At 47.3% G+C, this 69,386-nt stretch overlaps 5 protein-coding genes and 1 long non-coding RNA gene across 7 annotated transcripts; 2 read left to right on the top strand and 4 right to left on the bottom strand.

Moving 5' to 3' along the window:
• Window positions 1-1,238: 1,238 nt before the first annotated feature.
• On the bottom strand, window positions 1,239-4,113 carry cav2 (caveolin 2). Its single transcript, XM_057052168.1, has 3 exons — window positions 3,556-4,113; window positions 3,139-3,326; window positions 1,239-2,128 (listed from the first exon to the last, which is right to left on the bottom strand). The coding sequence occupies exons 1-3, from the start codon at window positions 3,703-3,705 to the stop codon at window positions 1,978-1,980; spliced, it is 489 nt and encodes a 162-aa protein (XP_056908148.1). The 5' UTR covers window positions 3,706-4,113; the 3' UTR covers window positions 1,239-1,977.
• A 9,096-nt stretch (window positions 4,114-13,209) lies between these two features.
• On the bottom strand, window positions 13,210-16,797 carry LOC130536312 (uncharacterized). Its single transcript, XR_008953326.1, has 3 exons — window positions 15,461-16,797; window positions 15,124-15,328; window positions 13,210-14,972 (listed from the first exon to the last, which is right to left on the bottom strand). It is a non-coding gene; the product is annotated as an uncharacterized LOC130536312 (long non-coding RNA).
• Window positions 16,798-25,254: 8,457 nt separating this feature from the next.
• tes (testis derived transcript (3 LIM domains)) lies at window positions 25,255-32,678 on the bottom strand. Its single transcript, XM_057051356.1, has 7 exons — window positions 32,483-32,678; window positions 30,126-30,211; window positions 28,898-29,369; window positions 27,544-28,086; window positions 26,644-26,859; window positions 26,406-26,564; window positions 25,255-26,314 (listed from the first exon to the last, which is right to left on the bottom strand). Exons 1-7 carry the CDS (start codon window positions 32,507-32,509, stop codon window positions 26,123-26,125), a joined length of 1,695 nt encoding a protein of 564 aa, XP_056907336.1. The 5' UTR covers window positions 32,510-32,678; the 3' UTR covers window positions 25,255-26,122.
• A 2,477-nt stretch (window positions 32,679-35,155) lies between these two features.
• On the top strand, window positions 35,156-37,850 carry cpa5 (carboxypeptidase A5). The gene is made up of 11 exons (XM_057051359.1): window positions 35,156-35,283; window positions 35,607-35,682; window positions 35,763-35,897; window positions 36,031-36,135; window positions 36,384-36,485; window positions 36,564-36,665; window positions 36,749-36,859; window positions 36,938-37,028; window positions 37,113-37,312; window positions 37,424-37,508; window positions 37,594-37,850. Exons 1-11 carry the CDS (start codon window positions 35,216-35,218, stop codon window positions 37,779-37,781), a joined length of 1,263 nt encoding a protein of 420 aa, XP_056907339.1. The 5' UTR covers window positions 35,156-35,215; the 3' UTR covers window positions 37,782-37,850.
• Window positions 37,851-39,171: 1,321 nt separating this feature from the next.
• Window positions 39,172-41,829, bottom strand: cep41 (centrosomal protein 41). The gene is given in 12 exon segments (XM_057051360.1): window positions 39,172-39,289; window positions 39,354-39,394; window positions 39,397-39,665; window positions 39,758-39,872; window positions 39,958-40,025; window positions 40,116-40,282; window positions 40,354-40,486; window positions 40,654-40,720; window positions 40,937-40,998; window positions 41,290-41,337; window positions 41,421-41,484; window positions 41,762-41,829. Coding segments are annotated over 12 exon segments (1,185 nt in total). The 5' UTR covers window positions 41,795-41,829.
• A 173-nt stretch (window positions 41,830-42,002) lies between these two features.
• Window positions 42,003-64,052, top strand: poc1b (POC1 centriolar protein B). 2 transcript variants are annotated; one of them, XM_057051357.1, is made up of 13 exons: window positions 42,003-42,460; window positions 43,727-43,857; window positions 44,197-44,281; window positions 44,430-44,601; window positions 44,743-44,922; window positions 45,009-45,116; window positions 45,330-45,445; window positions 45,548-45,681; window positions 45,778-45,846; window positions 46,002-46,154; window positions 46,235-46,312; window positions 63,127-63,378; window positions 63,709-64,052. In XM_057051357.1, exons 2-13 carry the CDS (start codon window positions 43,843-43,845, stop codon window positions 63,850-63,852), a joined length of 1,506 nt encoding a protein of 501 aa, XP_056907337.1. In that variant the 5' UTR covers window positions 42,003-42,460; window positions 43,727-43,842; the 3' UTR covers window positions 63,853-64,052. The 2 variants fall into 2 exon arrangements, with proteins under 2 accessions (XP_056907337.1, XP_056907338.1); XM_057051358.1 differs by having other exon boundaries at window positions 42,004-42,177.
• Window positions 64,053-69,386: the final 5,334 nt, after the last annotated feature.

The following is a 69,386-nucleotide window of genomic DNA, read 5'->3' as shown; positions in this document are numbered from 1 at the left end:
CGCTGAAAAGGGAGCGTTAATTGGGTATGGCAAGGTGTGGATATTTGTCATTCCTTAGCCGTATCCAGTGGTTACTGGGTAAGCAAAGGGAGGGAGGGAAATATACACCTTCTCTGACAGAAATATAGGAGTCTGGAGAAAGAATTCGGATATTTCAACAAGCACAGAACCCCGTCTGTCAGCACCGACTCCGTCGACGGAAAATATTCACAATAAACTGCACTGTTGTTCTCGGTGGGAAACCTTACTGGCCACTCTGGTTTGTTTGCATACTTCCTGCTCACCCTGTCATGAGCTGGCACATCGAGCTGCAGCCAGTAGAGGTGATAGGAGCAATCGTGGGGCGTGTCCGGGTGGGCATTTGAAATGAGACCTTACACAGCTGGAACACATCAAACACTGATCTATTGAGGACCCTCGAATCATAGATACGTCTAGAGGCCATGAAATAACTTCAGAGGAATTAGAAATAAAGCTGCTGATTTTGTCCTGGGGTCAGTTTCTCTGTTTAACATCATCACGGCCATTAAATATTGATCCGTTCACACAAAATATGACCCGAAGTCACATCGATGTCCATGAGACTGGGCCTCAGCGGCTCTATTTCTAACAGTAACCAGTTGAATTGCTCTCATGTCAGAGACCTGAGAAACACAACTGTAACACAATACAATAAATAAAATCACAACGCTGCACCGATGTCAAATCCTGCATTGACGGTGAAATTCACTGAAGTCCTGCCATTTATTAAAACAATAGCTGGGTCTCTTCATGTCAGAATGTGCTCTTGATGATGCTTTTGGCAGAGACATGGGTGTGTATGACGCACGCGTATGTGCGGTGTGTGAGGCTCCTGCACGCGCCGCCACAAACATACACCCCTGATGAACCACAGGTGCAGGAGTGCTGCACAGGCCTGCAGGTCCAACAGCAAAGCCTGGGGGGATGTTCCATCATCCCAGAGCTCATATCTGAGGGCAAAGTGTAATGAAGCTCGTAGCAAAGTGATTTATGGGACCTTTCCATTTCCAATCGCACTGATCTCCAGTCAGGGAGACACCAAGGTAGAAGAATTAGCTGGAGGAAAAACACAAGGTCTTTATTTCAGCCACAGGAACGTGTTTTACTTTGGGAAGCAGAAAGTTCAGGGTGCATTTAGCAGTGTTCCTCAACACGAGCTGAAATGAGGCTGAGCAGCACCGTTGTGAAGCTGAAATGAGCAAATAAAGAAGCCGCACTTCTCTGGAGTTCTTATTATTATTGGCCTTCTGGTGTCAGCAGTCAGTAGATCAAATAAATACACACGAGTACATTAACATCACGCATACACGACAGTTTAGCTTTTATAAATTAACAATACTCCACATCGGGAGTCAAAACGGCCCCAAAAAAAGCTGCAGCGAAGAAAAGCAGAGGTGATCCTGCAGGTACCAGCGACTTACACGCTGTTCCTGTCAATAATTGTCCGTCATTGTGTCGATAACAAAGACATTTGTGAGACTTTATAGAAATCAGATGTCCACTGTGAAATCAACACAGCAGCATCGTATCATTTACTTTAATTTAACTACGGCCGGGGGTCTCTGCTGTCCTCTGGTTCAGGTCATATATGCTTAAAAATGATTTCTTTGGAATATATACACAAGCAGAAATCTTACATCTTAGCAAATCAGCAGTGAAAATTAATGACAAACATATAGAATCATATTAGAAATATTATGGGGCGGTGCACAAGCGCTTCTCAATAAATATAAACACCTCGTAGAAAAACCAAATTGCCATTGTTTGATCAATGTTTTAAAGAAATTTAGGCTTCAAATGGATTCCCTTTGGTTTCAATATTTCAACAAAAAACATACGTTTGAAGCAGATCGTGTTCAATTTTCAGCTATTTTACATCTGGGCTTGTGCTTTCTGGGGGAGACGCGCTTCACTTTTGTCCTGAAATCTGTCTGCTTCCCCGCTGGAACGTCCCTCTCAGGTGTCCGAGGTCCTCACTTGAATGGAGGACAGGCTCCTTCCCATGCTGAGGAAGAGCGGAGTGATGAACATGTCCGTCACACTCTTCCACACCACCTGGATGGATGGGAGAAGCATCAGGAAGCTCCTGGTCACCGGCATCACCAGCCTGGAAGAACAAAGGTCAAAGGTCACGTCAAGGGCTTTCCTTACTGTGAGCTCAGGACATTGTCCATCTTTATAAAGCCTCAATGTTCCTGTAATCTCAAATCAACTAAAGCTTAGCAGCTGCTCATCGCTCACGTCTCGTTTGCATCTGATATTTGCAACTCTATCATCTACTGACAACGGGAATTTTATTGCGGGAAGGGTAAACATCCAACAGACGAGGCTATTGTTGACTTTTCAGCTTCAGAAGCAGCTACGGGGCCTGAAAACTCAACCACAAAGGGGCAAAAACGATGAGTGAACCAATCCAGAGAAGACCTTTGATTGCTTAGACAGGTGTGCAGCTGCTGACCTCTCCTCTCAGGTGCCGCCTGAGCTGTTTGGAGGACTGTGTTCTCCTTTGAAGCAGCACCATTCTGGGTTTGCTGGCTTCCCAGCATTCCTGGCTCAGTCACAGGGTCGTCCTCGTGAAGCCGAAACGCTGCGCACAAGCTTTTGAGCCGCGGTTGCAGAATGTCTCACACTGGTCTGCAAACGGGCGAGAACCACTGCTGGATCACCAGCTATGTGAATACGGGCCAGAAGGTGTGTTTTTTCCACTAGCAGTGGAACCAAACGTGCCTCTAAACTTTCCATAAAGCACTTACTTCATGGCATAAGCTGTTATTTCATCAAGTGTCAATAAAGGGACCCTTTGGGTCGGCGAACCTGGAAACACCTGGTTGGGCTTGGTGGCCGATCGTGTCGCTGACACAAGCGTGACATAATCACCCCAATAAAGAGCGTAAAAACAAGCCTCTGACTGTTATGGTGCATGTGATGCTAACTAAACATAACTGGTCCTAGAGCAGCAGAACAAGCAGAAAAGCCTTTGACTGTTCTCTCATTGTTTTCTCTGCTTTTGCTGCAAAAAAGGGACCATGAGAACAATTTCTCACTTCAAAAGTTCCCTAAAACATGATTCTGTCTCTGTCTGTTCGAGCTGTCGACCGGACACCATCCTCTCCTTACCAGATGTGGATGCAGCTCAGCACTCCGAACACCACGCCGAGGATGAAAGCCGCGGGCACGGCCAGCAGCGTGGTCAGCAGGCGGTAAAAGATGAACTTGACCAGCTCAAATGTGGCGCTGCTTCCGATCCACACTCTGTCGAAGCTGTGCGCGGACGCGGGCTCCGCGATCACGTCTTCAAAACCAACCTGTCAGGTCAAACCGAGCCAAGCAAAAACAAAGGAAGACACAATTAGCGCTGACACGCACGATGGGGGGAATGTGGGCGCGCACGGAGGCTGCGACTTCCAGGTATTCAGGCTCAAAGTGTTACACGGGAACAAAAAGAGGTCACGTTAAGTGGTGCACGTAAATGGTTCGTGTAGCCAGTCGACATCGCGTTGTTTTCACTTTTGAAGAGCAGTTCCGCGAAGTTACCTTCAACTGCGCGTTGATGTCATGCGGATCTCGGTCCGGCGCGGATGAATACAGCCTGGCTTTCTTCGACAGGATGGGCTCTATCGACCTGTTGAACTCGTCTTCGTCCATAATTATGCTGCACTCCAGTTTCTCCTTTTCCAGACCCATGTTGTTCAGTCAGACGGAGCCGGCGGAGAGCTGGTGACGCTGCGCTCTGCGCTCTGCGCCGCTCTGAGCGCCACCCCTCCCCGTATGGAAAGCAGCGCAGCGTGGGACCGAGGAGACACAACAGGCTCAGAGCCACTTCCCCGGACCATTTCCCTGATGACTGACGCCACTGTGCAGCAAATTAGCCCCCAGCAACGAGCCGGGCACACCCAGGAGGCCTCGGGGGCTGATGTCACCTCAATCTGCGTTAATCTTCCACTTAATCCAGATGTTCACGCGTTTAAATGAAAACACGCTTCCGCATTTTTAAACATAAACAACAATTCCAAAATCAAATCAAATCGTCCAAAATCTTTCTTTTAAACTTCACAAACAAGTAAAACTTCCTCTCTGTTGTGCACTTTGCATCTCATTTGTTGATGCCAGATCCTGCCTATTCATATTCAAGCCATAAACAACCACCCTCTTTTGTTGGAGCACGCACGTGCACACGCACACACGCACACACAGAAAGACTGACAGCAAAGCAGAACGAAGAGAGTGCTGCTGGGTATTCAGAGAGGTCGAATCGTGACAGAACAACATGGATTAACAGAGATGTTGTGCCAAAGAGGCGTTCGGCGACGGGAGCGCTGACTGGTCGGCCTGAGGGTGAGGTGGGGAGAGAGGACAGACACAGGGAGCGCACGGAAGCGCGAGCTGGAGAGGAAGTTATGGGTTTGTTACACTTTGAATGCCAATGGCGCAATGAAACTGTAATCACAACTCAGTGTAGCCGGCGGCAAAGCCAAATAAGGAGGATTCCAGTCGGCCAGACTGATCCAGAACTCTGAGCCAGGACGGTGGAGTTTAGACAAGGAAGTCATGACAGGGGAGAACTCTGGATTCTGGTGTTCCAAGCCACAACATCACATGTGGTGCACCAAACATGGAGAAAGTCTCCAAGCTTTGTGGCCGAGATGTCCAGAAATGCTAATTGGTCACTGATCAGACAGGATGAAGACATCAACGCGGACAGCGACGGTGCCGTATCGTTGGCCTGAACACTCCCGTCAGCGTGTGTCGTCGCCCCCGCTCATCCTGGGCTTAATATTTAATGTATTCACCATACAGACACATTCCAGGATTTCCTATTAAGGCTTCCCCTGAGGGTCCTCGTCCTAATGTGGAACGGCGTGGAACGCTTCCTCTGATTTAACGGGGAACAAATGCATATTTGTCCTGGAGTTTCCATGAGGAACAATGATATCAGCCCACCTGCAGCAGCGCACCAGGACTTCCTGCCACGCCCAGAGGACGCGCGTCTTCGGTGTGGGACCCGTGTCACCTTCAGGACGTCGTTGGGAGCCTCGCGGGGGTGTTTCTTGTTTCGTTCCTTGGGATGCAACGCGTTCTGACCGAGGCATCGTTGCAAAAACGAAATAAAACGCAGAAACATGATTCATTTCGCTGATTCATTTCAGCCTGATTTCAGTTCCTCTCCAACCGAGGAAGGCAGAGCGTTTGCTTTATTTTTAAACCTTGATTTGCTGCGATCCTTTGGTTTCCACTTGATTGGAAGCAGAACTCTCGCACCCACGTGGACGGAGCAGCTGGAGCAGAGCAGCAGAGGCTGCAGATGCAGAGCGGCGAGCGTAAACGTGTCTGCGTCTCTTTGACGTGACGACATTCACCCGCGCAGCAGCCATCTGCAGCTCCGAGGATCCGGCTTCATCCACGTGTTGTCTGTCGAATGTCGCGTCTGTCCCGAGTGCGCCTGAGGGCAGAAGGATCCCTGGATCTGTCCTGGCATTCTGCAGCTTTCTGGCTGCCCTTATTGGCCGATCCCTGTGCCGTGATCCAGCCTGGCAGCTGCCATATCCCATGTCCTCACTCAGCATTCCTGCCTCAGTAATGGTGGATGTTGCCTTTTGGACACAGCAGCTGGGGAAGACATGACAGAAGAGGAATGGATGTGAATGATTTGGATTTAAGGCCCACAAAAACAGACTTTTCCAGACACGATCTGATGCTTGGTGCTTGTGAGCATTCAGTTCACTCTTCTTTCCTCTGCAGCAGTTTTTTTCCTGGCAAGTTACCAACGACTTACAGTAAATGTTGGAGCTCTCAAGACCCAAGAATGGTCCACCAGAACCGTATTTCTCTCTGCTCATGGAGAGATGCTACGACTCGGGCGACCAGACAGGTTATTAATCCATCTTAAATAGATGCTCGTTGAGTTAGCGTGTCAACTTGCCGGTGACCAGGTTATGTAATTCAGAGAGGGAGAAGGTTCAGTGAGGCATTTAAACCATTCTGGAGGACGGATGGATAAATGGATGGATGGAGAGATGAGTGAGAGAGAAGAGACGGGTGCCGGTGGTGGAGGGAGGAATGTCCTGACAGGCCCCGGCATACTGAGCCTCTGACTGTCACATTTGTTCTGGCAGTGGAAACATTTCACAACAAGTTTGAAAAGCCCTCAAACCATTTTCCAAAATAGCCCAGATCGCTCTCTTCCAAACTTTAGACACCACGGGGGAAAGTTTATCTCCAATGCAGTTCCTGTATAATTGATCGGAGCGTAATCAAACCACACACCGGCGTTCCGTGTAGCTGCCCGACAGACTTATCGCCCATTGTGAGCATTGTGTGGAGCTTTGAATGAAACCACGCACCATAAAAAGTCAGCTGTCGCTTTCATCACATGGAAACTATTGTTGCCAGGAGGGGGGAAAACATGGTTAAATAGCTTTTTGATCACCTTTCCCTGCCTGCCATTTTGCTGGGAGCAGCAACCATAGCTTGGCTTTGTGTTCATATCATTAAAAAGGGGAAAATATTTCCTCATCCTGCAGCTTTCTTCTTCACAGAGAGAAGGATCGGTGATTTTACGGTGATTACGCTCGTGTTTAGTAAAAGTTCAAAGGCTCCGAGCGCTTCATAACTGGAGCTCCTTTCGTCCCACATCCTCTACTATTACAGCGACACCCTGTAATCTCAGGAGCGGTGGAGATTTCGCGCCTCGTGTCAAAGTGATGTCATGTCTTAAAAGCCGGAGAATGACCCTCTTAAAAGCTTCGGCGTCGGCTCCAGACAGGTGGAAGGCGCTGAAGTTTCCCCCGATTCTGTGGCTGTAGATAATGTGGAGGATGACGGCAGTGGAAGGTATGCAGAGCAGCTGTTGGGTCATGCCGGGCCCTGCGGAGGACGCTGCTCATGTCAGGGCTCACACGCGCTTTCTTTCTGTCTTCCTGGACATTTTCATTGGACGGGAGGATGTGTGGTAGCCATGGCGACCGCTGCGGACTCTCCTCGACCACCTGAACACGGATGGAGGCGGAACAGTCAGAGCAGAGGATGATGCACGTTTGGGTGTGGCCGATCGTCCTGGTCATCATTTGTGAGCCTGCATTCAGTATTAAAAACCTCTTTTTTGGAGGAAACAGGCAAAACTAAAAGAGTGATTTCATGTGCTGGTTCACACACACACACACACACACACACACACACACACACACCACACACACACACACACACACACACACACACATCGGTGGATATTTAACTACTTCAGCATCATCTTAGTACCAAGTAAATCTGCCAGCATGGACCAGTTTTTTAAATGTCCTCCAGTTTCAAGTTGCAACCATAAAAATGGACTCGCGCTTATCTTTGATACAAATACAGGCTGTCCGACACACCCAGCACCTCCACAAGGATCAGCCCATCACACACCCACCCACACACACACACACACACACACACACACACACACACAGAGTGAGCCACAGCAACCCGGAGTGGAAGATCTGAACAACTGCTTAAAAATGTCTCCTTCGGCCTCGCGTGCTTCGTCACCCTCCATCACCATGGCCACAAGAATGCAACAGCTCGGCTTTGACTTCACTAGCAAAAGAGACACCGTGTCACAAATACCGTAGGCGTGTGTGTGTGTGTGTGTGTGTGTGTGTGAGCGTGAGCATGCAGGCACCAAGGAAAAGAAACTCCGAGGCTTCTTGGACTCAACAACTTGGACGTAAACACGATGTTTTCCTGCTCTCAGCAGGGTGAACTATTCTCATTCCTGAGGTGCCTCCACACCTGACGCGCACATGGAGGGTGCGGCGAACAGAGGAACCACGAGATGCAGGCGCCCGCACGTGCACACGCAGTAGTTTTCCACAGAACTTTAAGGCCGGGACGTGAATGATGCTTTCACACCAAACAGCCACCTCTGGACAGAGTTCAAAAAGGCACAAAGATTGCTTTTGACGCATTAATGACGCTACTTTATGTCCCCCCCCCCACCACCTTCATGCAGGGAGTTCCTGAACCCCTAATACACATACAACTGCATTGTTGTTCAACAGTTTGGGGACTTTTGCCCACTTTGTAACCGTCCTTGGGATAACAAGCGACTTAAACAGGGGCCACTTGTCCTGTTCCTGTCCTCCAGAACCCCAGCTGACCTTCAGGGCCTTCAGCCCGTTATCAGGGCTCAGTCCGCTGCTGAGATACAGCAACTTGCACAACTCTTTCTCTTGTTCTTAAGAATTTGAGTCCGGTTTAAACACGTCTGCATCTCGGTTAGAACTTGCCATTGCAAGAATCGTTGCACCCTGACAAAGAAGCGAATGCTCCTCATGTAGACGCTAGACAAATCAGTCATTTAAGGCTTTTTAGTGCGTCTAATGGATGTTGGAGACGGGTGCCAGTCCGCTGTACTATCATTGTTTCCGGGGAGGTCCAGACTGTTAGCTCACTAACTGTAGGGATGAAGGCACTTATCTGGTTCCCATTTAACCAAACAGTGCTGTAGTGGAAGGAGTGGAAATGCTTTGAGCATGTGGTTGCCATGTTGGGAAGCAACCACAGGCAGAGTCAAACAAACAGGGTTTCTCTGAGTCACGGCCTGCCCCCCCCATCCCCCCCTTCCTCCCCCCTCTGACCAGCCTACGGAATTCCCTCTTTTAAGCTTTAATTATTCCTGGATTTTTTTTAACACTCTTTCTTCTTTGCTGTTATTTCTCGCATGCTGACCACACAGTTTTGCTCGCTCTCCCAATTCCTGAAACGTTCGCGGCGGTCGAACAAAACAGTGGGTGACATTTATAGACCCCCCCCCCCCCCCCCCCTCTCTGGTGTCCACAACACTCCTGCTGCTGAAGGCCAGGAATGTTCAGGAGATCAATGCTTTCCAACACCTCCTGCTGCATTGTCTGATGCTTCCAGGGCTCCACTCGACCAGTGGAGCCATCGAACTGATCGGGGGTGGAGAAATGACGGGACGGAGCTGTGTGTGGCGCGCCGAGTCGGCGCTTTTCGCAGGTTTAAGACATCTTGAGGGGAGGACTGAATGTGGGGGGGGTTGCAGACAAGCTGGGAGTCGTAAAAAGCTTCTCTTTCTGATGGGAAACGACTCATCCGAAGAGCCGTGTTGTCATCAGAAGTGAAAAAATGCTGGAAACTCTCGGAGGAAAGAACCCGCTGGCCTCTGCTCAGCTTAGCCACAGGCCCCCGTTAGCTTGGGTGCAGGTTGTCCGTGTTTATCTCCAGAGTGAGTTCCAGTCTTTCCTGGAGCTGCGAACCGTCGCTGACGCCTGGAATCTGTCACGCCGCTCCGACGGCGCCGCTCACACTTCCGCGCAAGTGTGTTTGCGCGTCAACATTTTATGGGCTTGTTTAACGCATCCAAGCTAACGCTAAACTGTCAGCTTCACCTGAAACGCTAGGTCTTTACAGTTCTGCGTCCTTTGTGTTTGTTTTAATAGTCGCGAGTCTTTAATCAATGAAATTACTGCAAAGTGCAGCAGCGAGTTCCTTTTATAGAGACATTCTTTATGCCTTTGTCATCCTGATAAACAATGCCAGCAGACACGAAACACATGGTCCCCGATGCTCCAGCTGATGTTTGTGGGAGAGAATTTCTTCTGAGGAGGAGTTATTTTTAGACGTCTGTCCACAGTTTGAGTTTAATATTCAACCCAAAAGGTCGAAAAACGGCGCAGGGAGAAACATTTCTGCTCCTCAAGGGATCCGGGAGAAGCAAAATATGACATTTTCTGGGCAGACGAGATGCTTCGGTTCACTTCCAACAGCATTTAGAAGCTTTTTTGAAAATATTTTTTTCATGAAATCTTTTGTTTTATATTAGTGGCTATAAATAGGCACAACTTGGGCTTCACACACCGGAGCTGCTGCGGTTCATCGGCTACCAAACCTGTTTAAGGATTTCGCCCTCTAACAGTCATGTGATCACAGAATTCATTGTATTGTCTGGAGTCTTTATGACTTACGTTTCGGTTTACTTGAAGGTAAAAGTCAAACCAGAAGAAACACCATATATAAATTTGGACATTTTGCAGGCTGGTGGGGGCGTAGATGTAGTTTTCCCTGTAGTAACCTACAAGAAGTCTTCTCTGAGGTGAGAGACTGGTTGTTTAACTGCTCCACTCTCTGATGAGCAGCCTATAATATGCAACTTCACTTCCCACTCTTACAAAGATTCCAGTTTCTGGATCAGCAGCGCAGCCGCTGCAGGAATTAGCACAATGTTCCCTCAATTCAGCTCAGTTTGATAATTAAATCGCTCCGATGCTCGGTGAGCTCACTCTTTAGGAATCTCACCTCTTCTGAATCTCCTTCAGTCTGCCTGGCACGAGAGCTCGCGCGCACACGCGTGCGTGCGCGGGGTTGTGCCAGGGACGTCAACACGGTGCCAGAGCGAGACAAGCCTTCCTCAACGTTCCACTCAGGAAGCGGTGTGAGCAAGATAAGGATAGAATGGGAAGGGAGAGCAGCGGGTACTTCAAGCACATCGGCAGTAAAATCTTGGATAAGCAACACAACTGGCTGCGACAGCTAATTAGCGTAACAGCTAGCAGGAAGAGCGAGATTACGTTTCTTTGTACATCCAAACATGAAAATAACAGCGTTATCTGGGCATGACATGTCTCCGGTGTCCAATTTTCCCAAATTTATCCTTGTAGAAACACTTGAGAGGTCAGAGGTGAAGGTGTGAAAGAGCAGCTGTGGAGCCGGTCAACATCTGCACGACGAGAGTTCCAATACAAAAACCCACAAATCAGTTGAAGCCTGTGTTTCTCACTTGTTTAACAGTTTTAGGAGGTTCTTGTCTTTAAGAGCCCACGAATTTATAGATCTAAGGAGAAGGAGAGCAGAGCAGCTGGAAAGGGATTCACGAAACGGCAAATTTCCACAGCTTCTCACATGCTGCCGGTTCAGCCAACAGAACTTGGATCCTTGAGTTTTGATCTCATATATTATACAGTAGATGTGAGAATAATATTTATTCAAGATGGCAACATTTTAGGGGGAAAAATGAGTGTCCAAACTGACAGTGGAAGAGATAACTGCACTGTAGCTCATCAAGTGATTAAGATGCATTCTGAAGATTTAAGGAGATTTTAGAGGCCGTCTTAAGGATCAAAGATCAAACAGCCTCTAAACAAACCACGGAAGCTTCAAACATGCCGATCAATCATTTGGATGCAACGAGCAGGCTGAACACACACAGGAATGAGGTGGTGGGTGGTGCCACCCGGGTGCTCTCATCACCCCCTGGGTGGCACTGACATGATAAAGACCGTCCCTGCCCCCCCCCCCGTGTATCGTTCAAGTGCATCCTTAATGTCTGTTGATGTTCTGTCATTTTAAGGCCTCGTCGCTCTGCTATCATGCTCTCTCCTCGCCCTCGTTAGCGCTAGCGTTGGTGGACCGAGGCTTCAGAATGCCTGCGTAAAAACCGCCATCCACCAGCCCTCCTCCACCCTCCTTCCCACAATCCTCTCTGCCTCTCAGCAGAACTGACCGACGCAGAGTTTCCTGGCCTGGATTCAGGAAATTGCTGCTCCAAAGAAGGAGGATGGAAACTTAGAGGGAGCTGCTTTGCCTTGGATACAATAAAACACACTAGCCCGTTCACACACACGCACACACACACACACGCAAAGGCTGGATTGCTAATTAGGATAGACAAACTGTCTGGATGTCTCCGAGGGGGGAAATCACAATAAAATGTAAAAGGGACAAAGAGTCAATGTTTCACTGCTGGGAGAATGTTGCTGTTTTCCAGATTGTGTCCCGTTATTTTGTCTGCTGTTTCTTCGCCGTTCAGGGTCGGTGAGGTTTCCTCTCGTGACTTCCTGTTTTGCTTTGAAAAGCTACCCTCCCCTTCTTTCATGTGTCACCTGCCTGATTGTCCTGATTGCTCTCACGTCCCCCATATTTCGTCTGCGTCTGTCCTTGTCCCTTGCCAGGGTCCTTCCTCCTGCGTGGACTTCAGCCTTTCCTCCTGGTCCTGGTTTCATGCCGCAGCTATGAATCATAGCTATCCTCAACTACCCTTCAAAGCCCTTTTTGCTGCCTCCTTTGGGAGTGATTATTATTTTGAGTTGGAGCTCCAGAGAGTTCCGTGGAGCCTCCCCTTACCTCACCTGACCCAATGACCTTCATGTCCACCTGTCTCCGCCGCTTCCCTCACATACACACCTCCCTTCTCTTCCAGGTTGTCTTCTTGTGCGATGACTTTAAACCTCTTGTGATGCGAGCCGATGTGGATTCAGAGTGAGATTCTGCGTGACCTCTGACCTTTAGAACTCCCGAAACCTTTCGTAGTTGACTGAGCGTTGGGTCGACTGGGTTCTGTTCTCAGGAGCGCACATTTTTTCCACGCCCTTGTTATCACCACTTGTAATCTTTTTTATTACCCCTCCATCTGCGTCTCCTTCCCCTCTCGTGATCCTGTGGTCCCCGGCAGGGAACAGACGCGGGCCTTTTTCCTGCTGTGTGGTGTTCCTCTGCACCAGTGACTCAGTCTTGCCATTGAATAACAGAGTTCCCTTCTTCCTCTCTACGGAACCAGCCACTACAGTACATCGTGTTTTCTCAGTAACAAACTCCAGATCCCGACACAGATTTCATCAAGGTTTCATCAATATCGGTGAGAAGATTCTGCTGATCACACATGTTCTCCTGGATCAGGTCCATCAAGCTGGTGTCTACGTAGCTGTAGCTTGTTGGGGGCAGGTTACTATGCCAACAGCAGGTTGCCAAGGGGATAGCGGTGAGAGGATTACATAATGTAAACTGTGGGTTTGGAGCAGGATGGGTTTGGTCACTGTACTGGCTGTGGGACAATGTGGCCAATTCACACTGGGATCCAAAATAAGACATCACTGGAAAACTTTCCACACTGAAAAAAAGCAGGCTATAGTTAGCACGGTTTATTAAAGATGGCTTTTTTCAGTACAATACCAACAGATGGCTGCATTTTATGCACAAAAAGCCAGTGTGAGTCCGCAGAGGACACTCGAGGAAGGTATTTAGGATGTTTGCATATCAAGAGCTGGGCAGGAAAATGGCCCAGAGCGACCTGCCCCGTGTCAGGGAATTCCGTAGGATGTTGAGTTTGTCAAGACCCTGACAGGGAAACCCTATCATCCCGTGAAATTCCTTCCAAAGCCGCTCGCCACACACATGCGGCATTCTGGAGAGCTCAGCCTCGCTGACACGTACGCGCAAATGAACCCGAGTGAACCACATGACAGCAGATAAATGGAGGGAAAACCTATGGGGAGGGGAGGGGGGGGGGGGTGTCAGCTGATTAGCGAATGGGAACGTCAACCCCCCTCCCAGCCTGTCTGAGGACATCCCCGTGGCCACGTGGGTGGGCGAGCTGAGCGCGTACTGGTCGGGAGCGAGGATTTCCTCAGCCTGTCAGTGGAATACGGCTCTGCTAATGGGACTTGGGTCGGTGTGTGTAGATCTCCCACAGGCACACACCCTCATCCTCTGGCTCCCGCCGTCCCATGTCAGAGTATTGTATGACGCCCGGGAACGGTGAGGATATGACGGCATGTTTTGGAGCATGGAATGTGAAAACGACACCCAAGAGGGCTTTTTCTTCTCGTCCAAATAGGCCTCGTCGTGTTGCTTCCGTGTATTGTCAGCGGAGGGTTGACGGGAGGGGGTGGGGGGTCCAGCAGAGCCGCTTGGCAAGTGCTCCTTCAATGGTTTCTATCCAGAGGGAAAAAATATCTAATTGTGGTGGAGAGAATGATCCCAGAGGGCATGAACTTCAGTGTGCGCGTTATCCTTTGAGCCGACGGGGGAAGTGTTTCATGTGCTGCTCAGAAAGGTTTTCCTCGTCCTTAAAACTGCAATCGCAGAACAACTCGTGTTCCCACGAAGGCTGAAGTCCGGTAGGGTGTTTGGGCCGGGTGCTGTTGATCCCCCTCACCCCCATCCCTCAAACCGTTCAGGTTTGTTTTAAACAATAGCGGTGTTGAAGGTCAGAACTGCCGCTGTTGCTCAGTGCACGTGACTGTTGCACCTTTCAACATAACTCTGCCTGTTTGTCTCAGTGGCAACACTGCGGTTAACTTCTCAGTAGGCTGGGAAAACGCCGGTTTTGTCAGTTTGAGTGTGCCGTAACTCTCTCCAGACAACATTTAAAACCATTTCAGCCACCACCAACATTGTTTAAACGACCAGCCTGTCATGCAAAGACGACACAACCATCCTGTCTTCTGCGTTAGTCCAGTTTGGCAGCCGTTCACTGTTCACCTCCACCTCTGACCTGCTGAGAAAAACCCTCGTCTATTTTGGTAAAAGGCTCCACAAACAGACTGGATATCTGCCAGCATCTATCCTGGAAGCTGTGTTTCTCCCAGTTTAGTCATTTTACAGAACATTCTGCCAAAAACTGATAATTGAAGGCATAAAAGTGAATGAGGAAACGTTGGATGGATCTGAAAGCGAGCCGGAGCTGGCCTCGGGGGGATTCGGATAATCCGATCTTTCTGATCAAAGTGTGGTCGTCTGTCCCCAGTCGACCCGCTCATTCACCAAACGGGTAACAGGACGACTTCTGTAGCTAATTCGGGGGTTTCCATTACTGAGTGCTGCCTCGTTTTCTGAGCTAAACTACAGAGGATGGAAAGAAGAGCGATGAATGCAAGCTGTCATAAAATATACAGAAACGGGAGGATTTAGTAAACTAGTTTTTATTACCGTACTTCTGTCAGCGCTCCAGTGGGGCGTTCATTATTTTAATGACATAAATTCACAGTTATTAGCATTCCCTCTTTAGCACTGACGGCCTGCAGAGTGTCCAACTTTTGAGCGAACACCCGCTGATGCTGCACTCCAACCCGGCAGTGTTTCCATGTCCTCCAGTATTATGGGTAATCTAAATGATGTCAGTGATCTCTGTCGTGCATGTTTGACCTGCTGACATCATCGCGCGCGTCTGCAGGACCGTCCTGCAGGTGAAGAGGGGCAGCAGTGTAAACTTTGCACGCTGGGCGAGCAAGTGTATGTGCTATGATGGAATGCAGAGAATGTTGGTGGAGACATAAACAGCTGAATCAACAGAGACGCGATAACATAGCGGACGACTGCGTGGTGTTTCACCTCACGTGAACCCAAAAAGGGTGCGCGGACTGTCCCTGATTGCAGTCTTTCCACCCAGAAAAGCCCAGTCGCCAGCCCGCACGGCCTACTGCGGCTCTATGGTGCTGCCCATTGTGAGCAGGTCCAATTTATTGCAGTAGGGGTGGGGGGGAATGTTCTCTCAACAACCGCACAGAAACACCCAGGCTTGTGTTCAGGTGTCCAGCTGGAAGAGGAATGGAGGGGCTTTGCACATCTCCCACAGGCAGCACAATGGGAAAACAGATTTATAGCAACAGCAACAGGGGCAAAGAAAGATGGAAAGAAACATGGAAAGATTTAAAAACATGTCACGTACCCCTAAGTCCAGATTTAATCAGGTCCAAACCTGGTGGGGGTGGGTTCCAGCTTCAGGGCAAATTTCAAACTGAAAATATCCTCAACTCCATTTCTGGCGACCCTAGCCGTCACTGTTAATGTCACAGGCTAAAACCGCTATTTTATGCTATTTCTATAAATGAATGCGACAGGAACCAGACTACCAACAAAAACACTTGCATGCTTTCAAACTTGTTTCGCAGGAACATCCCTGGCGTAGGTAGAATACCAGAGCAGTGCTTCTATTAACAACAGCTGCGCCTCATTATCACCAAAGCTGTCCACCTACTGATACGTTCACATTCCTCATCCTGCAACCAGGATGTGGAACAGTACCAACTGGAGACAGACGAGGAAGGGAGGGACATGATGGGAACGAGTGTGTACCACCGATGCTCTGCTGGATCTGGATTCAGCAAAATATTTCAGATCGCTTTTAGTGTAGGACGGATAAACATGCATCAAAAAAGCTAGTGAGTGGTGAATTCCGTGTCTCCGGAGCCATACCTTCACGCCCGAGCGGGCTTAACTGGGTCCAATCACAGAGACAGAATCAGGCTTTGACACCAATTAGTCTGGTATATTGTGGAAAGAGTGTTGTAGCTTCAATAGGCGTCTGTTTTCAGCGGAGCTGGAGGGTCTGCATGAGGGATCGGAGCGCTGTTTGTCTGTCTGGAGGGGGAACACAGGGCCCAGTCAGCGCAGGGGTCTGTCACGCTCCCTGAGCACGGATCTGAAGCAGCTTGTCAACCTGAGTGAAGTCTATATGCAGCAAAAGTTTTCTTTGCTGAGTGCTTTTCCCTTCAGGAAAAACACGCAAAAACTCCCCCAAAAAACTGATTTTTCTGATTCTGATTTTTCCCTGATCAGCTTATTTCTCCGAGTCTGTCACAGGACGTCTCTTTTGATGCCTTGAGGAAGTTATGCAGGCAAAAACTGAAATGCAGAGACAAGCTCAGTTCTGCCCGTGAAGAAAGAACATGTTATCTAAGTCCCGAAGAATGAGAGTGGAGTAAAGAATTCCTGCCCAGCAAAGTGTTTTCTTATGTCCCCCTTTTATCAGAACAATAACGCTCACGCGGTCCTGTTACCGGACGAAGGCCTCAGCAGAACCTCGCGGATCAAGTCTCTGTTTTCTCACTGGCTTCGGTTAATTCAGCTAACCTGGAGGTTGGCGTTTTATTTTGGAAGGGCTGTTAATCAAATATACTTCCCTGACGTGCTTCGGCTCTTCAGCAGAAGGTCATGGGTTCGCTCCAGCCCGACCGGGCGCTGCCGTGCACCGAGCTCTTTCACCTCCGGAGTATGAGAGCTATGCGAGCGCACCTACGGGTGACGCAGAGCAGGTCGGTCCAGATATGCAGACGAGCAGCGCTCCTCGCGTGGAAAAGGCGTGAACGTCAGCGGCGCGGACAGAATCGCAGGCAGGAATAACAGCCGTGCACGTTGAGTTATGTGTGCACGACCGGGGTTGTGTATCACAGAGGTTAACCAGCACAACCGAGAGTCAGCTAAGTCTCTTTCTTAGGGGGGGGGGGGGTGTTTAGGCAGCATCTGGGTTGTCTTCTTCATCCTCACCATCACCTTCATCATCCTAATTATCATCATCATCATCATCATATATTAAGCTTATTCGGGTGGGTGACATAAAGGTAAACATCCCAGCGTGGCGTAGCGCCAGTGACGGGATGTCAGCTCTTAAACTGATCGTTTCCTCGCCTCGGCTTTAAAGGCATCGTTTATTTTAAGCATTTGCTACATTCCATGCAACGTTACGCTGTTAGTTAGAGTTTTCCTGCTTTGATAACAGAAAACAGTGACATTTGAAGACAAAAACTTAGTCGTTAGAGCCTGTTTACGTGCCTTTTTTTGTCAGGTATTTCTGAGAAAGTCTTTGATGTGGGTATATTTTCCAGGAATAGAAAAGCCAACAGGAGAAAGAGCAAAATGCTCGTGGGCACATTCTTTCAAAAAGCCACACCAAACACACGGAGCACGTCAGGTTTTCCTCCCAGTGGCTGCAGTCATGGATGAGGACATATTTAAGGTTAGGTATGCAGGATGTTTGGACTTTTTACACGTTGCTTTAAATAACTAATTGAACAGGTTAAAATGAACCTTTATTCTCCTGCCAGGGAGGTTAGCTGAGCCAGAGGGGATAAATGAAGTCATTAAAGTTTCCTTCAAGGCTTGAGTAAGATAAGAACTGGATCTTTCTTCTTTATTGTTCCTCAGTTTCCTGCAGCTATCCATCAAATGCTGAATGGAAAGGTTCCTGCGCTCAAACAAGTGTGGATTTTGGCACTGTCCAGCAGCCAGCCAGGTGGGTGTGGCCAAAGGTCAGAGGTCACCAGGTGAGTAGCGGGTCGGTGCTGACACCAGAACCTGCCGGTTGCTCACGGAATTTGTGAGAAGGTGAGGAAAGATAAAAGGCAGCTTTTGTCCTCCCTGTTCCTTTTTTTTCTGTCTGTACGCCCACTTCTGTTGGAAAATGAAGCGCCTGTTCGCAACATTCCCTGCTGTTATTGGAGCTTCTGTGATTGTCACAGTGGATGATGCTTCCCAGATGTTAGCAGCTGGCCCCCTGGTGTAGCCAAGGGTTCAAATCCAGGCACCCTTTTTTGTCTTCTGTGCATTTGCCAACAATAGCAACGATTAGCAGCTAAAATGTACCTGGGATGATCCAAAATTGAAGCCACTATTTTATAAAAGGGATAACCGGAAGGTTACGTGGAAGGTGATGGACTGCATTCTCAAAAGGGAGAGTAAGAGAATGCGTGCATGTGTGGGGTTGGGTGGAGAGAAGAGGAGGCAGGAGAGAGGAGAGGAGAGGTGGCTACGGAGCAGATCTGTAAACATCACACCCTTCTTACCACCTACACACACATTCTACCCATAACCTGGGTGGAGCCTGGCCTCCGACCAGAAGCAGCTCCTCGGTGATCTGTGGAAGCATTGATGAGGCATGTGAGGATGTTTATTCACATAACGGGAGGGGGTGGGGGGGTGAAAGGGAGGGAGAGAGAGTGAGAGAGAGAGGACGTGACCGTCACCCATCTGTGTTGACTACAGTGTTTACACTGTGTGTTTTCACTCTAACAGCATTAGTGCAGGTAACCAGGAAACAAACGTGATCAACATCTGAGAAGCCTTTCGTGTTTCATCTGGAGCTCCTGAAGCACCTGTGAGGTACTTGTGGAGCCCCAGATGATGTCGTCATGGCACGGGCAACATGATCTCCGTTCCTGTGGGAGTCTGGAGGGCATTCTGGCTGCAGCTCCACGCCTCGCTGCCACTTTAGGTCCTGCTGGTGCAGCCCACCACTGAACATCATGAGAGAGGCTTCAAGTCTTCTCACCGCGTCCACGGTAAAACGTGCACGAGAGCTGCTTTGATGATGCTGTTTCTGAGCAGGTACCCCAAACCGTAGTGGACAAGCCCCTGTATCACAAGCCGGACGTCCCATCGACACACCCTCACTCCGCTTGTGTCTTCCTCTGTGAAAGTGTATCAGGATTAGAGCCGTGGGGAAAACATGGACCGGAATAAAAAAAGAAGTAGCATTCGATTCGTATGACCATACAAGGCCGCCTCACATTCCTGCCACAGATATTTACAGGCTCTTAAACTTTGTTCTTGCTGCTTGCCAAAACTTTGGGGGAGGGATCTTATCTTGCTGGAGTCCAAGAGCCTTTTTTTTTTTAACATCATCATCGGAAGGGGAGGGATGCTTGAATGTAAAAGGTTAATGTGGAGAAAATGAGGTCTGCTGGGTGTTTGGGAGTGTAAATCTGGAAGGAGAAGCCCCCTCTTTTAGGGTTTCTGTGTGCCGGTGGTGACAGGCAGCTATGGAAACAGTTCAATTATTGCAGGAATTTGAGTTCATGGTGTCACTGTGGGTTTACACAAAGGTCTGAGGAAGCAACACGATCATGTTTTATCTCCTTCAGGGAGACGACCAGGGGTGACGGAAAGATGCAAAACAATTTAAAGACTGGACTGACTTTCCCCGGGCTTGTGTTTAATACGCTCATGACACTGCTCAATGGGGCCAGAACATGTTAGTGTAAAGAGAGAGAGAGAGACACACACACACACACACACACACACACACACACACACACACACACACACACACAGGTCTTCAGTATCACAGGGCTGTTCCATGTCATGAGTTAAGAGCGTCTTCTGTGTGTGAATGATTTTCCACTGCCCTGTTCTGCTCTGCCTGGCACAGCGGAGGAATCCCCTCATTAAAACCAGATGTAAAAAGACAAATCAAAGAAAATCTGGCTCTGGCACACACACACACACACACACACACACACACACACACACACACACACACACACACACACACACACACACACACACACACACACACACACACACACACAGAAACATGCAAAGAGAGAGAGAGAGAGCATTTCTGCATATAGGCAAGAACCTACAGTGTAATATTTGCAAAAACATAGATTATTATGTTGGTGTTTATTGACTTTGGAGAGAGTATTTGGGATGAATCTTTTCTGTTTGCCAAGGTTACTGAAATTGGGTTTAGTAGACAACGATGCCAGTGCTGAACTGCATCATCACAGGTCACCAACCATCACCCTTGGGCTGTAACCCTTTACCCGCTGTGTTTGTCCAAATATCCCGAAAAATCCCCCGAACCACAAAACATTGAAACCACCGTGGTTCCCTGAGGGGCCTTTCTTGTGTGAAAGTATCAACATGTGTTTTAGAACATTCTGAAGTGTTCTAGTCAGGCCTTCAGGCAATTCAAAGGATCAGACGGACACTTGTTTAGGAACCATAACGTTCTCTAACAAGTCACATGACTGAACCATTTTATTCTGCCCCCAAAATCTTTTTTTTCTCTGGAAGAATCATATGAGCAATCAGCACATGCTGCATTATTCTCACTAATCAAAAGAAATTTGGTTCGACAGGCTTGATAAAAACAGGAGCTGAAATAAGGACAGAAGCTGATGACCGCATCATGCTCTGCCACGCCCAAATTTTCTCAACCCGGATGCCTGATGATGAAGAAGAAGAAGAAGAAGATGATGATGATGATGATAATGATGATGATAATCATCTCCATGGAAAATGAAGTTCAGATGACTGATCCCATGCTCTTTCACAGGGGCCGAGATAGACGCACTGAGGCTTCCAAGCAGTATCTGTTAATGGAGGAAGGACCCTGTTCTGGTCCGTAAATGGTTCCAGTCAGTCATGCACAGGTTGCTGTTATTATGCTGCCATTAGTGGAGGCTTCTGTCTCCTCAAGCTGCTGCTTCTGTGTTGTTGCAGCCAATCACAGGCTGTGGCGTTCCTCCACTGTTTACTCTGACCAACCCAACCCCAGATGCACGCCTCACTGTCACGGCACAAGCAAACATACGTCCAGCTTGATGATGATTTTACGATCCTGTCGTATCCTGTTGTTATTTAAACAATTAGCTACTTTAACCTGGAATGAGGCCCCCAACTGCAGCTTTTTACAGTCTGTGAGGCTGAAAAGGCAGCGAGGAGCGCGAGGAACAGTGGCAGGAAAGGGGAACGTTCAGTGAAAAGCTCTGGCTGTTGGTTTACTCAGAGCAATGAGAGTCGAGAGAAGAGCAACATTAATATATATTCAAGAGCTTCTGAGGCCATTTATGGAGAGTATTTGTGGGGCTAAATGCTGCCACCTTTGGACCAACGGAATCAAGAATAGTCCACCTCCGATCAAATTCAACCACAGAAAAACACATTTAAATTGACCAAATCTATGGGATTTATTAAAATACACAGCCATGACATTAAATAAAGACCGTCCGGAGGGCTCTAAGCTAAAGTAAAGCAATGTAAAATCCCCGGCTAAGAGGATGAAATCACGGAAAGCTGGCTGTCCCGATGCCGATTCGGGAGCTTCTAAAGTGAAGCCAGGTGCAGCTTATTGAGGAGACAAGATGCAGCTGGGGAGACCTGGCAGAGGCAGCGGCGGTAAACACCACGGTCATGGATGGCAGAGGGGGGTGGAAAGAGTGCGGGAGCCACACGCTCGCTGGAAACTGCCGACCGTGTCCCAAAGTGGATCCCACACCAGTGGCCAGTCCAACCTCCCGAGGTCCCACAAACGCTCCGCAGTTACCGGGATCTTTGGCAGAACTTTGTGGCAGAACACAGTCATGAAACCACCCCAGCCAGCGCAGTTTATGACCTCTATCAATACCATCAACCTGTGTCCACATCGTTACCATAGCAACCTGTTGAACTTGCCTTACAACGTAAGAATACATCTTTATGCGTTTGCCTTTTCTTTAGCGTTAAATGAGCCCGATTCGTGTCCTCAATCAAACCCCAGATGCAGAGATGAGAGAGGTCAGAATCCATCTTTTGAACAAGTCAAAAATAAAAGAATCTGTGTTTGTTTTTCAGGCGAGCACCTGATATCATATTTAACTGAAACAAACATCGCCATCTGCAAGGATGAGGCATTAGCTTGTGAGGTTCTCATGAAACGCAAACAGTAACCAGGACGCCTGGAGTCAATATAAAGCCGAGGAAGGTCAACAAAGCATTGTTTAAACCTGCGAGGAGCCGTCATCCACAGCCTCTTCTACATCATTAATCAGCCTTAGAATCTCGCCGACGTGACCACTTGGAACTGGAGCCGTCTCAGTTCGCAATGGAGGGAGTAAATTAACCCAATTGTAGTTAAGAGCAGTTTAATGTTGTTGCCATCTTAAAGCCGCACATTTATTTCCATTTATTGTGCACATAAAACCTTCACTTAGCTCACTAGCAGAACGAACAGGTCTGGAGATCTGCAGGACATTTGCTACGCAGGTGCTTCAACACTGGCAGGCTGAAGCTCTTAACGGCGCTCCGGTCCGACTCCTGCAGGATTCCAAAGACTCATTTTAATATCAGACAAGGGATGAATGATAAAAAGGATAAAGTGGGATCGTTATGTTCCAGATGCTGCCACTCAGGGATGAAGAAGATGCAAAAATCTGGACGCCATATGAGCCACACATCGGCAGGTATCTGGCACCACAATCAAAGACCTGGCCAGCCTTCAGGAGACCATAATATAAGATGTGACACAATTCACATCAAAGCTCGTGTGGAGATCAAGGTGAGACCAGATATGAAATCATTGAACTCCTAACACAAGCAGACCTAATCATCAGGTGCAGCCCTGGTGTCCGTTTCCATGACGACCCAGCTGAGCAGAGCTGTCAGTCAAGAGTTGGAACCATCACTGTGGGATTAACTCATCAAAGGTAGGAGAGCCCAGACGTGAGCCAACTGCTAAAACTGGATTTGAAATGGGCGAAACGTGCCGACGGACACTCCCACTTGCCTCTCGGAGCAGCCGAAGGGGTTAAGATGTGCAGTAACATCCAGACATAAATAACCTTTTCTGGCTGCAGATTAAAGAGAGAACATCTCTTTTCCCACCTGCAGCGCATCTGCAATAAGATCCACCAACGTAACTCATTACCTCATTTGGTGCCCTGATGCCGGAGGATGGCAGCGGTGCTCTCTGACCCCCCCCCCACCCATCCCGACCTGTCCGAACCATGTTCCCGTTGTGTTGTCACGATGCCCCTCAGGGCTCACGTCTAGGTCCTCTGCCATTGATATGAACTCTATCTGCATGTGTGTGTGTGACCTGCCCTAGAATCCCATAATCTGGATCTCTGATTTTAAACACTCCTTTTGGCAGCTCCTGACAATCTTCTATAATGACATTCCATAAAAATGAATCACTCCTGCTCTTGCAGGAATGTGGGAGGCGCTGGGAGAGAGCTGGCATCTCCAGCAGCTGCAGGTTTGAAGGTTCGCTCGGTGCTACGCATTCGCCCGGGACCACGGAGAGATGGACGTCTAAGATGGCTGAAGTATGAAGCCGCACCTTCAATCTGGGCTCGGTTCTGGTTTCCTCACCAGACAGCATCGGCCCGCTTCCTCCTGCAACTTTCTCCGATACTTTGTAACAGAAGGTTTCTCTCCTCCCTCCTGCTTTAGGCCATAAAATAAACCAGAACTCATTCTACAGACGTAAAAATTCAAAAGAAATGTCTTAAATGTGATATATATTATTAAAGGTATGCTTTTTAAAAAAAAAAAAAAAAACTTTCATCCATTCTTTCACTGAATCTGGTGCACGTGTAATTTACGAGCTGGGTTGTCGGGAGGCTGCACAGGTTCCTGGTTCCTCCTGGCATGTTGCATGGAATTGAGCTCCAGCTGTTCACCTCTGGATCTTCAACGGAGCTTCTCCCACCTCCCTGCTGATGCACCGGAGAGCAGATAACGAGCGGACTCTTTATTTTCCTGGTAAACCATCAATCCAGCGTATAAATGGTCATTTAAACCAGTCTTGTTCCCCGGTGAAAAGTTGGCTAAACCGGAAATATCAACTTCCAAACGTGGTAAACATCTTCTCGATACCATCTCCCAGGGAACTGCCTTCATATGACTCTGACTCACCGCCTCCACGCTGCCTCCAGTCGGGGCAGATGCTGCCCTACATTCACGCGCTTCTGATTTATCACATGGACTCTGCAGTTGTGTGTGATTTATTCCCATCAGGGCAGCAGACGCGCCTCAGAGGGGCTGCAGCTTTAGTCAGCAGCTCTGGGGGAGACACGTTTCTCTGGCGGTGCCACTGAAACCTCCCCGAACGAGGGTCTGGGGAAGAGGAGACGGCAACGCGATCAGAGCTGGGGTGTGAGGAGATGAGCCGGGGCTCACGAAGACCTCAACATGCAAAAAAATGCTGCGAGAGATGAAACCCGATGCAAATGTCTGTCCAGGACTGCGGCAGAATGCAAAACAACCAGCCTTCCTTTCTTCTCTGCCTTCAGAACCCTTCACGTTTGTCACATAGCAAAGGTTCTAAGAGCAAGACTCAACCTTTTCACGAGCACAGAAGGAAACCTCTGCTCGGACTCACCGCCCCAGCTGTGCGATGTTCAAACTAAGTGGTTGGTCACATCGGTTCTGGCTGGCTGAAAGGGTGGAAATAGCAGTGCAGCTTTGGGCCGCCTGCCATTAAAGACAATGGGGCTTCTCAGAGATGGAGCTTCCTTGAATTGTGCAGTGTTTCCACACACTGAATGAAAACAAGAGACCATCAGAGGTGGATTTTCCATCATGGCCATGCCCGAGATCCCAAAGGTAAAGCACCTGCTTGCAAGCTTACAGCGTGCTGTGCGTAAGAGGGGGTCTGGAATCCTTTCGCCGGTCTGGCAGGTTAGTCAGAGTGAAATGCAGACACACGAAACGGAACGAGTGCACAAATTCTACATTACTGTTTGCAGCTGGACAGAATCTTAACTCTGAACATAGAGAGCCTACGTTCAGAGGCGAGGTGTTCCAAATTAAAGTGACTCTTCCATAGTATGTCCAGCAAGAATACTATGAGCACATTGTACAGGTGAAGTCAAATTATTATTAGACATTTAATAGTAGCTGTTGCTACCACTGTCGGCCACTGGGAGGCGATAAAATCCGCCCTAGGAGGAAGACTCAGAATACATTTCAATGCCCATCCTACAAAGTATAGTGAAATCCAGTAAAATATGGGATTTCCTGTTGCTTCAGTTCAGTGGAACTGGATTTTAATCTACGTGCAAACATGAGTGCTGGGGGACCCTCCACCACTAGAGGGCGATACCGGACACTTTATTTAACTATGAATTAACTCACTGTAATATATTAGTTGTGAGGATTTTTGCTTGCGGGGAGACTAAACATTTACAGACGAAAGGCTTTTAGGATAATTTTTTTTTAATTGTATTTCTGCAAATTTCAAATTAAAGCATGAAATGAGCTTAATGCACTTGGAATGAGGGTGATTCGTTTCTCATAGCACGGAATGAAATCTTAACTCTGCGACCACAGTTTCCAAAGGGGAGCACCGATCCAAGTCTTTCATCAGTTGGCAGGGAAAAGCGTTCGGATCGTGAATACTGGTCCCGTTGTTCGGGTCGTGTGTCTGCTCGGGTCCGGTGAAACGCCACAGTAACGCAGTTTCAAAGCAACAGAAGTTAGTAGCAACAGCACGTGCGATGAATGACAGTGAAGTCTGTTTCAGACTCATGAGATCAATGTGGGTGATGTCAATGAGATTTGAGTCCCCTGCGTGTGTTGCCATGGCAATTTGGCGCGCTTGTTGTCAGTACGCTGCCTCAACGCTGCAGCAGCAGCAGATTCTGACTTCCTGAGCAGAAGTCCGATGGCACACGACAGATAAAGGAAGACTGAAAAAGTTCCAGTGATTTTGCTGAATTCATAATTAGTGACCATAAATACTGGAAGCACTTGGTTTGTTCCCTCGATACAACGCAAATACGCAAATAAACAACTGCGGCGTGCTGCAATTTTGCCAAAAAGCTCTGAAATTCACCAACTATAATTACAAATGATCAATCCTACTGGGTTCAACTGGTATAAAAGAGAGAGGACGCGTGTGATAGTTAAAGGACCTGGACGTTACTGAGACTTGACAAGTGCAGGTTCCTGCTTCTTTCCAGTTAAAGAACCAGGAACCTCCCCCGGCTGCATTAGTGGTCATTTCCCTGATGCTCAACCCGTCCTGGTCCCACGAGGGGCCCTGAGGCCGAAGGAGCCGAGCCATCTAAGGCATGATTTTCTTCTTGCACTCCACTGAGCAGAAGAGGAAGCCCTGCGCAGCCATGAAGCGCTGACCGATCAGGCACTTGGAGCAGCCGGAGCACTGGAAGCACTGTGGCTCGGCGTGCCAGTGGTGGTCGCCGTAGGAGACCCTCTGAGCCTCGGGGTCCACTGGCTTCTTGCAGGAGGAGCATTTCTGCAGCGAGAGGAAACACAGTAGCACCAGGTCTTATTTCACCTTTAGGCACCAACGTCCAGCCCCCCCAAAGCCCGACGGAGCCTCTCACCACAGCGTAGCTCTTCATGTAGCACGGCGTGCAAACGGGTTTGTCGTTCTCCATCACGTACGTCTCCCCAGCGAGGATGCAGTCGCAGTCGAAACAGCAGAAGTGCTTCAGGTGCCAGTTGTGGCCCTCGGCCTGCGTGTACTCATTGCAGAAGATCAGCTGCGGACACACGTGCGCGTTAGGACGGAGGTTAAAGTTCGGCGCGGCCGTCTTAAACAAGGATTGGAGCAGGTCTCGCCTCGTCACAGCCCGCACACCGCGGCTTCTCGCTGTCCCCGTAGTGGCGTCCGCAGTACAGCTTGCCCTTCTTCCAGAAGTAGATCATGTCCACCAGCAGCTCTTTGCAGGTACAGCACACGAAGCAGGCGGGGTGCCACAGCTTGTCGTAACCGGCCCGCTCGGCGTAGACGGCCGGCTCGCCCAGGCGCATCGGCTGCCCGCAGTGTTGGCACGACTTGAAAGGCAGTAAAAGGAAGAGAGATGGTTGGGAGGGTGCGAGTTTTTATTGCCGAGAGTAGCAGTAAAAGTGCAGTGAGTAAATACAAGAGGGGAAACCCTGAAACGAAGCAGAGAATAAGACTTGGGCTCCTTGAAACACTGCGGTTACTTGTTAAAAGTCCAAAGACACGAGTCAGAGTGGAACTAAAAGCAGGAATTAATCACAAGATGCTTCACAAGAGGAGTAAGTAACGGCACATGGTCATGATAAGACAAATGGCTTCAGTTCTAACTCATGACTCACGGAATTATAATGAAATCACCTCCATCGTCCTGTGAGAAGAGGACAGAGCCACAGGTGGTGCTGTGGCGCCATCTAGTGCACTCACCCAGTATCACAATGGGTCAGTACACGCAGCATATACAGCATATACAGCATATACAGCATATACAGCATATACAGTATATACAGCATATACAGTATATACAGCATATACAGCATATACAGTATATAAAGCTGCTTTCTAGGGGAAACAAACATCTCAATAAAACTCCACCAGGTTCTACCGACCATTCTGGACAGAGTCGGGACATCTTTAAGAGTGGAGGCGGCTCTTTCAATGCGTCAAAAGTCGATGGCTGGATTATAATTCAGAATTCCAATGAATGGGTCAGTAAAAAAGAAAATTAAATGACTTACAAAGCTCTGCTGTGGTTGTCCAAGAGCGCCCATGGCTCCAGCGGTGGAGGTCGTCCCCGTGGCTCCTCCGGGTGGCCCAAATTCCTCAGGTGGTACCAGGCTTGGTCCGGTACCACCAGACCCCGTCACAACTCCACTTGGACCATTTCCAAAAGACAGAGCTCCAGCATCAGCAGCACTTCCTGGTCTAAACCCAGAACCTGCTCCTCTTCCACCAGCGCCAGCAGGACCTCCAGGTCCAGAACCTGCCCCTCCAACACCAGGAGCACCTCCGACTTCCCCTGTTCCGGGCTTCCCCCCTGCCTGGACCACAGCCATGTCTTCAGGCAGCAGGACATCTCCCACCCCCAGGGCCTCGTCCTTGTACTTGCGGACAAACTGTTGCATCTTCTTAACCTCTGCCGGGCTCAGCTCGTGGCACTTGGACGGGTCCTGGTCGTGCTCGGGCAGCTGACGGGCCATCTGCTGCCGACGGTACGCAGCTCCTTGGGTGCCGGCCACAGGACGCTTCTCTGGTGGGAGCAGCTCAATGTAGCGCACTGCCTGGAAGTCAGAGGGTAAAGAAGAAAGGCTGAGCCTCGGGCCGGGACATCACGGACCAATCAGAGAGAGTCTGGAGGTGAAAAGAACTTTAACACAGAGAGTTGTGGTGAAAACATCAAGCCGTCCAAGGACCCATAGAGCAGAAGACAAAATAAAGGTTCCACACAATAGAAGCTGCGTGTGAGAGGACTCAGATTCCTCATTATAAAGCCAACATAGATCTGGGATTTACTGAGAGACGCTCTGGATTTATGGAATAATCTGACGGCTATCTTGACCTCCTGAGGACCAAAACCTCTCCAAAGAACCCCTCTAAGCTCTATTATGGTTGTGTGCTGTGACAATGGGTAGGACATTTTAATTAACAGTCTCATTCTTTGCATTTGAACAGGTATCTACAGGTAAACAGCACATTAGCTGCTAAATCTGCTGCACTTCAAATTAGGAGGTAACAAGTGTGTGTCATGCTAGCTGTGAGTCAAGATGGGACAAAAAACACGACGGATGAATTGTAGGGCTTTTTCACGCGTTAATACAACATTTTACATTAAAAAAAGAAATAAAACCACTGTATGCAGCAGCCTGTGTGAAGCAGAGAGCACACGGTTAATTTTTTTTAAAAACATAAAACAGCGTCTGCTTGAACCGGTGTGTTCATTTTTTTTGTTTTAACCACCAAATTTTGGGTGCTAATATACTCATTTTATCCTTAGTCTGGATAAAATGCAGGGTCACAAAGGCTATAATTGCCCCACAATTTAACTGTCAAAACAACTTTGTTAATAATCCAAGCGTCCGCCTGAACTCCTACCAGGTGCTTGTTGGCCACTGGTGGCGCCCACTCGTAGGTGACGGATTTCATTGGTGCGTCTTTGGGAACCGGCGCCACATTGGCAGACGCGGTGCTGATATGAACCGGCACCAGGTTGCCTCTGACAGGTGTAGCAGCGGCTGATACAGCCTGAGGTGCCGTGTTGTTGGGCGCAGCACCAGGAGCAGCGCCCGCTGAGGGAGCTGCTGCAGGCTGCACGATGCCTGCCGGGCCAGCAGGGGGCACCAGAGTGGAGGAGGCGCTGGGCGGTATGACGTGCGCGGTGGCGGGACTGGGGAGGGTGATGGTGATCATGTTGCCTTCGTAGCTGGGGATGCCGTCCTTCTTCAGCTTGGCGATGAGGCCGGTGTACTTGGTGTCTTCGAAAAGCTTCCCAACCTTCTTGTTCTCCTCCGTGTTCATCTGCACGTTGTGCTCCGTCAGCCCACATTTGCAGTTTCTGCAGATTTTCCTGCAGAGGAGAGTGAAACAACTTGGGTCAAACCCCAGTTTTAGGATAAACCAGTCGTTGTAAGAACTCCTAAACATAATGTTGCTGTTTATTGCTCTACATCTGCTGTGGAAAACGCTGACTCAGCAAAGCTCAGTTCTCCTGACACCTCCCAGCAGAAGCAGCTTCATATTTGCACCGTTAGCATGACGTCGTCCAACTGCTCAGCAGGCTCCAGGACGCCCGCGCGCACATGCGGGTCGGCGGCAGGAAACGCTCGAAAAGAAATGCAACAAAAGCTTTAACATCTACGAGCAGCAGAGGGTGACGGCGACCCGTGGACAGACACAACGTGCACGACTGTGTCCCCGTGATGAGGGAACGCTCCTGCACAGCCAAACCCGAGCTTCCGTCGCCTTCAACACAAACACGCACACTGAGTTTACGCAGCCCACAAACAAAGTCTGCCCCCCCCCCGTCAGATTGCAACATTCCTGGCCCCGTGTCAGACGTGTCCAAGGGTGAGCTCATGGCGTGGGCTTTTGTGCTGGAGCACCTGGCGATGTTGATGTCTTCAGGAAAACCAGCCGAGTGTGGATGATTGTGCAGCCGGAGCAGCGTTTCATGAGCCGCTGCTCCAAATGAATGCGCATATTGTTCCGAGACAGAACCCTGGGTAGTTCGGGGGTCTGCGCGCTTCCTTTCTTGTGTGGGACAGAGGAAGTGGACTGTGCAGGAGGGTTTTGGAGCCTGACGGCTGATAGACGGGGCACGCACCTCCAGAAGTGGAGCTCGAAGCCTTCGCACTTGTCCTTGCACTTCAGGCAGGCGGCGCCAGCACCAAACTCATGGCCCAAGGTCATCTGGAAGCAGAGCACATGACAGAGACCGTGAGCGTCTTTACACTTTGATTACATTAAACAATAACGGGGCACATTCCTGGGGTGAGGTGTGTCACGCGGGAACAATTAAAAATGGGAAATGGCTGAGCTGGAGCCCAAGAAACGGAACAGAGAACCCAGATCACCAGTCTGTGGGTGCTGCTAATCGAAATGTGCAAAGATTTAGCATCTCACACACCTAAGAGACTCGACCCGCCGCTCCTCATGACCATATTTGGTCAGCTGTTCATGGTTTCTGAAGTCCTCCTGGGACCCCAGCAGCCCCCCTCCCTGTCAGAATGATGCTTTTGAGCCACATGGTACCAACTAAAGAGGAGCGACGGCGGCGACGCCCAGCCAACGCCACTGTAACTATACTGTAGCTTAGCTTAGCTTAGCAACGCTGCAGATCTCAGCAGATAGAATCCAACAGCAGGTTTTCCCACAGCGCTGGCGTGAGCGGAGAGCTTGGCACCTTGACTTTAAAGTCATATTCCACCCATTAAACGGAAAACTCTCGTGCACAAACTCGTCCTGGCTGAAATTCCAGCGAGTCAGAAAGTTGCAAGATGATCTGGCTGCAGCTGCTCTGAGCAGGAAGGAAGAGCAGGAGCGGTTTCTTCTTCTACTGATAGTTAATCAGAGGTTTACTCATAAAAAAAAGTCCTTTTATCTGTCACTTTAAGCTAACATCAAACATTTGCTGGTCCTAAATTCACTGCTTTAGTCCGGGACTTCTGTGGAAACTATCTGAGGGGGAATTTTTATGTTTAAAAAAAGGCACTTTATCTATAAATCTTTGGTGTTTCTCCTATTTTTTTGACACTTTACGATGATTCATTGGCAGATTCAATGATGACAAACGCGGCCTGGCCGGCCGACGTCAGGGGGGGGGATGATTCAGGCTGAGGTCAGACGGGAATCAGCCCGTTTCCTGCACCAACGCCGCTTCATTCAGGAGGCTGAACTGTTAGCGCGCAGTCTTCCTGCGAGCCTGAATTAGCTTAATTAAGCAGAACACACGGAAACATGGGTTCCGCTGTCTGAAAATAAGCAGTTTCAGCTCGAGAGTAATTACACGGGCCTGGCGCTGGTGGACGCCCCCCCGCCGTCGACGTGCGGCCTCTGTACATTTATCTCCGTCAGGGATTAAAAGCAGATGTCAGCCTGAATCCGTCTGGGTCATCCTGCTGCTCAGAAACGCTTCCCTGCAGCTCGAATAAACACATGACTTCAATTAAAACATCTCCGAACCAGAGCTACGAGCCCAAGAACAAAGGCAGGTTCAAACTCAAAAACCCGCCGAGGCCGGCGAGTTTCAAGAACAACTGGCTGACAGCTGCATGATGACAAATGATTAGTGCCCAGCGGGCGCCAGCCAGCGGCGTTAATGTGGATTAACATCAAGAAGGTGCTGGGGAAACGGGCCTAACGGGCCTAACGGGCCCCCCGAGGGACAACATCCACCGTCTCCTTCCAGCCTCAGATTTATGAGGTTTGGTGGAGCGAATAACACGCCAGTGTGTCCATCTTCATGTAACGGATACGGAGAAAGATCAGAGGTATTCCAGGAATGCAAAGAATCTTACTGCCCGATGATGTGGACGGAACATGAATCTACTGGACTTTAACTTTAACATCTACTTTAACTTTAACGCGTTTACTACAATAAATGAATTAGCATCTTGAGCCTCGAATGAAGATACACTGCAATAACTTTAACTTTCTTCTGAAGATGGTCGGTAATTCAAAATATTTTAATCTGGTGTATTTGGTCTTCTTAGAACGTTGAGCAGTGCAGCTTAATTAGGTTAATGCAATAAGCTATAATTGGTTTATGGAGTTATGGAAGACTTTTTAGTTATTAACATATAGAACTGCTTATAATATACCACACTTATTTTTACTTGTTTATAAGTTTATATGTGCTGGTTGAGCTAAATGTCCGAGCTGAAATTTGTGACTTTGCTTGTGTGAGTTTGTTAATAAAGAAAACAAGACAATAAAGTTTTAACACACTTTTTCTACAAAGAGGAAGACGTCACACAGAAGGTTAAAGGCTTGGTTTCATCAACTCCTGCCAAGAAGTTACTTCCAATTCCATCTATGAAAATAAAAGAAATGCTAAATGGAACCGTTTCGGACCAAAAAGTGAAAACCAGTCGGAGACCGGCCTGAACCGAGAGTCCACCTGCCGGGGTTCGCCACACCTTTCTGGGTGTCTCCTGCTCAGGCTCGGCGCGGAATTCTTACCTTCTTTACTTCCTTCTCTATCTCCATTTTGTCTGTCAGTGCGAATTTTCCTGCAGACGAAGTGGACAGGCCAGCCTTCACCCAGACCGCTACTTAAAACCAAAACTAGCGGGGCAGGAGAACAACAAACACGGCTTCACCGTCCGCTTTCACTCCGGTGTCCGGTTCCGAGGAGACGTCAAGTCTTCCAGAGTAAACCACCCCGTTTCCGCTCGGTGCTTTCAAAATAAGATCACCACGATCCTACAGTTTTAGAAGCGAGGAAAAAATAGTCACGCTGCTGTGTGTAGATATAAAAAAAAGGGAAAGTAATGTAGAGAAATATAAACCCGAATCGATTCATTCAGTTGAGAAAAATACTAGCGAGAATCTAAAATCAAAGTGTTCAACAAAGATTTCCAATGGAGAGTCCATTAAAGATTCTAAAGATAATGGTAATAATAAAATAAAACCTACCGGCAAACTCCCAACTTCAGGAAGACATGACCTGCTTTCGTGAAAAATTAAAATACAAATAGCTGTATGCTCTGTATTATAATTTGATACTCGACAAACCTCAAAGCAAGGTGTTTGCCGGTTTTATTATATGGGGAGCTACTAGAACCGACATTTAAACCAGAATGGCTTTTTTGGCCTCTTTCCCAAACGTGAATTTGTTATTTTGTTTTACAATCAGTCCTCTTTTATTTTGAAAACATCCTTTGTGCAGTTTCTAAAGCATTTTTGCTTCTTTTTGCTTCGCTTGTTCACTTTTGATTGAGTTGAAGGCGGGGCTTTGACATGATTGATGTTCCCTTTGGCCAATCAGAATAATGAATTCACAGACGAGCCAATCGCAGAGTGAATAGGGCGTATATCTGTCGCAACAAAGGGCAGGACAGCAATTTGGCTGTTTCTTTATGTCTTTACTAATATTGCAGTTTTTTTGTTTGATTTTTTTTATTTTAAGTATTACTCCTAGTAGTAGTGTCTGGAGATTTTATACATGGATGTGTTCAGTATGCTGACACATGTCAGGCAGCTCTTCCCTTATTTTCAGGAAACTGTGGTTGTAACATATGGTAAAAAGAAAGTGACGGAGCCGTTTTAAAGGAAGCAACGGTGTCACACCCTGACAGTTTGGGTCTGAGTTTCTGTTCAGGGTCTTGGTCAAGTGCGGATGCAGTTTCCCAGCAACACTTTGACCTATCCTGTCTGGTATGAGCATTTGCGCATTGCAATATTTATTTGACAGTTTTGGCATCTATATGGACATATTTTGTGTTCTGTCATTCTTGCTGCAGATTATAAACTTAAACGCAAGCTCTTTTTTAAAAAAAAGAAAAGAAAAGTGTATGATAACAAAAGGTAAGGACATCAGAGTGATTCTGGCTTTATTTCTAGTCATTATCTGTCAATGTAGGTGTTTTTTAAGGTCTGCACCGTTTGAATTTGAAAATAAATAGTCTTTTTGGCAGTGGGACTGTGTCATCATTGGCCCTGTACACCGATGGGGCCACTTGCTAAAACACCAGACTGCCCTCTAGTGGACACATCTGGTAAAGGCTGGATCATTTAATTGAATTGACTCTAAAAAGTAATTCCAAAACAATGGTCGACCAAAGTACTTTACAACTATAAAAACAATGTAGATGGCACTTGTCTTTATGACAAAGGCAGGAATCTGAAACTGAAAAGTCAGTACGTTTGTCGGCTCTTGACATCTGGTGACTCCTGCAGCCAAAGCCACCAAGAATTAAACCCGTCGTTTTGTTCAACCTGAATTAACGAAATACTTCTGTACCAGCACAGATGGGTTTTTCATTTTTTTTAAATATGGAAGAATATTGGCAATGATCAATTTAAAGAACGACATCTTTGTGGTGTTCATGTTCCCCATAAATTTGGTAATTTGAGACATAACTACATAATAAATCTACATGACTCAGAGCTTTTTGCATTAAGTCGCATTGCAAAGGGAATAAATGACATTATCTTCTACTGTGAACCTGAAACCCCCCTGCAGGTGTTTTTCCACACCTTCTTTACTTTTCCCCATTTTTTCTTTTTTTTTCTTTATCAGTTCGGTTACACAACACAAGTGTTGAGATTCTGGGATGGCGGGGAGACGTGCAGTTGCACAACAACACGCTTTTCTCTATTCCGATGCGTAAAACACATAAAACAATGTTGACATTGGTAGTTAATTTAGAAAAAATAAAACGAAACTTACCGACCTCATATATAACAGTCTAGAATTACAGTAAAAAAGCACAAAGGTTGATGGAATCTCCTCCTTCTGCAACGGCCAAGTACCAAAATCCCATTTCCCAGTCAAGAATTAAGAAGATTAAAAAAATAAAAGTCATCAGAAAGAAACAGGAGTTGCCACTTCATTTCTAAATGTAGACAAATGTGACAGCAAACCAGGAGCTGTGGTGAGCTCAATCATATGGAGACACCAGCAGCACGCAGACACACACACACACACACACACACACACACACACACACACACACACACACTTTACTCCATGTCGTTACCATGTTTTAATGTTTTCTCTAATTGAAGGACACATCTGAGTCCCTGCGGGTTCACATTCCCATGTTTGCTCACTATCTCCCCATCAGTGTGAGACCGGGACCAGCTGCTGACACAACACCCACACCTTGAGCAAGGCAGGGGTTTGGACACGTGACCTGCTGCGCCGAGCCATAAAAACCTTCCCCCCCTGCCAGCGCCACACTCTTGGTCATGATGAGGGGGTTACTGGTGTTCGCCACGCTCTTTGTCGCTGCTCTCTGCAGGGAGACATTTGTGGGGTGAGTGGACCGGACAGGGAGCGCGAGTGCACGTGCACCCGCCTGCGAACGTGCACGTTCCTCTGAAGTTTTCACTTTTTTCCTGCTGTTTGACTCCAAATGAAGCTAAGGCTCACGAGGCCCGTGCGGGTCGTCTGTCGTTGGCTGAACATCTTCCTTCAAAGACCTCGATCTTTGTTACCTCGGCACCAACGATGATGCAGCAGAACTCTGCGTCGTGTTCTCCCCGTGTGGAGCCCGGAAAGCAGAAGCAGCTCTGAGCTCTTTCTTCACCAGACGTGTGCTAACGCCTCTGACCGACCGTTGTGGTTCTTCTCTTGCAGAGATAAAGTGCTGCGTATTATTCCAAAGAATGAGGCTCAGCTCTCCTTTCTCAAGAGCATGGAGGACATGCCCGAGGTCATTTATGATCCAGACAAAAGAAAAAAAGGCACATTTAACAGGTGTGAAACATCCCAAACTGAGCATTTTGCTTTCAGATTGACGTCTGGAGGGGAGTGACAGAAGTGGGAATTCCTGTGGATGTCAGAGTTCCCGCCCAGCACCTGCCTGTGGTTAAAGTCCACCTGCAGAGCCAGGACATCCAACACTCCACCATGATCGAGGACTTGCAGGTGCCGACACACTAACAATCTCAATCTCCAGTTTATTTACGGACCAATCTGGATCCGACGCCCTCGGTCGGGAGCGTTCCAGCTGTTTGCAGCGGCTGGGGGCTGAGGAGTGACGGTGCTGGACTCTCTGCAGGTGCTGCTGGACGAGGAGCTGGAGGGGATGGAGTCGGCTGCTCGTTTCGCTGACCCGAGGAACACCGACAGCTTCGACTACTCCAACTATCACACCCTGAGCGAGGTGAGCTCACTCGGCGATCTAGAGGGTCTGGCAGGTGTTTTCATGGGATGTTGGGCTTCACTGGGCGATGCACCAAACGGGCTCCTGGTCTAGAGTGAAGGGCTGTGCAGCCATAGGAAGCAAAAGCCCAGGGCCGTTATGGGGTCTCCACCGCCCACCTGAGCCAGCCTCTCCAGGGTTTGCCCTCCCAGCTCCATCAGAACTGCGTTGGGGCTGAACCTGATTCACAAACTGTGGCTTCGTTTCAGATCTACAGTTTCCAGGACATGCTGGTGGCTGAGAATCCCAGCCTGGTCAGCAAGATTGTGATCGGTCAGAGCTACCAGGGCCGCGCCCTGAACGTGCTGAAGGTGAGCGAAGCAGGATTCTTGATGTCGAGTGTTCGCACGGAGGTTTGTTTCATCACCCCGTTTGCTCCCTCGTCTTAGTTCAGCACCGGTGGAAGCAACCGTCCCGCTATCTGGATCGACACTGGAATCCACTCCAGGGAGTGGGTGACTCAGGCTAGCGGCACCTGGTTCGCTAAAAAGGTGATTTGATAATTGTGTTATTTTTGCGCTCTTGAGCGGCCCCTGGATATAAATTTGCTCCCTTGGCTGTCACATCTTCCTAGATTGTGACCGATTACGGGAAAGATCCGGCTCTCACTGCCATCCTGAACAAGATGGACATCTTCCTGGAGATTGTAACCAACCCCGATGGCTTCTACTACACCCACAACAACGTGAGTCAACGTGAGGCCACCGCTGTAGCTTTATTACCATGCCAACGATGAACCTTTAGGATGTTTTAAATTCTCCAGAACCGTATGTGGCGTAAGACCAGGAAGCCCAACCCTGGATCCAGCTGTGTGGGAGTCGACCCCAACAGAAACTGGGATGCTGGTTTTGGAGGTAATGTCTGCTTCAGATCGTCCTTCTCCAGAAACGTTCTAAACATTATATACATGATATTGGGTTTTATTTGAATGTGTGTAGGACCCGGCGCAAGTGGCAGCCCCTGCTCAGAGACCTACCGTGGAACCAGAGCTCACTCGGAGAGTGAAGTCAAATCCATCGTGGATTTTGTGAAGGCTCACGGAAACATCAAGGCATTCATCTCCATCCATTCCTACTCCCAGATGCTGCTGTACCCTTACGGCTACACCAGAACTCCAGTGAAGGAACAGGCTGAGCTGGTAATATTCACTTTTTAAAAAAGCCTTTGGTCTCATATTTGACTGCTGGACTGGATTTGAACATGTGCAGGAATCATTCTGGAAACCATTTTGTGTTCACTCTCTTCACAGCATAGCCTGGCTAAGAAAGCTATTACTGACCTGGCCTCCCTGTACGGTACTTACTACAGATACGGCAGCATCATCAATACCATCTGTAAGTTTGAGCGCTTAAATCTAAACGGATTCACTAAATGGAAAATACGAAGTGTCGTGAATAACTTCAAATGTGCGACTTTCAGACCAAGCTAGCGGGGGAACCATTGACTGGACTTACAACCAAGGAATCAAGTACTCCTACACCTTTGAGCTGAGGGACACTGGTCGCTATGGCTTCATCCTGCCGGCCAATCAGATCCTCCCCACAGCCAAGGAGACTTGGCTGGCTCTCATGACCATCATGAATCACACCTTCAAGAACCCCTATTAAGTCAGTGGGTCAGTTCTACTATAGTCTAGTTACTAGACTCTAGTAAATAAAAAAATATTATGAAGGCTGCCATTTTTATGTTTTATTTCAAATTTTGTAGCATTAGAGCCACTTAAATCTGTCTCCTAAAGAGGAAGTTTACATGAAATACAGTATAATCAGTAGAGCGCACACGCCGTCACCCGCTATTACACGCATCGGCCACTAGAGGGCACTATAACCATCTCAACCTTTAACATTAAAATAGCCATTTCCAATTATTTCCAAGAATTTTCTTCCTTAAAATGAACTCGAATTTTCCCTCTTATTTAATAAGTATTAACCTTAATATGAGGAAAAGTAGGATGCTTTCTGCCATAAATTGATTAAGTCTGTAGAGGGGGAAATAAAACATCAAATTTAATATCTAGTCGACGCCACATTAGCATTCCAACATTCAAAAAAATTAAATAAAACACAGCAGTCTGTTAAGAATGTGCAACACGACCATCATCATTAAAACGAGCACTTCAAAGATCAAAAATGGGTTAGATTTGAGTGGAAAAACGCAGAAGTGCAATAAATTCACATTTTACAAAGAAGCTAATGTGCTTCACATCTGAGAATGACCCTTACGCATACACATTAAACCATTTTAAGTTGAAATTACGCGTGTGTGTGTGTGTGTGTGGGGATTTGCAGATAGTACACTCTAAATATGAAGGCATTCTCATCAAGCCTTGAGTTCATTAAAGCAGACCTGAAAATTAGCTGAAAATGTCCTCCGTGAATCAAATAGCATTGTTTCCATGTTGCCAGACATGACATTCAAAACTAGAACTCAAAGTGGTTATTCAGCTCTCCAAAATGTGCATATAAAATGTGCAGTGGGCCCGATCTATTCTGTAGGAGAGAGGAAAACCGCATCTGACAACATCTCCCTTACCGCTGAGTTTAGGACAAGAGGAAAATGTCAATTATAGTCCAGGGCCCAGTCCTTTGACTCCACCTAGTTAACCCACATGTACGGTGAGGCATCAAAATTCCCCACACCGTCACAACTGCACCCTCTCACAGACAGTTGCAGTTTTCACAATAAAGCATCTTCATGATTTCCTCACCACGTTTGAGGGGAATGCGCCCTCACAATGTTACCAGCCGGTGGCGCTATATCCACGACTACGCGTTGCAATATAGATTTATTTAGGCTGCAACCAGGAAAAAGATGTCCAGTTGTACAGTTCAAACATGAACACGATCCAATCTACTCCTTAGGAGGAGTTTGTTGGAATACACTTTTTCATTTGGGCCCTCAAAAAGGCATCTGATTTAGGGGAATAATAACAATAAAAATAAAAATAATAAAGGAAAAAACAAAACAGGGTCTCGTGCCAGTCGGGGTTCCATCCTACTACTGAAGCAGACGGCGCTTCCATCCAGGTCTGCTTTGACGTTCTATCTCCACGGTATCCTCTGGACTCTGGTGCTGGGCCTCGCTGACGTCCGAGAGCTGGACGTCAAGTTGGTGGCTGAAGTGTCGCCATAAAACACGAGAACACACACGAGAACACACACGAGAACACACACGAGAACACGCATGAGAACACGCATGAGAACATGCTGCGGTAGACACACATGTGGACAAATCTGGCTTTTTCCTGACAGAAATGGTCTTACTGCTGCTGTTGCTGTAGGGGAGGAGCTTGTCCAGTCGCTCCTGGATCTTGACCAGCTCGTCTTCTGTGAACCAACATCTGGTCTCGGCTGCTGCTGGCTGACGCTGCGGCGGCGGCGGCGGCGCGGTGCTTTTCTTCCTCCGAGATGTCGGGGGAGAGGCCCAGCATGAGGCTGGGAAGGTTCCTGTGGTCATACCTTCTGGGAAAGTCTGAGCGACTACCTTCAGGCCTGGGAACAATCAGCAGAGTCTTTGAAACATGCCCGAAGGGTTCAGCTGTGATGCCAGTAGAGATGAACGTCCTAGCTAGAGTGACTCTCACCTCCTGATAGCATGAAGAGATTATCGATTCCGCGCTGACACATGGAGGTGGCTGCCTGCACGGCGATCCTTTCGTCCTCATCATAAATAATGATGATTTTCCCTGGTCTGTTTTTCTAACAAGGTTGTGGGTTAAGTTCGGCCAACTCATTTCAGGATGTCCTTAAAGAGGTTTCACGGCAGTGGTTTGCATAAGGATACATATTCCAGTATTTCCTTTGTGAAGGGGTTCATAGTTCGGAGCAACATGACCGAGGGGAAACTGTGAGCTGCCAGAGATAAAAACATTTATCACAAAGGATCATTTTAGAAAATCAGAACCTGTTTAAATGACCCGACATCGAGGCTGTGTCTCATACCGCTGATGATGTGGCAGGAGTCGAACTCCTCCCGGTCCCGTAGATCCAGCAGCAGGTAGGGGCAATCGGGACAGGGCTTCTCGGGGGGCATGTTTTTGTAGACCGCCTTGATTCCTAAATTGTCATCCTTCAGCTTGAGGTCCATCTCTCCCACGCCATTAATGACGCTGCCAAACGCAAAACAACTATTGGCGACGGTACGAAGGCTTCGCTGCTGTCTCACAGGGTTCCAAAGTACCTGATCAGCAGCGACCTCTCAGTGGAGCAGACGTCAGAATCTTCCACAGCTGGAGAACACAATGGAGATGAGGCCTTCGAGGACTCTTCAGAGGGAGACTGTGTGTCTGACTCAGATGCCAATGACAGACTCTCTGCAAGTCAGTGAAAAAGAAATTACAGCCAGTAATAATCTGCTATGAGCACTCCCACAAATCCAGGTGTGTATGTACATTTTTGCAGTAATCACCTATATGCTTAAAACCCAGAAACAAATTCATCTCTACAGCAATGAAGTCAACGTTTAGGAAATTTATGTTACCTTCCGTGACTTGGGACTCAATTTCATCACTCTCACTCTGGTCTGATATGATGGATACCTGAAGTATCTGATTAAGAAAAAGATTAGGTATGAAACTCTTAGGGGAAAAGAAGGTCTGTGCATACAGGAGATACAGCAAGTCAAGGAAAGTACCCAGAGCTGTCGCTCCAGAAACAATCGTTTCAGCAGTCTATTAATTATTAAGTGCTGTAAAAGGATCAGCCTCTTTAACTAGACCACCTCACCACTGGAAACATAGGAGTAAAAAATAAAAGCTGCTTACCAACTGTGCAAGCGTTTCCACTTTTAACCGCTTGAATATTTCATCCTTCTGATACCTATAATCTGAAACGGTGGTTTAGGAAAAGTGATAAAAATTATCTTACGCAATATTGTAAGGAGTGATCCTCAAAGGTGCAGTCAGTCTTTGAAAAGTATTATTTTAACAGAACAGCATGATGTTACTATTTATGGTTAACTGTATAATATGGGCACCTTGTTCATGTCATAGAAATATGTCTGCTGAATCAAAATCGTGATTTAAATTTGACTGTGTAATATGCAAATACAATTCATATTATAAAACTGAAAATGGTTAACAAATGGCAAACAAGTATCACTTAAATTTATACTCACTTTTTTTAATATCTGCCAGTCTTTCCATGTACTTTGTAACGCTATGTCCTATAAAGTACCAGTGACAGTCATTACACAATAATAAAGGCACAACACATTTATAATAATGACAATCATTTGCAATGAAATACCTGTGTCCAGCTTTCTTTTAATATGTTCATATTTCGGGTTTTTAGGGAACCTTGCTTCCGTATACTGGAAGGAAAAACAAATTTAGAGTAAGCTTTATAATAAACAATATTTGGAAAGCAAATGCTACGTGCACAAACACGTTTAATCGGTCACGCTGTGGCCCTTGCAGGTGTTTCTCGTTGATATGGAAACGCCAATGTGATTGCTAACAGCTAACTATGGGCAACTCTTTTTGCAAAGTACATTACTTACAGTAGGAAACGCGTGGTATGTATACACATCTTGGTATAGGCTAAATAGGTTGATACAATAAGTAAAAATGTAAACGAGGAAAGGTTACCTTCGCACTACCGATGCTCCGACTGAACGACATCTTTCCAAACAGAAAAGCCAAACTGGGTTTTAAGATTCAACAATGACTGTGGTGATTGGTCGACGCCCGTTCACGGACCAATCATAAAAGCCGATACTCAGCTACTTCAGCCATTGGGTCTTCAACTATCAAACCACGCCCCCAAACATACCATGTTGCTTAGCAGCAAAAGATGCGCCACGTCCATTGACGTGATTTGCTGCATTGATAAACATCTAAATGATAATCTAAAAACACAGATATTAGTGTCTTGAGGGATTCACTGATATTACAGTGCCGTAGACATAACACTCTGAGCTCCAAAACAAGATTAATCGCTTCCGGTCTCCAACGGTGTGTCAAACGTCTATGTTCTGACTGTTTCACGTTCAGTCTTGACGGCGGTCAGTATTTCGATTTACTACTTCAAGGGGGAAAAAAACGTATTGGATCGTCTTGCCGTGTCTAATTAGTTGTATATAAAGCTTCCTATTTTGTGAAGAGCATGAAATGAAACGTTTACTGAGAACATTTCGAACGTTGTACCATGTTATCTGTGCTCGACAGCTCAGGTCTGAAGCAGGACTTTTGACACCCGTGCAAGTTAAACAATGCTCGGCAACGCACAGCACAACTTTCCCTTGATAAATTGTGTCTTGTAACATGTCAGCAATGGTGTCTGTTTTGGTAAGTACACTTTTGATTGCAAGATCAAGATACACTTGATTGCCACCACCCCCCCCCCCCCCCCCCCCCCCCCACACACACACACTCTCCCAAAGAATTCAGTGGTCACCTGTCAGCAGTGTCTGACTCAAAACAGCTACATTTTAGAGTTTGAATGGCGTTTTTAGGTGAAAGAATGGTGCACCTGTGAGCCCTGGGGTCAAAATGTGTGACCTTGCCGAGGCCTTTCCCTTTCAGCTCTATGGGACAAAGTCACGGAAAAATAGCAATTTCTCGGAAATTGCATATGTACAAAAAGTTATGGCATGCATTTAACGATGCAGGCCGGGAAACAGCAAAATTTTGACAGAATTCAAATTACAAGACAAGTGTCACAGAATGTATCACCAGTAATTCATGAACTTTGTATGATGATACAGTTTACTGTCCCTGCCTGCATTTTAGCAGATAGATAACTATTTTTAAATGTTATGTTCATCCTACTGCACAGAGTTGCACGCAGACGCACAGAATCAAGTGTCTTCTCTTGTCAATAACTCACCCTCACATATTTTGTGTTCCTTTCCATTGTGGCTGTGGTTCAAGTTGGATCGATACAATAAAAAAGACAGTTGTAATGTAATACAGTGTGACTGTTGCTTTCAATCAAAGCTCCTTTCACCTTTTAAAGATAAAATGCCAAATTGTATCTTCAATGATCAAACTACGGCCCAAACACATGCCGTTGCCTAGCAGCGAAAAATGCACCGTGCTATGACAAGATTTGCAGCGATCGTCATCTAAATATGTTTGGATATTAGCATTGCTCATAATTAGCTGATATTAATTCAAGGTTCAAGGCTCCAAAACTGTGTTCATCAGTTCTGGTCATCGAACGTTTGTCAAAAATCTGCATTCCAGTTTCACATTCAGACAACATTCAATGTACTGCTTCAAGAAAAGTGAATAATGCCAGTTGGATTGTCTTTGCTGTATGTATTTCTTTTTCAAAAATGTACTTTGAAGTGCCAAAAATGAAATGTGATCTCCCCAGGATCAAAGGCCATGGGGGATTTTATCATAAAACAACTTTCCCTATTACTTTAAAGTATCAATACCGCTGCCACAGACCCTAACCCTGTAGTAACCCTGAATGCAGAGTCCAACAGAGTTGTGAATAAGTACCTTTAAACCCTATTGGATTCTTTGTTAATGTGTTTATAGAGTCCAAGTCCACAATCTGCCGCCTCAATCCTTCCAACCTCGAACATTATCTGTGCTCGACAGGTCAGGTCTGGGGCTCCGAAAGGCGGAATCTTTAACACCCATGGAGGTTAAATAATGCTCGGCAACGCACAGCACAACATTCTCTTGGCAAATTGTGTCTTATAAACGTGTCGGCAATGGCGTCTGTGTTGGTAAGTCCACTTGTGTAGCTGCTGGGGTTAGATGTGAGACCGCAGACTGACAGTTGCAGCAAATAAGGGCACTTCGCTAGCTGCGCCTCTGCTAAGAGGATTTCCTCCGTAGTTGCTTCAAGCAGACATTTGTTCCTTAAATGGTTCATACACAATAAACTCGCATTTTGGTTAAAACAATTCTCACTGTCATCTTTGTCATCGTTAGGGCTTCGTAGCGTTGTGCCTTGACTAACAAGGAGAGTGAAAAGTTTGTCAACCCGAATCAGTTCAAATAAAGTTTTAGCTTTAACAACAAAAATGTGTCTTTGAATATGGCCACTTGTCCTCCCGTTGCAGGAAGACCCGAGCCTAGAGAGACACCTGAAGGGGCATAAAGATGCCGTCACCTGCACAGACTTCTGCCCGAACCACAAGCAACTGGGTAAATTCCTGCTTGACCTTTGACCTTTGCCGTGCAGCCAGATTGGAACATTGTCTCAACAGAGATAAAGATTTAAAATGAATTTTTCTTCTATTTCTTATGTTAATTTTAAGTGCATTACACGCCTCACTTCCATTTTCATCTCTAGCATCAGGATCGATGGATAAGACCCTGATGATTTGGAATTTGGCCTCAAAGGCCAGAGCTTTCCGCTTTGTCGGTCATCAGGACATCATCACTGGGGTGCATTTTTCCCCCTCTGGTAACCTGGTGGCCACTTCATCCAAAGACAGAACCGTGCGACTATGGAAACCAACCATGTAAGCATCCTTGCATGGCCTTGTTTAGTAGTATGCTTCAAAATAAAACTATGGAGAGTAAAGAAGGAGGCTGCCGAGCCAGGTGAAGAGGTCTGCTTTCCACTTGTCTTTGATGCTGTGATATGTGTCTGTGCATCGTAGAAAAGGAGAGTCAAAGGTCATCAAAGCTCATACCGCTGCTGTGCGAAGTGTTGCTTTCTCCCATGACGGCCAGAGACTGGCGACGGCCTCTGACGACAAGTCCGTCAAAGTGTGGAGCGTTCCCCGCCACTGTTTCCTGTACTCCCTCAACCAGCACACCAACTGGGTGTGCTGTGCCAGGTGGTTACTCCAGATCTACGCCCTGAAATATCCGAGGAGACGGGCGAGAGAGGTTTGTGACTGAGATGAGCTCCTCCTCTTGGCAGGTTTTCTCCAGACGCACGTCTCATAGCTTCCTGCGGAGATGACCGCACTGTCAGGTTGTGGGACACGTCATCAAAGCACTGCATCAACTGTTTCACTGACTACGGGGGGTGAGTCCAAAGTGAGCTGACGCTAGCTGTGTTTCCGTCTCTTAAATATCGCTGAAAGGTTTTTGTGCTGACAACTTAAGAATCTTTAGAGGTAAACACCAACGCGTGCTTCTGTTAATGTCGATCCTTCAGTTGAGGCGTTGCGTCTCCCATAGATGGCGCTGTTGCGCATCCTGTCCACAGCTGGCTGATTCTACACTGTTGCTCTCGCAGATCAGCAACATCTGTCGACTTCAACCCCAGCGGCACCTGCATCGCGTCCTCGGGATCTGACAGCTCGTTGAGGATCTGGGACCTTCGCACCAACAAGCTGATTCAGCACTACCAAGGCACGTCGAGTTGTTAAATGTTTAATCCTTTTAATTCAGTGGCTTTCAAATCGTAGACACCTGACGAGAGAATTTGTGCCTTGTGTGTACCGTGTGAAACAGTCCACAGAGCAGCAGTCAACAGCTTCTCCTTTCACCCGTCCAGCAACTTCATGATCACTGGTTCCAGTGACAGCACAGTGAAGATACTGGACCTGCTGGAGGGACGCCTTATGTACACTCTCCATGGCCACAAGGTGACACCGTCGCTTTGATCGTCACAGACGACACGCGGTCTTTGGGCCGGAGCTGGTACTTGTGGGGTTTGGTTCATGCTCGCTTCTGTGTTTCAGGGTCCTGTATTCACAGTTGCCTTTTCCAGGGGTGGAGATCTCTTCTCCTCAGGAGGAGCTGACGCTCAGGTTTGTGCCGTTGTGGCCCCTGAACTCAATGATCGCACGCATGTTTTCAGTCCATTTCTGAACACCGTCTTTATCCTTTGGTCTTCGTGTTGAATCGATCAAAAACAGTTTCAATTTTTCAGTGGTTACTGCAACGTTTTGCCTCATAAACACAGGTGCTGATGTGGAGGACAAACTTTGACACGAAGCCCTACCTCAGTGTTCTGCAGCAGCACAGCCACAGGGCCACCGTTGACCCTCCACCTCATGTGAGCGACATCCACCCCAGAGCGCCCCACCTTCACCATCCGCTGCCCACAGAGATTCAGGTCAGTTAAACCAAGGCTGTAACGACAGATGAATAATTAAGGTGGCTGCAGCTGAACGCGACTGCCCTTTCTCTCCGCAGATCATTCCTCAAGTTTCGGATACGAGGTCCAGCGATCCGCAGATCATCGAGTTGGACCAAACAGCCCGCAGCGTCACGGTAAGCTGCCATCATACATGTTGCTTCAATGGTCACTGTTTTTCCATCACACTGAATCTGAATCCAGTGAAACGTGCCAGACGCTATGTGCGTGTGTGGCCACTAGATGGCAGTGCAGGCCAGTGTTCGCCCTCCTGCTGCATCATAAATGACCGCACGCGCTCTTTTCAGAATGATATTATTGTACTGCAGCATGGCGTTGTTTCAAGTATCTTATTCATAAAATGTTAAGCTATAGCTTGTCTAATAGATGCGGACACAATCACACGTGTCACGTTTTCACAAACCTTTAAAGCACACACAAGCCCAAATACTGGCCAATGATTCAATGCATTCAGTGTGTTTACCCTCTGCAGATGATGAGCAGGAGTGTCGTTTGTGAGTCGTGATGGAAGATTCCTATCCAACACTTGTCCTTGAACATGTTTCTAGATTCCAATGTGAAATACTGCTATTTGAACCCGCGCTGGCCTTTGATTAGTGCCGTCTGAGTATTTGCAGTCACAGATTTCTCTTTTTTGTCTTGTGCTTTACGTCGGTTCTATATTGTTATTGTTGAAGGCCCATGTTGGGTGGGCGCGCGCTGACCTGACCTTGAACCCGAGGAAGAGGTTCACGGCTGCACGTCGAGATGTTAAAATCCTACATCTGAATTAGCGCTTGCTATCCTCTTAGTCCGCAAATGCTGATCCTGGATAAATGGATGGAAGCCTGACATACTGGCAGGTTTTTTTTTGGCATTAGTAAACCAACGCACACAGGAACTCATTCAGTCGTAAGGTTGCATGGTGAAATAGGTAATCTGCTGCTATGACAAAGCGTTCCTGGCGTTTCACTTTAGTTTCCTCGGAGCTACAGTTGAGCCGCGTTACAGTAGCGAGCGTGACATTCTTCTCAACCCACATCATGGAAATCAGATTCCTCCATAAAACGAACAGCCGCTGACACTTGTCCCAACAACCAAACAACCGGAAGACATTTGCTGCTCCGCTCTGTCCCCGTCTTTGGGAACAACGGCACCTTTTGCAACAGCAGTCGTGTTTCTCCGGCCTCCTTGCCTGTGTCTCCCTTCCTGCCGTTGGCCGCTGTGTGGGAGGGAAGGCATGAATGGAGCAAGCCAAGTGGAAGTCATGTAGAGTCAGGATGGCCAAGTCAGATAAGTGTGCTTCTTCAAGTATCCAGAGCAGCCATTCATGACGTCTGTTCTGGCCCGTGGGTAGATAAAAGGACAGAAGAAGGGACAGTCCCTGACCAGTTCCCGCCACTCAGTGGACGGAACGAAATGATCTGTGACCCTTTCCAGCGGTCAGACCACAAAGTATCTGACACTTTTTTTTATAACATTCTGAGTTGTCAGTTTGCCCCAAACCCTCTGGGGCAGATGGAGCGACACAATGATTTTATTAAAGGAGGAAATGAGTGAGGTCATCTACTCTGTTATTCTAAGAATAATATAATGAGGCATGTTGTCAGCTTAGTGGAGTGACCTGCAGGTTGAAGCTTTCACCTGGTAATGCCCCCATTCCTGGTAAAATCCGTCACGCACTGAGTAATAAGGTACCTGTAATAACGAATGATATGGAAAGACGATAACAGATCTCTGGAAAGTTTGTGGAATGTATCCTGTCATCATCCTGGATCTATTTATCTGACCCCTGGGAGTGTTTTTGTCTGACATCTTTCCAGGTTTTTGTGAATTTGGCTTCGCCTCTCTCTGGTTTCTACCTGTTTCTTGCTCGCTCGTTTGTCATCCGCATGAGTTGTCAGAATGTGCATGAATGGGGAGGCCCGTGCGCTTCCAGAGCAGACAAATGGGTAGGGAGCCGGGAGAGGAAGAATCCACGTGCTAGCTGCCTTGCCCCTGGGGGCATCAACCATGTAGCAGCGAGCGCAGTGCTAATAATAGACTTGTTTGAGCTCTGCCTGCCTGTTTAACTCCTCTGGTAACTCGCAGCACCCCGGTGTCACACACAGTTACTCCATAATCATCAGTTTTACCCCAAAATAGCCCTTCTGTTATGGTTATTCCAAATGTGACATGTGCAACTGAGCCACTCTTTGAAGCACATCCAACACAGTTGTGTGTTTATATGTCAGGCAGTGAATTTGCATGAGGTGCTTTGTGTGCACGTGTCGGGGGGGCATGAGAATTAGCCCGGCGCGCGTGTGTGTAGACGCCCCTGTATGCGCGTGAGGGTCTAGTTGCGTGCGTTCATGACTCAGTGGATCCTGGGCCCAATGTGTGGGAGGGTCATTCCTGTTGAGGAGGACCGGGAGCAGGGAGCCCCCGGTGTTACTCCTCCTGTCAGCTCTCATTTCCGTCAGCGCTCCTCTGCTCCGCTCCCTTCACTCCCATTGACGCCTTCGCAGTGTTTTCCTTTCCGCGTGCTTCTGTGTTTCCCCTCCATTACTCCCGATGGGTCCGTGCGTAGAGGCACAAACGGAGGGGAGGCTCGGGCGACGGGGACGGCCCGGAGTGGCTGCGTGGGCCGTCAGCTGGGGATCTTCCTGTTTTCACGCCGACCCTCGTTTCCAACGCAGCGATTGACCGTTGGCACCAAACCGCCATCTGCTCGGAGTGATTTACATGTGTTTAAATGTCTCTAATTAGATTGAAATTCATTTCCCTCGAGGTGTGAAAGCCACTCCTCGTGAAATCTTATTTAATTAGATTCGTAAGACAGCTTTAACACTCATCTTTAACAAGTTTAGCAATGTGAGCGGCAGCTTGAAATCACCGATGTTTGCGCGACCCTGTGCCTCCCCTCTTTCTCACCGCCTCAAGCTCTGCAGCGACATAGAGGCACGACTCTGTTGTCAATCGAAAAGGTTGTTGTAGCGCCGACAAAAGCCCAAGGTTTTCTCCATTTTCAAGTCATCGCTCTGCCCTGTCGTTTACGCCTTTAGCACAGCTTTACCCAGGTTCTCAAAAAGCTCCGTAGAAAATAGCGTGTTAATTAAAAGACGCACCTTTCCTGGTCGTGTGTGTTCATTTCTTCTTATAGCAGTACAGAGAAGGTGATAACAGCAAGTGTCAAACCAACAGATGTGATCTCCGTTATGAAAGAAAGAATCACAATTTAAAAAAACTAGGCCAGAGCACATTAATAGTTAGGTTTGTTGTGCAACAGTAAAGTTTAAGCTGCAAGTTAGAAGCCAGATATAGGTCAAGAATCTCCTTCAGTAAAGAATTCCGATACATCAGTGTACATCTGTGTGCCTACAGGAGGTGTTAAAGGCGTTATTAAGGAGTTATGGCTGGGTTTAGCTTCCTATGTGTCCCAATGTGCTGCTATTTCAGCCAGAATGGATTTTTGGCTCTGACTCCTTTTTGATTGGATTTCTAATGTTCATTATGTGCGAGTTCATCTTGGGCAGCTGTTATTGTCATTCCATGCTGGTGCATCCATCAGCAGTAAATATATCTGGCCAATGCATGAACTGGTCCAGGACTCCCTGCTGGAGCGCCGTGCGCTGCACTTTGGAGCGGCTGGAGGTTCAGATACCAGATTTAAGTGCTGCAGAGGAAAACGCAAGTGACAAGACGGAAACAAGCTAAAGATAGAAACAGCTTCAGGGGGTTCACTTTCCACCAGGACAAGAGGAAGCATAACACCCTCACACACATGTCTACACACAAACGCACACACGCAGACACACACTACTGAGGACTGAGACACACATCTGTGTGCAGTCTAACAGGGATCTCGTTCTCGTTTAGCCCTCTGAAAGAGACGGCGTCTTCCAACACGCTACGACATTACGTCAGCTGTAAGCGAGTAGTTCTGGTAAGGTGAGAGGCCCGTTGTCGCCTCTTAGCTCATTCTGTTGGCCACCGAGCGTGCACGTAGGCAGCTTTAAGACCTAAAGGGGACCTGCGCTCTAATTGCTTCTAAGGGCTGTGATTTCAGGTGATTATGTTACACCTCCACACAGATGCACTTTTCCCGGGTGTTCCTTGGTTCGATGTTCCCGGGTCCAGAACGGTTTGGGATCGTAATCGTGATAATCCGTAATCGTCTACGATCAGCCTGTCCCCAACCACAGTTGAGGTCAAAATCGGCTTTAATCATATCGAGATGTATTATGCGGATACGTTATTATGAGCAGTAGTTGTGATTAGAATAGTGAGTAACACGTGTTAATAGTGGAGTCAGAGCTGGACCCTGTCCAGGGAAGCTGCTCAGGTCCCTGAACGCATCACGCTTCCTCCACAACTCCTCGGAGCTGGCGTGCAAGCCTCCAACAACCTGATCTTCCTCATCAAAAATACAGGAGGGGGGCAAGCCTGATGACTAATTCAAGAGGAGTCTCTCTTCAGGTTCCCACCCGTCCTTCCCCTCTTCAACTCTTTAGGTCTTCCCCTTTCTTTGATTTCACTTCCTCTGCCATTCTTGTCTTTACTTTCATTGTTGTGCAATCTTGGTAACTAACCTGAGGGCTGCGTGACTTTCCTAGTCCCCAATTAAAGATTTTACATATTCTGTTTAAGGTCTTCCTTCCATCCACGTCGCCTGCATCATCCTTCAGCATTCCGTCCTCGGGAGCATCTATTGGGAACATTTGAGAGTCCATGCAGGATGCTAAAAATAGCCTGGTATTACAGGTGGTGGGGACGCCTGAAAGGCAACCGCTGATGTGCTTCTTCCTCTTTTTGGGCCTCATCCTTGCCTTGAAGAGGAGGCTGAGATTAGAGATGAAAACTGTTTTTGATTGTTGCTGAGATGCATTATTGGAGCGTCGTTAGCATCCAGGCTAAATACCTGAAGGACGGTTAAAAACAGACGTTCAAACGACTCTGGCATTTTCTTAAAAGGTTTGCACGTGTTTAATATGTGATGTAGGATAGATACTCATGGTGAGGCTTTTCCAAATGCACCGTGCACGTCCAAAGAGCGCTGGTGTGTGTTCATCGGGGTTGAACAGGCCACCTCGATATCTGGCAGTGCTGCGCGCCGCTGCTATTTTCTCTCTGAGTGGAGGCAGAGGATGCAGCCTGGTGAACTGTGGAGGCAGACGAGACGCCTCACGGCTCTATTACTGGCCAGTCTTTCCCTCGGATAGCTGCTCCAGGCTAGCCAAAGGAAAATGCTATCGATTTTGCCGCTTTCTTTTTTGTTTTCCTTCTGTTTTCTCCCATTGAGACCTGCGGACCCTGAACAATTGGCTGCAGGTCAGACGCGCACAGAACCGTGCATTTGGCATCAAAAGTGTTGTGCATTTATCACCAAGAAGGTTGGACCCAGGCTGCATGTTGCTGTGTGCGTGAATCCTCGTGCAGCCATCTGTGTGCCTGTGAAGAGGGATTAGGGAAAGTGCTGGGAAAACAAATCCATTTCCTGCGATTTGAGAAAGTCACGGGTTTGTAGTTTCTTTCCGGAGGTGCAGCTGTAATCCAACACTGCCTCGGTCCCAGGTTAGATCCCACCCCCTCCTGCTGCCTCCCTCTGCATGCTAAGCTCACAGTCCACCTGTTAGCAAGTCATTTATCTCTCTGCTCCCCAGAGACAGATAACTGAACCCCCACCTCTGACCACAGCCGCCCGGATTGATGGCTTTAATGGGCTTTTATTGTTTGATGTCTCCTCTTTCTTTCTTTAAAAATCGAATCAGCTCAATTTCCTGTGTATCTCTTTACTCTATCTGCTCGTCCTTCCCTGCAGCTTCATTGGGCCTCTTGACTCTTCATATCTGTTCCATACACGGTCACGGCCCGACAAGACGTTACACCGCTGATTATATGTTAGTCGCTCATTGTCAAATAGCAGTTTTTTCCAAAAAATTAGTATATTTTATTTGTTTTCTGGGTTTCTCTGAGAGCTTTGTGATCTGAAGTCTTATTTTTGATAAAGCTTTGGTATGAAAATAATGCACCGTGGGTGCCAAAAAGCTGTGGTTCCTAAGGCGCTTACCTGGTTTGGTGGCTGTGAGCCTGGTATGTGTGGGAACAGCGTCGTCTGAGAGGGGGATCAGGGCGAGCCTCAAGCTTGCATTGTTTTACAGTAGAACAATTAGCAGTTCGCAGTGGGGTTGTTCTCATTAGTGAATGAGTTTCCCACAGGTGCTTTGCAGTCCTTTTGGTATTAGCCTAAGTGCTAAATCTGATTAACGGGCATTTGTGCGGCATTGCAGCTCAATCTAATCTCCCTTATGGACTCCTGCCTGTCTTAGCAATTTCCTGTGAGAGTAATCTTTTTTTTTTTTGAGGTGCCACTAAAGGTTTATATTTGTGTTAATGTGTTAGAGTCATTTTCATGTACCTTATTTTGCAAAGTCAATCAGGGTTGCTTTCCTTTTTGTATCTATACTTTTCCTTGAATGTGAATATTTGGAGAAGGAACTCAGCAGCAGTGAATTCTTCTGGACTCATTTCTGCCTTCGTCGTATCTAATCTAGCACGTGAGATTTAATTGGATCCATTATTAAACCACTGTGTACAACTATCCTGACTGAACTGCACAGTTCTCTGTCCACATGCCACCTTTGGGCTTCAGGTCCCATAGTGAGCAGCTATTTTCAACAATTAAGTGAGCCTAATTAAAGGAAATCATTTCTCTCCCTCCTCAATCAGTTATTCTTAGAATGTCCTTTAGCTGCTCCCAATCAGCTCCACCACTTCACTGGTCTTGGTCTGAATTGACTGCCAGGAAGAACCCAGTAATTAGTTTTCATTAGAGGTGCAATTTCTAAACAATAGAGGATGCTGTGATGTTAGAAAAATGTCAGTTTGATTTCATCCGCTGCCAGACTTGTATTGTTTCTGTAGCTTCTAATGCTATCCAGCCAAATAAAAGAAATGCTTTCAATATTTGGGAGCAGTTTGGTGAATATTTCTGGCATAATGTACACAAGCAGTTTGTAACGAGCTGATATGACGAAGGTTTCTAATTGAGACGTGCTAAATATGAGTTGGATTCGTCACAGACACACCTCAATACTCGAACAATACATCTCAGTCATCACTCCCAAAGTCCTGAATCCCCCGCTCTCACAGTACACAGCCTCTTTATTCTCTGCTTCCTGTCTCCATCTTCACATGCCCCCCCCCACCCAAACTTTACTGTATACCGACTGGAACAGCAGGACTTTTGATAAATTTCTTTCTAAAACGTCCAAGAGGAAACACTTGCTGTTGATACACCTGTTACATTACAGAGTGGGCTTGAAGATCTTGTCAGACCTTCGTCCCAGGGTCCTTGTGGAGGTGGTACAGTGGGCTTGACATGAATGGCTCCACTGTTAAAAATATCGGCTTCTTCCCGAGTCTTCCTCCTCACTTCTGCCGTCTTGAAGGCTTCCCTTTATGTTTCTTTTGTGCTTCCGCCGAAGCTAAACGCCCCAGTGCCCCTGGTCAAGGTGCACATTGTGTTTATTCCAGGGTTTTTTGAGCCAGCACATCTTCCTATATCATCGCACGTATGGAACCTTCCCGGGCTGATTTGGAGGAGCAGACTTTTTTTCCACGCAGTGAGCTTTTGCGTAAGAAGACATGCATGTGTACTCAGCTGTGAAGACGTACACAAAGGAGCACACACAGACTGATGACCCTGATGGTGTTTGGCTCTGATAATGTGCTGGGGGTAGCTCGGTGCTACAGAACCCATGATGACGGGCCACAAAGGCCACCTGCGGCTGCCAGGGCCCGGGGCTGCTCTTTGTGTGCCCTCCTGCTTGTGCTGTAAAGGGCAAAGGCGCAGCATGGCCACTAAGCCCCCACTGTTGCAGCTGCCAATCAAGCAGCACCCGGCCGCCACACTCACCCAGTGCCCTCCTTCAGTGCCTCTTCCCTGTGATGCTCGCACAGCGGTGGCAGTGTGGGCTGCTTCCTGTCTGAGAGGCCGTCTGGATCAATCACACGTCATTCATTTAGCCACATGCTAGCAGTTGCTGTTGACATTTCGGTAAACAAGCCTAACATTTCATTGGGCCATTATAAAAAAGAATTGAAAAAAAATGCGAGCAGACATGCTGGGACGTCGGCAGGGTATCTGAACTCTTATTTGAAAAAATCAATCGGAATATTTGATGTCCGGTTGTGTTTGCAGATGGGCTGGGATGTCCTTCGGCATGTTCAGGTTTTTATTCCATCATTTTGGCAGCCTGTGAGAGAAACCACCTCATTGTCCTCACACCTTTCACAGTAAATTCCTAAATTTTACTCAACACTTTATTAAAGCAAATTCTGTTCAGAGACTTCCAGATTTCATCCTGCCCAGGGTCACCAACACCCTCCTCACACGTTCGACAAACAGCAGCAGTGTGCAGTCATCTTAATGTGTTGAGACTGGGAACTACCAAATTCTCTGATTTGTAGATGTTGTGCTTCATATTTCAGTAATTCAAGATTCAAGATTCAAGATAACTTTATTGATCCCTTTAGGGGGTGTCCACCAGGGAAATTAGCATCTCCAAAGATCTACAGCATCTACAAAATTTCCCACCACCATTCCCCCCATCAAACCTATTAAAGATAATAGAATATAAGAAAATAAGAAATAAAATAAAATAGAATAAATTAAAAATAGAATATGAATATAACAATATAAATATAAAACTATAAAAAACTATAACTGTCAATAAATGTCAATAATCTTAATACTATTATTTCAGAACAATATTTATGCTTGAGTGAGGTCATCCAAACTTGAAATCTCTACCCATGAATTAATCCTCCTGCCTTATTTCATTTTTTTTTCTGCCAGCATGAGCATATGTGGGTGGGAACATCCATTAAAATGTGAATAATGTGGGTAAATCTTACTAAGGGGCTTTAAAATGGGCTAATCCCACAGAAAGCCACAATGACGCTCATTCACCTCACTGTCAAGAGTCCCCGTCACTTGAGACTTTGGTGGGAAAGAACGTGAAGAAAAACTTCTAGTTGGGACACGAGTAATTGAACTACTTAGCAAAAGCCTCATTTCCTCTTAAATAAAAGAGGTTTTATTCCTGAAAACTCAACTATTTGCTCCACACAATTATCATAGCTCTGCGCTCAAGTTAGGCTGAGGTTTTTCTTCTAATGTTTACATTTATCATTGGTAAAAAGTAAAGTCTCCGAATAAAGCTGAACCATCCAGACCTTTATTTCAGGGTCGGGGATATCCCAATGCTTCATATTCAGGGTCTTTTGGATCCTAAAAGGTTTGGAATCAGTCCACAGAGTCGTGTCAACGTTCATGGGAGTTTGCACAGATGCAGGAAAGTGGCACTGCCACCGCGCACGTAGCACAGGCAGAAGTGGACGTGCAGAGAGAGGAGAGGGAGTGCCAGAAGAAGAGGAAGCGGCGCTGATCCGTGATATAAAAAATGGACAAAGAGGAATTGAAAGAGCAGGGAAAAGTCCCAAAAAGGTTTCCCAGCATATGGGTGAATGAGCTAAATACTTGGTTTCTGTTCTGCATTATTAAATGGGTGCGGTTTAAAACCGTACATGAATCTGTTTTACCTGTTCACCTCGGGTCAGTAATGTCAGCCTTAGCTGGCGTGACTGTTATCCATGTGTGAACCCATTTGAATAAAATGCAGGCAGAAATCCCCCTCGGCTGCAACCCTCCGCTTAAATATCCTTAAAAGGCCTTCATGTATGTGCTGTCCTGTAAAATAATAAGATCAGTCAGCGCGATGACGTCTGAATTAGACAGAAAATTAGGGGGAATGTTTTTAAGCTCTCGTCGGATTTGGAAGTTCTCCATTTGTAAAGTTTGATCAGTCCAGGACAACTCATCCGCATTCAGAGTTTGAAGAAAAGTCTGATAAATGTTATTCTATCGTTTGTCCTTCGGCTTCCTTGATTCATGCTGTTGGCATAGCAACCAAAACAGCCACAATATATGAGCTGGTTTGTACGGAGGAAACTTTGGCGACTGTGTTTGTTCCGCTTCTCCCCTGTCAGCAGCTTATATTACATAAACCTGTGACAGGAGGCACATCCACACCACAGACATCTGCTACAGGCCGCTTGATAAGCTGCAGTTAAGATAAATGCAGCATTAGGAAGGATGGGTGCTGCCCATCTGTTCGTCAACAGCCACACACAAAACACACTGATGAATGTCTGAAGGTTAACATCTGAGTCCACTCGGACAGTTCTCCCAGGATCAGTGGATTACCGGGATAATGGTGATTTCACTATTGTGGCTGTAGCCATGTGTGTGCAGCCCTGTTCACAGGACAAAGGTGCTTGTGCTCTGTCTAGTGTGGGTGTATTTGCATAGGTGTGGCCATGTGTGAGTTTACACTGATGTCTGCGTCCACCGGGGCTCCGGATATGTGCCTGTTTGCTCTGCAAGTGTTTGCAGAGTGATATCGTCAGAAAAAAATGCTGGTGCCACCTCGACCATGTCCTTGTTCCTCTTTATTTATCACCTGGGTCTTGTGTTGACCCGAATTCATCTCGTTCTGTATTTAACAGCAGCTATAATTCACTCCGCTTTGCTGTTTGGCTCATTCATTTTGATTTCGGGAGGTAATAAATTTAGTTCGCACCGTGGGTTGATAGCTTCATATTCCAGGTCAAAGATTAGCCAAATAATGTCCATTTACCTTTGTGTGGCATTTCAAAGTTTGCATTTTGATTGCGATAAACATCTACGGGACTGATTACACGTCCCTTTCACTTCCTGTTCAGTTTGTCCCGCTACTGCTTTGCCGCAGTGATCAATTAGCCACATTTAGACACACAAAGGCAGCCAAATTTCATTTGCTGACTCCTGGTGGTCTGGTAATAGCCTGTTGATCGCTTCCTTTCCTCATGCTCTACGGCCACGGTGTCACACGTGCCAGTATATTTCCACTGGCCCCGAACTGCCGCGACCTCGACGTTTCACGAGCGACTTGTTTTCAGCTCTGACATGAACGTTCAAACACAGTTATCCATGTGTTCTAATCACTGAGAACAGTACAGTCAAATACTCACTGACCTGACGGGACAATTATCCACCCAGTTTAACAGAGCTGCTCTGTGGTTAAACTTTGGTTGCCTGTGCACAACGTACAAGTCGAGAAGATTATCAAAGCAGAGGAAAGAGATTTGCTCACAGTTAGGGTTAGGGTTAGGGTTAGGGTTAGGGTTAGGGTTAGGAGAAGGAAAGCCTTCCAAAATGGAAGTTTGCACGTGGTGGCTGCTGCTGTTCATCTGGCTTTTGTTTCAGGAACATTTAGATGCAACCGATTCATCTTCAGAGCTCCATTTCTCTTTACAAAGCGATAGCGTCTGAGCAGGATTAACCTGCCGGTGTCCCATGACTCATCTGTCGCATGATGTTATTATGTAAGCGGGTGGAGTGTTCTTTCACACGCAGGCACAAACTGGCAGCACATTGTTTTTAACAATGGCCTCAGAAACACAGCGTCGCTCTGCTCGCTATCTGCACGATCTTATTCCAGGTGCATCGTTTCTTAACGACTGACACGCCTATATCGCCTCATGTGTCTCTGAATTAGCAGTTATGTGATGAAATAATTAGGTCCAACCTCTGCTGCTGAAACGGAGCGAGCGATCTTATCCAGACTAACCCGGCCGGCCTAATTAGCAGTGGTGATGTAGAGCCGGGCGATTACAAAGGCTAATGTAGTGGACGAGATCAATGACTCATTACTCTTAAACAGGGCTGGATGGATTTAGAACGTCTTCAGACAATAAATGAAAGGGTTGAATAGCCGCGCCATGCTCCCAGAAATAATCCACTTCACTGCGAACAAAGCTGGTTTCAACGACATCTGTAGGTGAATCATTTAATGGCCCGGCGTTGAAACGCGTACACGGGGGATGGCTGTCTCACCGTGCTCTCAGTAATCTTTATTAGAAATATATAACCAGACTTAAGGGGACTCAAACCTGATTTTAGACATCGATGGATCTCTACATGGGTAACTGGTTGTTGGCAGGTGTCTGGTAAGAACTGGATTCATAAGACCGGCTGTTCTGGGTTTGGTCCTCTTTAAAGCTGCAGGGACTGCATCTGTTTAGTAATTTATATAGACCTGAAAAACACCTGACATGAAAAAAAATAGTCTTGATAAATGTTCAGGCACTTGAATGCACCGTATTGATGAATTTCAAAGTCAGAGTTGTAGCTCATTAAGGATCATTATAGGACAGCTGGGTGTATATTTGGTCATTTCATCCCTGTATGGGTCAAGGTGCCACCTGAGGAAGTTGGGCAGATGTGGTTTGTCTCCCTATGAGCAAGGCAGCGGCGCTCGGTGACTCATCCTCATCTGTTGCAGGTTTCTGTTGCAGGTTTCTGCAACAGATGCTGTTTCAAACAGAGCCGTGTGTCAGAGAACCGAACCTTCTTTTCCGGCGGCTTTACTTCGACATCGCCTCTTTATCACACATATTCGTTTTGTTTTTCAGTCTTTGCTGCCTTTTATTTTCCCCTGGTTGACATGTTCACACTCCCGGTGCTTGTGTGTCTGTGTAAAACAGCCAGAACCCACACTGTTCCATGGCAGTTCTTCTCCTGAGCAGGATATTTTTGTCCTGTGTGTGGGTGAGTGCTGTGCGGATGTCAGGCAGATAGGGGGATGCAGAAGGAGGGTGAGAATTAAAGAGGATGTAGCTGCTTCCTCCAAACCACATGAAACTGTTCAGCTTCCTGCTTATCTCTCGCCTTAACCTTGAGAAAATATATATATCGACGTATGTCTGACATCGGGTCAGGATCGGGATTACAAGTTTTATTGTTGTCGCACAGCCTGTAGCTGTGTGTGTGTGTGTGTGTGTGTACTTTCATGTGACCTGGTGTTTTCTTCCTTTTAGACTTCATTTGTTTTGGTGCGTTCGCAGTGAGCAGGAACATCCTCAAACGGTGCGTTTGTTGTGTGTGCCAAGGCCTGGGTGTGGAGAGAACACCTGGGTACATGACAATTAGATTTGACAGAGATGAATGGAGAACCAGTCCGCTAATGTTGTGTCTCACTGCCAGGAAATGTTGCCTTTAGATCCTTGGTAACACCTGCCACTTGACTTCCTGATAACAAGCCTGCAGTGTGTGTGTTTGGATTTTATCATGCAGGTTTTGAGAATCGCAATTTATTCTGCATGCAGAAGACACACTGTGTGTTTTAACTTTATCAGCCAGGGTTTATGGACAGACGGGTTAATTGGTATGCTCAGCCTTACATGCTTTGCTTAGAACATGCGGCAAATGTCGCAGTGTGTACTCTGTAATTGGTGATTCACCCACATCCTTCAACAATACCACACTAAACTTCCGTCTTCAGGGTAATTAAAATGCTCTGCGTCAACATAGATGGGGAACAAACATGTTGACTCTCCCCCAGTAAGGTCAATATAAGCATAGAACTCAGGTCTGTTTACTTTATTGTACAGTTTGGGTGGTGAATTTACACGATTGAATCGTTTGAGGTGAATAATAGAGGGTTCTTCACAACCCAAGCTGATTGTTCTCCAGTGGGTTTGTGTCTCATGGCATCATTTAGGTTTTGCTTCGGTGTTACAGGTTAGATTGTTTATGATTTTGATTTTGTATCGATGATAGATTTGTGACCTATACGGCAGCCTACCACCAGGGGGCAACCAAGACATTTGCCAGTATGTTCAGTGGCAAAGTGGTGCAGTTCCAGGCTCGATATGTGGAGTTTGCATGTGCTTTTCTCCAGTGCAGATTATGTTGATTACGGTCTCTAAATTTCCTCAACATAGGCATGTTTGCATGCTCTGCAGGGGACTGGTCACCTGAACACACCCAGGACAGGACAAGCAACCTCCCTAAGGTCTGTTCCTGCAGCCCCCCCCCACCCCATAACCATGGTTAGGACACAGAGGCATTGCTGCTGTATGAAGGACGTGTGTGTTCATAGTGTGTGTCTGTAAAAACAGAAGTGAAATCAAAGTGAAAGGTCACGCCCTGTTAATGCCTCCTTTGTGTCTTAACAAGGATTTCCTCTCTTCGCCGGGTCTGCTGTATTAATGACATTACATGGCATCCTGTGACCAGGAAATGTTCTCTTCCCATCACAGGACCGTTTACAGAATCAGACTCGCCTATTTAAAGCAACTAAGAACACCAGATATATCAAATTTGGAGAGTTCAGGGTTCACTGTGTCTGAGTTGATGGTAATGACATTAATCCAGCTTATCCTTCATCCAAAGTGTTTCCGCGCTTGATAGAAAACTCGAGTTGCTTTCGTAAAGCAACTTTCAGAACCTGAAAGAGGTCCAGTAGCCAGAGGTCAAGATCCGGCCCGTCAGACTCGTGTCAGCAATACAGAGAAGCAGACAACAATCACGCTTCCTGTTTATGGTGTTATGATATCGAGGGCTGACTCACTTGCATTATGCCGTTAATCCCGCCGGACGTGACGTTTACCGGAACCGAACACCCAAAGCTGTCACGTTCTCTGGATCCGGTGAATTGTTGCCAGTCGGTGGTTCACATGGCTCCACCGCTCCCACCTCTAACGGACATTTTGGTGTTTTATCAAACAATGAAATTATTTTTTCGCCAAAATGGTTTCTGAAAACGACTCTAAAGCGCCGACGTGATCTTGTTTATCTCAGTGTGCTGCGGTAGAATTGTGGCTTGTTTTCGTGCACGCTGGCCTTCCTGACCTCATGAAACTAAAGCTGTGATTAATAAAAACACTTGATGGCTTCTGTGTTGGTTCCCTCCTGTTGTGGCTGCACCTCTGCATCTCCTAGTTACAGCTGTTCTTCAGACTCCACGACAGCCATTTCAATTCATCTTTTGAACCTCTCGTCGACTCACAAGTGCCACTTGGTAGGATCCCGCGGTCACACGTTTACCTTTAAGTACCACTTGTTGTGTTTGTTGCATTGTGGCCATGTAAATGAAGGGCGAGCGGGGAGCTGATGCCGCCCCCTTCTGAGCTGCTCATCTTTAATTTTAGCCCGTCGCGCCAAATATTTATCAGCCATTTTGGCTTGTTTGATGTATTTTGGGACAGAACAGCTCATTAACTGGAGTTGTTAGGTTTGAAATATCAGCTGGCTTTGAAGGGGCCACGTGTCTGCCGGTAGAGTGGGAGTGGGATGCTGAACGAGGGCCCACACAACATGAGGGGTCCTTCAGCGATGATCAAAAAGGTCACATCTGAGCTCCCAGCCAGGAGAGCCAACAAGAGAGAATCTAATTTTGGAGCTCATGCTAATCGTGTTCTTGATCAAAATGGCTAATTTGATTCTGGAATGAAGGAGCGGTTATTTTTGATGTTTGTTTTGAAATAGAACATCTCAGTTATAATGGGCATGTTCTACTCCCCCCCCCCGGCCTCAGCATCCAGTCAGCCGCTATAGGAAAGGTCTGCACACCATCACATCATTCCTGCCATCGCTCATCCATGGCTGCTGACATCGCACAGAGCTCAGCAGCCATGATTTTATCTCCCAAATGGGCCTTGTAAGTGTGTCCGTCCCAACCTGCCCTGCTGCCACTTTGTCTTTGCAAATCCTCAGTGAAGTTTGGTGGCTTTACTAAGGCTTACTAGATGATTTAGTATATGGAATAGTTCAAAAATGAGTGTCCTCCGTGCTTTTAATGATCATTTCTTAAAAACAAAGCATCAAAACTAAACTAGAGTCACATTTAGCTTCCTTTTTTATACTCATTATTCTTCCAGGTTGCAGCTGCTGATACAGGAATCATTATTGGTGTGTGTGTGTGTATTTGTGTGTGTGTTTTGGCTGATTATGCTCGTGTGTGTCCATTGATTTGACACCAAGGCCAGCTGGGGTACCCGGCCTGTTAAATGTTGATTACACCCAAACTTCCTGACTGAGTGGGGGGTTTAGAGAGACATGGGGTCTAAAGGGGCCGAGCAGATGTTGCCCAGATGTGCCCGGGAAGGAGGAGGAGGAGGAGGATGGGCTGGAGTTGAGAGCATGGATTGCAAGAACCAGCATGCACACACTGATGGCTTTGTTCACATCTCCTCAGCATTTAAGAGCAGCCCCCCCCCCCCCCCCCCCCCGCCTCCTGTCTTTCATGCCCCGCTCCTCTCCTCCCTCCAGCTCTCCTGCCTGCCCCCAGTCCGGCTTTGAAGTGAAGACAGCGCGCAGGAAGCAGCCTGGAATCGATTGCTTCGTGCATTAGGCCCGGAATGTGTGACGCCCCGCTCCCCCTCGCCGCCCCCCCCCCCTCCCCTTTCCTCCTCCCATCCTCTCATGTAGTTTTTCCTCACCTTGTGATGCAGCCGACATGGTGGTGGTGATCTCTACCCTATACTGCACCTCATACTCTATACTGGACCTTGTCTCTGTGGTCGGACCGAGCACATCCATAGTGTAGCTGGCTGTTTTTCCACCTGGACAACTTCCTCTTTCGCCTACAGGCTTCTTCACGTCCGTACGCACTCGGCTGTGCTCCACTGTTTCCCACCACTCTTAAAGATAAACCAGTCTGAACTGATAGAAAATGATAAGCGGCGTCTCAGCAGCAGACACTTACACCTCTGCTGACACTTTACCCCCGTGCCGTCAACTTGGCCAGACACCAACGAACACTTCACCAACTTTTCCGACGGTTCCAGCACTCGACTGATGCTTCAGCTCATTTTAGCGCGTTGACTTTTGCTGACACGGCAAACTCCTTTTATCATTTCCAAAGGGACTCTTCAGCTCCTTCCAGCTGAACTCTTGGTCTCGAAGCATTCAGGTTATTCAGACATTTAAGCCGCCCCTGGCGCACTTCTTGCGCCCTGTACCAATGCAGTCGTCTTCAAGTACGACACCATGGCGTGCATCAGAATGGTGCTTATGGAAGCCATCGGTCACCTAAACTCAAGTCTTCCTTTGTCTCTTTGCTTTCATCTTTCACGCCATCAGACACACTCGGCACCCGCGCACAGCGCTAACAGCCACCACCGCCCCAACGGGCATCATGTGGGCAGTGCAAGACTGGAAGGATGTATGGAACACTATGGTGCCAGTGGGTCGGGGGCCACAGCCAGCAGCCAGACTGGGGCTGGCTTTAGAGGAAGTCCAGAAGAGCAGCAACAGGAGGATCTGTCCAGCTACCCGCCATGTCTGGACACAACTCTGCAGCACATTGTACGCCAGCTGGATATTCTCACGCAGGTCAGTTATTAATTCACTTCCAAATAATCAAGGCTGCTGTCAGGGTGGAACTTCCCAGAAAATGTTAGATTTTTGATCATCGCCCCCGGTTACGAGTCACATTTATTGGAAACAAAGTAGATAAAAAGAAAAGATCCAAATTTCTCTCACTGTCAACTGCAACAATAAAGGAAAACTACATTTTTTACAAGGAGATGTGGTTTGATTGTTGCCTTCTGTGTCTATGTTGTATGTAGGAAAGGTTTTTAACAGGGTATTGTCTTTTTTAACATTAAACCGCATCATGAAAACTAAAACTAGGCTTTGTCCCTCCACAACTCCCCCCCCCAGACAGTTTCAGTGCTGGAGGAGCGTCTCACGCTGACAGAGGACAAGCTCAAGGAGTGTCTCCAACACCAGTCCCAAATTATCAAGGAGATAGGACAGCCGGGACCGAGGCGGAGGACGGCGAATGAAGGACACCTGTCCGGTTGACTTGAAGACCCACCAAATCCAACAGGTGTAGCAAACGAAACAGACTGTATGACCTGCGTGTGTGTGCACGTGCTTGAGTGTGTATGTTAGGGTAAGTTTATTGTGATACCAGCTGTTTGTACTGTTCCATATGTCCATGCAATTTTATCCCGTTGGTGCTACATGTTGCCTCAAATGAATAAAAGATGTTGCACTATGAAGACTGTTGCCTCACTGTGTTAGTGTAGAGTTTAGTGGTCCAAGGTCAAAGGTCACGGCCTCTGATCAATACATACAGTATTTCCTCAAAAGTGACGCAACTTTCCACTTCACCTGGTTACAAATATCCTATAAACACCTACTGGGGTTGGATCCTCCGCCCTGGCGCCGGGTTCTGAAAAGTCCCGGTATCCTTTTTGACCGGGACTTTTGGAAAAGCACAGGGATGAGCTGCAATACAGTTACATGAGTGGAAGTGTTACAACTCAATAGGCCGCGTACTCTCGCCCGGTCCCGCTCGTGAGCTGTGTCGCGTTGCGCTCTGTTGTGGCTCGCTGCTGCCCCCTCAGGCAACTGGTGGTGGTGAGTTGGTGATGGCAGGAAGCAGCAGAGAAGCCAGGCCAAGAGGGAACTCTGCCGGCTTGCTCTCCTGACCACATCCTTCACTTCCCCTCGTGGTTTCCTGGTTTTCCTCCTGTTTCTTTTTCTCCCCCTCACGTCCACGCAGCGGCGCGAAGACGGCAATCGGACGATGACACGCGTAGAAATATCGAAGGCTGGAAACAGAAATCCTTTTCATCCTTTTTCCTCTGTTCAGGGTTTCTTTTTTTGCCTTCTAAAGAGAACAATTTATTCAATGTTTTCTATATCAACTCATATCTTCCCTGTTCTACATGTGTGAAACAGCGTGTATAAAAATGAACATTGTGGTTTGGTCAGACACTCTATGCAGACAAACTCAAAGTTCATTAATAAAATCTACCTCAAGTGAATTTTTAAATGAGATTATCTTGTCAACCTGCCAACTTGGATCAGAACTGCAGACCTTATGAGGTTATGGCACGCTCATACTTAGACCATTAAATAAGCATCTGCCCTAAGTAATGATAGAGGTTTCGGGATCCTCCCAGGTGATAATGTACCCCTGAGTGCTTAAAAAGATCTAATATGATGGAGTTTGGCCTCAGAACTGTTTGGTTCTGTTTCCCTCTCAGAGGCACAAACCAACCTGGCTGCACAAGTTTGGTTTTGTTTCCACTTCTGTCCCATTAAGGTTCTATAGGCCTCTTTTCACAGTGTAAATACAAGCAGAGGCTGTGCGTTTATGTGTGCGTGCGCGTTTGGAGCATGATCTCATAACTTGTTAATAGCTTCCTGCGGGGTGGGGGGGGGGGGGCTTCCTGTTAATATCAAGGACTGGTTGACCACCCAGTCCCCCACTGAAATATTGGGCTTTTCGTGCTTCAGTTGGCCGACTGTGACAGGAAGCGCTGCTCAAAAATTGGACTCGACCGAGAGACTTTCAGTCATCCATTCATTCATTAACTTACATCCTGTTAAATAAATGAAAGCAATTCATGTGTGTTTCTTATGTTTCATTCCAGTAAAAGATAGCAGGACAAATAATGTTTCAACAAAAGTAAGGAAATTAGCAGATTTAATGACTTGGAAATAAGGAAGAAAACACTGTAAATGTGCAAATGAAGTGTGCAGTTTGGGCTGTTGGAAGCACGTGCACAGCTGTGTGGAGTCAGCTAAAGCAGAAACACATGTTAGCATGCTTTGGCATGTCTAAATGCTTCATTTTACATGATCAAATTCATGTTGTTCCAATCTGGGTTTGAAATATTGAATTTATGAGGTAAATTAAGAGAGGATTCTGCATTCAAAAGTGGTCAGAAGGCTCCACCCTCTCATTTTCCACGCGCTTTAGTCGCTGCCTCACGGCCCACAGAAGACAGAAGGTGAATAGAATCCGCTCAAGTGAAACAGCAGACCCTCGTCTTCCTCTCATCTTCCTCTTCTTTTTTCTTTCTGCCTCTTCCTGCCTTTCTCTGGAATAAAAATTGGAGGATTATCTTTTTGGAAATTCCCCCTGAACCCCCCTCCAGGGGCAGAAATGGAGGACAAAGGCAGGAGGTGGTGGAAAAAGAAGAAGAGGAGGAGGAGGAGGAGGATGACTGTCGGCGGGGGAGGAAGGCTCGGCACCCACGCTTATTGAGTTACAGTTGGTCCTGCTCTCGTTAACAGAAGCTGAGATGCAGTTTAGCTGCTGTGATGTGCTCACCTGTTCAAACAGGGGCAGAAGGTCGGCGGGCCGTCATAAAACCGCTGCTCTGTTTGAGTTTATGCCTCCCGAAGCCCAAATTGTTGTTTGGTTTAACAACGCCACCTCCGTGGCTTCACTTTACACGATCATTAGTTCCAATTCTGATCTCTGATCAGTTATCTGACCCGGTGTTGGTGGTACTCTGTGGCTGGAGCTGTCATGACCCGCGATCAGCACCTGGGGCCTTTACCTAACCGGTTCGTTCCAGAACATTGAGCAGAGGAATAAACTGAAAACCTTATAAAATGCTGGGGCGTGGGTTTAAAGCCCGCCTGTGAGGAAGATCCAGGTTTAAACGGTACCGTGTTGGCAGAGAAAGGACTTGAAACAATGACTGGCCTGGCTGGTGGCCTGGCTGGTGGCCTGGTGCAGCGTGGCATGCTGGGACATCTTTGCAGGCGGGACCTGGCTCAAACACCCGTGGCCTGTTTTTACAAGGCTTCGGTTGTTGGAAGCTTATCTCCGGTGAAAGAAAGGGGTTAAAAAAAATGAGAGTGAACACACGAGGGGGAAAAAAGCTGACTTCCGCACGGGGCGGGGGGGTTCAAAGACCTCGGCTCCTGCGTGATCTGTTTGTTGTCATTTGATCCCTAAGTTGACTCTCTCTCTCTCGCTCGCTCTCTCTCGGCCTTCCTGTTCTTCCCTTTCACTCAGGAAACAGAGGGATGTCTGTTTACGAGGCCTTCGGCAGCAGATCCAGTCTTTTTCCACTTCCTTTGTGGATCAATATGATTATTTGCTACTTCCCAAACTTCCTTTGAGCACTCACAGTCTGGTCGACCACAAATGGTCACATTTCGGCGGCATTAGTGGCTGATGGTCGTATCCGGCTCATAAGCCTTTTAACTAAAACCCTAATACTAATAATAAAGAGAAAATGAATGAACTGCTTTAATCCTTTCAGTTTTTTCCACGACGATATTCATGTGACCTTCAGCAGCGAGCGAGGAGCAGCCATCGCAGATCAAAAGATCCCAGCAAAAGACTTTTTATCCTTAAACCTCTAACGGGTTTTAATGGCACCTTTTTAAAAATGTTCTACTTGGACTGGACTTTGTCAAGTCACTTCCCAGGAGAACTGAAAACAGTACGGGGGGGGGGGGGGGAAGGTTTCCCATCCAGATCGTCGGCTTTCCAAGCTGCCGGACTTCCGACTTAGCCTTCCGTTGTTCTGTCTGGTTCCTGTTCTCAACAGTACGCGTCCAGACGTGGGGACGCTGTCCTCTTTGCAGATAAGGAAGTGGTGGATTTCCTGGAACCTCGGCGTGACTCATACCCGTGTAGGTCAAAGGTCATTCCAGCAGATCTTTCATCCTGCCTCCTGCATTCACTGCCTGTTCTGTGAGTGTGTCTTCACTCATTTCAAAGCACATCAGCACCCCCCCCCCCACCAATTCAATTCAATTCAATCACCACCAAAGTTTTCTCGTGGGCAGCGTTGGTGGTGGAGGAATTTTCCACGCACTATAAAAAAAACTGAGCGCAGTACTTGGAAAATAAAACAAGCCGCCACTGCTTCCAGCCCTAAATGATTCCATTTCCCAAGCAGGACACATAGGAAGAGGAAGGAAGAGACGCCTTCGCCCCCTTTATCATGTAGGCCTAAACCAGTGCTAAACCACCCACCGTTTGTAATGGGGCTGATTAACACCAACGGATCTGATCCAATTCATCTGTCGACATCATCGGCAGACGCTGCGGAATTGACACGATCCTCTTTGGGAGTGAGTGTGTCGCGCAGATTGTTTCTGCTTCTGTCCCTCCTTTGCTTCTGCTGCCTCGTCCTTCCTCCGCCATGTGTCTCCTCAGTCATGTGTTTGGCTCCAGCTCCAGGATCTTCTCCAGGTTAACGGTGACTTTCCTCCCCCTAAGCCTGCTGTCACGTCCTGCTGAGCCTCGCTGTGCTCGCGTGAGGACGGCCGAGGGGTCACTTGTCACGCTTTTTACAACACACTCCACTGCTGAAAGGTTAAAGGGCAATAAGGCGACAACAGCACGGGGGGGCAACAACAAAGAAACACATTTTTATCCTCTCACATATATTTCGTGGTTTCACTCGAGCATCACATGGATCCGCCACTATTATCCAGCTGGTCACCTGTCAGTCGCTCAACTTAGAGTTCATCTTGAGCAGAGCATTCTGGGTATTTTGTCCATTCTCTGCTTATTCGGCATTTCTAGGTAGGTCGGCTCTCATGATGTAGCGTTCCCTGTTATTGGACTGCCCTGATCCCTATTTTCTTTCACCATCTCCTTCTCACTCCATCCTTCTTACCTTCACTTATTGGATTAACAGGCCATCTGCCTGCTTTCACCTCCCTGCTGTTCATCTTTTCCACTCCTCTTCACAGGTACTTACCTCTCATTTATCCTTCCCGTTGCGTCACAAAAATATTACAAATGGCACACAAACATGGGCATGAACTGAAATAATATTACAATTCAGATTCACTCAAGTTCAATATGAAATTATGCCAACCACCCTCCCCTGGATGACATTGAATAACCTGATTTTGAAGTGTAAAGGGGTTTGAAGAAAAGTTCTGCTTCCTTGGTCGTCCTCTCAGAGAAAGAGAAAGCAACGGCATCCCCAGACATCCCACCCACTGTACAGTCTATAATCCTCTCCAGGTGACCCTTCCCTTCCCTTCCAGATGTCAGCACGTTCGTCTACCACTAAAGGAAAGGAGGACATTGAGGAGCCAAGGAGATGACAGATGAGAGAGAGTAAGAAGGCTCTGATGAGACCCCCTCCTGTAAAAAAATGACTCTCTTCTCCCACCCGATACGATCAATCGGAATTTTTATTTACTCAAAATCCGATGGCAGCTCAGATCAGCCTTAAAGTGGGGTCGAGTAAAAACAAATGCCTCCGGAACACGGTGCTCTTCCCCAGGGAGGACGGGCCTGCCCCCCCACCTTCATCTTTGATTTCATGCATCATCAATCTTGACCCCGTAACCCAATAGGAAGCTTTTGTTCTCTATATCAAAGGGAGCCCACAACATCAGGGATCAATCAAAGCCTGATGGCACAAAGAGGTTACCACCCATTTGGAAAGCCAGGAGGGAAGTTCCTCTTCAGAGCATTGATTGATTTGATTAGTTCTCTTCCTCTGTGATTCCCCAGACAACCATCATTCTTGGCCAGTTTTCACTGGTTCCAAGAGGAAGTGTCACCAGGCTGTTTATCCTCGAGAGTTCACTCGTGTTTTCGTTTGTCTCTG

This window comes from Takifugu flavidus, chromosome 13, assembly GCF_003711565.1.
Source record: "Takifugu flavidus isolate HTHZ2018 chromosome 13, ASM371156v2, whole genome shotgun sequence".
NCBI lineage: Eukaryota > Metazoa > Chordata > Actinopteri > Tetraodontiformes > Tetraodontidae > Takifugu > Takifugu flavidus.
The sequence above is the reverse complement of the archived record's forward strand: the minus strand, read 5'-3'. Positions and strand labels throughout refer to the sequence as shown.

Bases quoted from the DNA above. Each gene is read 5' to 3' on its own strand.
- cav2 (XM_057052168.1), bottom strand. From the start codon at position 3,705: ATGGGTCTGGAAAAGGAGAAACTGGAGTGCAGCATAATTATGGACGAA. The intron at 3,327-3,555 runs GTAACTTCGCGG...TTGACCTGACAG, and splicing joins ACATCAACGCGCAGTTGAAG to GTTGGTTTTGAAGACGTGAT. The intron at 2,129-3,138 runs GTAAGGAGAGGA...TTGTTCTTCCAG, and splicing joins CTGAGCTGCATCCACATCTG to GCTGGTGATGCCGGTGACCA.
- tes (XM_057051356.1), bottom strand. From the start codon at position 32,509: ATGGAGATAGAGAAGGAAGTAAAGAAG. The intron at 30,212-32,482 runs GTAAGAATTCCG...CTCTGCTTCCAG, and splicing joins TAGAGAAGGAAGTAAAGAAG to ATGACCTTGGGCCATGAGTT. The intron at 28,087-28,897 runs GTAGGAGTTCAG...TCTGACTTCCAG, and splicing joins CAGTGGCCAACAAGCACCTG to GCAGTGCGCTACATTGAGCT.
- cpa5 (XM_057051359.1), top strand. From the start codon at position 35,216: ATGATGAGGGGGTTACTGGTGTTCGCCACGCTCTTTGTCGCTGCTCTC. The intron at 35,898-36,030 runs GTGCCGACACAC...GACTCTCTGCAG, and splicing joins CCATGATCGAGGACTTGCAG to GTGCTGCTGGACGAGGAGCT. The intron at 36,486-36,563 runs GTGAGCGAAGCA...CCCTCGTCTTAG, and splicing joins GCGCCCTGAACGTGCTGAAG to TTCAGCACCGGTGGAAGCAA.
- poc1b (XM_057051357.1), top strand. The intron at 44,602-44,742 runs GTAAGCATCCTT...TGTGCATCGTAG, and splicing joins CGACTATGGAAACCAACCAT to AAAAGGAGAGTCAAAGGTCA. The intron at 46,155-46,234 runs GTCAGTTAAACC...TTCTCTCCGCAG, and splicing joins CGCTGCCCACAGAGATTCAG to ATCATTCCTCAAGTTTCGGA.